General features: G+C 40.0%; 4 protein-coding genes and 1 long non-coding RNA gene across 6 annotated transcripts; 3 read left to right on the top strand and 2 right to left on the bottom strand.

Moving 5' to 3' along the window:
• Window positions 1-31294: 31294 nt before the first annotated feature.
• On the bottom strand, window positions 31295-32155 carry LOC138885460 (uncharacterized). The gene is made up of 2 exons (XM_070166411.1): window positions 32005-32155; window positions 31295-31941 (listed from the first exon to the last, which is right to left on the bottom strand). Exons 1-2 carry the CDS (start codon window positions 32153-32155, stop codon window positions 31295-31297), a joined length of 798 nt encoding a protein of 265 aa, XP_070022512.1.
• Window positions 32156-46231: 14076 nt separating this feature from the next.
• LOC138885459 (uncharacterized) lies at window positions 46232-46969 on the top strand. The gene is made up of 2 exons (XM_070166410.1): window positions 46232-46456; window positions 46577-46969. Exons 1-2 carry the CDS (start codon window positions 46232-46234, stop codon window positions 46967-46969), a joined length of 618 nt encoding a protein of 205 aa, XP_070022511.1.
• LOC138885458 (uncharacterized) lies at window positions 46966-47493 on the top strand. The gene has a single exon (XM_070166409.1). It carries the CDS (start codon window positions 46966-46968, stop codon window positions 47491-47493), a length of 528 nt encoding a protein of 175 aa, XP_070022510.1.
• A 9012-nt stretch (window positions 47494-56505) lies between these two features.
• LOC138885457 (uncharacterized) lies at window positions 56506-57162 on the top strand. The gene has a single exon (XM_070166408.1). It carries the CDS (start codon window positions 56506-56508, stop codon window positions 57160-57162), a length of 657 nt encoding a protein of 218 aa, XP_070022509.1.
• Window positions 57163-61041: 3879 nt separating this feature from the next.
• Window positions 61042-69531, bottom strand: LOC104237135 (uncharacterized). 2 transcript variants are annotated; one of them, XR_011405470.1, is made up of 7 exons: window positions 69323-69531; window positions 69152-69208; window positions 65155-65240; window positions 64191-64870; window positions 64019-64088; window positions 61740-62950; window positions 61042-61651 (listed from the first exon to the last, which is right to left on the bottom strand). It is a non-coding gene; the product is annotated as an uncharacterized lncRNA (long non-coding RNA). The 2 variants fall into 2 exon arrangements; XR_011405469.1 differs by having other exon boundaries at window positions 65155-65280; window positions 69323-69508.
• Window positions 69532-72089: the final 2558 nt, after the last annotated feature.

The raw sequence follows: 72089 nt of genomic DNA, 5'->3' as shown, positions 1-72089 counted from the left end.
CTGAACTTGATACATTTGATGAGTAGACTTTTGGCTTGACTTGAACTCTAATTGTTTTCAGTCTTCTTTGCCTTCTTTATACATATATCATATGTATATTATATAGTCCTCCAAATGTTTGAGCTTTGAAGTATGAAATCTCGAGCACTTGATTATTCCTTCCATGCGGTCCTTTTCCTGAAAAGGAAAAACATACGGGACTCGGAGGTACGATTTTAGATGAAGACAGCTTAACCCATTTAAATTTCTATCAGAATAGTTGTAATCCTAGACCGGGAATTATGTTCTTTCCAGGTGTCTTTTTAGGTCGTAATTCATCATTTAGTGCGGGCTAGCTTTTTGTCTATCATCTAAAATCGTTAGTAAAATTTTAATAATTCAAAAATAAAAGTTATTAATGAGGGTACCTGCCCGTGGGTATTTCCTTTCCTTAGAAATAGTATCTCTTCAAATGAACATCATTCCAATTTTAAGGTTGAATCTTTCCATCCATTGTTTCTAGTTCGTACGCTCCTTTTTCCTGCGATACCGTGAATCTTATAAGGTCCTTCCCAAGTTGGACTTAACTTTCCTGCATTAGCTTCCCTCGTTGATTGGAAAACTTTCTTGAGTACGAAGTCCCCAATCTTGAACTATCTGAGATGAGCTTTTCGGTTATAGTATCGTTCCATAACTTGTTTTTGTGATGCCATCCTTATTAATGCAGCTTCCCTCATTTCTTAAAGTAAATCCAGGTTTACTCGCATCTCTTCTTCATTTAACTCCTCAGTTGCTTGTGTATATCTCGTGCTTGGTTCCCCTATCTCGACTGGAATTAAGGCTTCAGCTCCGTATACAAGTGAGAATGGCGTTTCCCCCGTAATTATTTTTGCGGTTGTTCGATAAGCCCATAAGACTCCAGGTAACACCTCTGGCCAATTGCCTTTAGATTCCTCCAACCTTTTCTTTAAATTGTTGATAATGACTTTATTCATTGATTCAGCTTGTCCATTACCCATCAGATGGTAAGACGTTGAAGTAATCCTTTTAATTTGCCAACTCTGAAAAAATTCTGTGATTTGTGTGCCTATAAATTACGGGACGTTATCACATACGATTTCCTTTGGTACACCGAATCAACATATGATATTTCGCCAAATGAAATCTCTGACCTCTTTTTCTCGCACATGTTTAAAAGCTCACGTTTCTACCCACTTAGTAAAGTAATTAGTGAGTACTAACAGAAATCTTACCTTGCCTTTGGCTTGGGGTAGTGGACCCACGATATCCATCCCCCATTTCATAAAAGGCCACGGTGCAATAACCGGATGTAATAATTCAACATGTCGATGCATGTTGTTACCGTATCTTTGGCACTTGTCATATTTAGCCACAAAATTTTCCGCGTCTTCTTCCATTTTTGGCCAATAATAGCTGGCTCTAATAATGGATTTTACTAAAGATCTTCCTCCCGCGTGATTTCCACAATGACCCTCATGTATTTCTCTTATCACATACTCTGTCTGAGAAGGTCCGATGCATCTTGCTAGAGGACCACAAAATATTTTACGATAAAGATTGTCTTGCTTTAAACAGTATCGAGCAACTTTTTTGCGGAGTGCTTGAGCCTTTTTCTTATCTTCAGGCAAAATTCCGTACTGCAAAAAAGTGACAATCTCGTTCCTCCAATCCCAAGTTAAATTATTGAAATTTACCTCGTTTTTGTCTTGATTAAGTGCTGAATGAAATAAATAAATTACAAAAGCATTTTCGTCATTTGTTACTTCTGTAGCAGATGCAAGATTAGTTAGGGCATCCGCCTCGGCATTTTCCTCTCTTGGTATCTGCACGAATTTCTAGGTTTGGAATTGTCTAACCAGATCACGTGCCTTTTCCAGGTATTGCTGCATTCTTGCCTCTCTGGCTGTATAAGTCCCCAGTATTTGGTTAACTACGAGCTGTAAATCGCTTTTGATGACGACCTGTTCTATGCCAAGCTCTTGTGCCAGTTCTAAACCTGCAATCACAGCTTCATACTCTGCCTCATTGTTAGTAATAGGGTGACATTTTATGGCTTGTCGTATGGTTTCTCCCGTAGGTGGTACCAAAATAATACCTAGACCTGCCCCTTTCACATTCGATGAATCATTAGTAAATAAAGTCCAAGTTCCTGGATTAGACCTATTGAATATTTGTAGTTCTTTTTTCTGCTTCTAGTTGTATCCCTTGGCTAAAATCTGCCACAAAATCTGCTAACACATGCGACTTTATTGCAGTTCTAGGTTGATACATAATGTCATATTCACTTAGCTCTATAGCCCAATTGGCTAATCTACCTGATAAATCTTGTTTATGTAATATATTACGTAGGGGTAGGCAGTTACTACAGAGATGGGATGACATTGAAAATAAGGTCCTAATTTCCTAGATGCCATAATTAATGCAAGTGCAAGTTTTTCTAGATGAGGATACCGAGTCTCAACATCTAATAATGACTTGCTAACATAATAAATTGGAGACTGTTTACCTTGGTCTTCACGAACTAACACAACACTCATCGCTACTTCTGAAACAGCAAGGTAGATAAGTAGTTTCTCTCCATCTTTTGGGTTTGCATGCAACACCAAATTTGACAAGTATACTTTCAAAATTTTAAGCGCTTGTTGACATTCTTCAGACCATTCGAATTGATCCTGCTTTTTTAGAGCTGAAAAGAAACTGAAGCATTTTTCTAATGATTTGGAAATAAATCTTTCCAAAGCTGCTATTCTTCCCGTTAGTCTCTGTACTTCTTTTTTACTTATCAGTGTATCAGGAATTTCCTCAATAGCTTTAATCTACGCGGGATTTACTTCAATGCCACGGTTAGAAACAAGAAATCCCAAGAACTTACCTGACAAAACTCCAAATGCACATTTCTCAGGGTTTAACTTCATGTTAAATTTACGGAGAATCTGAAATGTATCAGACAAGTGTTGGATATGATCCCCTACTTGTTGTGACTTGACCAGCATATCATCTATATAGACTTCTATGATTTTCCCTAAATGTTCTTGAAACATTTTGGTTACCAACCTTTGATATGTGGCTCTAGCGTTCTTGATACCAAATGACATTACTTTGTAACAGTAAGTCCCCCTGTCTGTTATAAATGAAGTTTTTTTCTCATCTATGAGATCCATTATTATTTGATTATACCCTGAATATGCATCTAAAAAACATAACAATTCATGTCCTGCAGTGGCATTAATTAGTTGATCTATGTTTACCATGAAAATAGTAATAACAATTAAATTTGTAAATGAGACTCTAACAATACGGGATCTATTTTTATGCTAGTTGTTAGAGCAGTGAATGTTAGATATATGAAGTTTAATGATAAAATACAAGCTAAAATAGGGCAGTAATCAAACCGAGGGGCTTGCTACCCGGGCCTTGGACTAATTGATGAAAGGCCTCGAGGTCGATGCCTAGGCTCGAGCTCAAGCTGTCAGGGGTAGTCGGGAAGGGAATAACAATTAGGATATAATTAAAGAAATCTCTTTATGGCCAATATCAAGCAACTACTGAAGAACAAATACGAAAGCAATAAATGGGAAGAGTATCCTCGAGCGAGTAAGTTGGAGAGAAAAGAGAGAGATATTATTGATCTTGTGTAGAATAGTTGGAGTTGCATCAGCCCTCTACAAAGTGGTGAGGATTCCCTTTATATAGGAGGGAAATACCGTTATAGTACAACGTACATGAATTGTAAAAGCATGGAGAATGGACGGCTAGACACGACGCCTCGATACAGGCTCTGGGTAGGCCGGCTCTGTCAGACTTAGCAGTGTGCCTTGGGAATTCCCTATTTTGCTCTAGACTTGATCTTCGTCTTCTTTGATTTGGGCCTCGATGAGCCCCGAGGGAGGCAACTCGGTCGCAACTCCACGTCCTCGGGGTCTTGAGACATTCTTCTGAAGTGAATTGATAGCAAGAAATTAGGCCCTCTGATTTTTCCGCATCCAGATAGTCTCCGCATTTCTTAGAACAAAGTGATGGGAAACGACTCTGATACCCGACTCCTCGGGCTTCTCGTGACGACATCACGCAACCTATGATGCGAGTTTTTGCAATAACTGGGACATCCCACGGACTTGTATTTTTGACATCATTCAATGCACCATCGATTCCCGTTCTCCAAGGTGAAAGTACCGCCATTGATTCGGTTCTTCAAGAACGCGGTAATTGCATTTGCCGATTAGTCTTCTAAAGGCCTTGATGACCGTGTCATTATGTCCTATAAATAGGGGCGTTATGACGTTATTTTTCTGTCCAAGTGTCTTCATCTGCTCATTCATCCCTTTCTCCTTGCCATCTTCCTCTATTATTGATCACCATGTTTGGAGTTCATGGTCTTAGGGTTGTTTGGCAGCGTTCCGATAGGCCGCGTTGTGGCCTTTTTCCTAAGCTCCCCTTTGTTGAGCATGATTATGACGTTCTATCATTATTGTTGTTGTTACGTCTGCTGTCACTATCCCTCTTGGCTCGAGATGATGATATACAGGGGTTGACTTTCCTCGCTTGTAAAAAGTTCTTCGGACTATATACCACTACTCAAAAGGGGGCTCGAATTATACACCGCTGCTCACCTTCATACCCCGGCTCGATGTGGCGCTTTACCCCGGGCTGGTAGCTTACATGGCTCAATGTTCTAAGAAGTGGATTCAAATTAACCGTGCAAGCGAGGCCGATGCTCGCCAGGTCTGCTATCTCTCCGAGGTTCTCTTGGCCAGAGAGGGTCCTCGACCTTTGGTGGGCTATGGTCTTTTTTCATCCCTTCCTACTTCTCAACCTATCCTTTGGGGATATTAGTGCAGATGACGGGGATAGGGCTTCTGAGGATGCATGCCCGGATACGTTTGTTACAGGAGGTGGACCTTCGAGAGTAGACTAGGCTCTAGGCTTCTACCATGTGTGTGCATTGCTTTGCTTTTTTATTTCCATGTAAGGACCCCTTGCGGGCTTTTGTATTTGTATATCCTCAGGGGGCGTTGTAAGCCAATATTTATGAAATAAAAGGACATCTTCTTTACTTCTGCCTTTGATATATGCCACATCCTTGTGTATTCTTGTACGTTTGCGGGGATTTTGACTATATGCCTTTGTTGACGATCGTCGATATTTTTTCCAGCTTTTAGCTGATGAAAATGGCTCCTTTCTAAGCCTATCGTGGTCCTTCGGACCTAGCCTGAAGGGATCCGATAGACTCGGATCGCCGGGACCCTCGAACCGCACGAAGATGGCATATCGAACCTTGGAATCTTCGAGGGCGCTCTCTGAGTGAAGGTCATCTTCAGGCACCTGGAGATTTACTTTGAACTTGATGTGGATAGTCTTTTAAGGCATTGTAAATGGGTTCCTGTGGAGAGGTTGCTCATGGCCGGGTGGTGTCCTGAGATCGAACCCTCATGAACAGAGCTTTAAGTGCTTACTTTTATTCTTGAGAGGAGCCTTCGAGGCCGGATATCTTCTCGGGGCCTAACTTCCTTTCTATAGAGGTCCTTAGGGTCGGGTACCACTTCGGGATCCGTACTAGAGCCGTAGGCCTCCCGGGGCCTATCCTGGGTAGGCGAATCATTGTTGTTCCCCACATATATATGGGGTGGCTCCCGCTTCTTGGAAGATCCCATTAGTTTAGATAGCTATCCTTCCGCCTTCACATCGTGTCCTTCGTTACCTTAAGCGCAAAAGTGTTCGTGTAGGTTCCTACTTCAGTTTTCTAGTTCCACCATAGTCATGACTGTCACTTCGGGGCCTGCCCGGCAGGGAGGGGAGAGTCCCACTCCCAATTCTTAGGATCCATGGGAGTTTACTCTGAAGACCATGTCTTCGATAAGAGAGGAGCATCTGGAGATAGTGAAGAGAGACTACGGATGAGGCGAGGGGGTAGCGTTGCAGGCGCTTTCCCCGGATGAGGATATCATGGACCCTACCAATGGATTCCTGAACGTGTACTTGTATCCTTTCGCACTAGGCCCCCTTAATAGGGTCGTGCTCAATTTCTGTTTAAAGTGTCAGGTTACTTTGGCGCAGATACATCCGTCGTTTTGGCGAGTAGTGCTGATGATGAGATTCTTTGCGGAGAAGGATGGGCTTGAATTCACACTTAGTCACCTTGTCAGGCTGTACCAGCCCTTTCATCATCGAGGCCTGCTAACCTTGCGGTGTCGTTTGTCTATGCCCTTTGTTGTTGATGATAAGTAAGATGGGGGTCCAGAGTGGGTCAGTCAATTTGTCCGAGTCCGGACGACTGACATTATCCCCGTGGAACTCATGCCATTTCCTGAGGAATAGAATTACGCGCGTGAGTGGAGTGTCTCGTGCTTTCTTAGATTTTCTTGTAGCGAAAGCCGGTTTAGTAATTAGGTTTCCTCTTTTTCTGCAGCAACTTTGTGGGTGCCAGGCGAAGTTCCTGATTTGCCTGGCTGGGTCCGGAGGTTGCCGACCCATTCAACTTGCGACGAGCGTAGGTGGTGAGCTGTGTCCCGGGGCAGATGAGAAGTGAGATACCAAGGTATGTGCGTACGCTACTTTTACTTTGGCCTTCATATATTTGAGATGACATTTTCCTATTTTCATGTACTTACCTTACCGTCATAGGTATCAGAAGGTCCCTAGGGGCGAGGCTGTGCTCCTCCGGAGAGGGGGTAGTTGTCGGCTTCCGAGCCAAGGGACGATGGTGATAAACGGGATATACACTCGCAGTGCGATAAAGCTTTTAGCGGGGCTAAACGGGTCCGCGTCTTCGAGGAGGAAACATCCTTCGAGCCTGCTGTTCCTGAAGTCTTCAGTTCTGGAGCGGTGGTTCCTCCGAGTGATCATGCTTTGACTGAGGTCGATTCTTCCAGGTCGAGGGGGCTAGACCAACAGGAGTGTGCTCGGCCTTCGAGGAAGTCTGCCGGCTTCACTTCGCATGAGTTTTGGCATATGCCTTACGCATCTCGTGTCTTCCCTTCCTTATCGAGTTTTTCTTCTGCAGGACTTTTGTAGGCTCAAGTCTGAGCTACTCCATTATAGGGCTAGGCTTCGGAAAGCTGTGGATGAGGGTAGGTCCCTTAGGCTCCTCTGCGAGGAGAAGAAAGTTGAGTTGATGCACTGGTGATATGAGGCGTACCGAAGCTCGAATTATGAGAGCTATTTGATGTAGCAGGTAGTCTCTCGTAATACACGTTTTGCTTTTTAACCTTTATGGTTAATATTTTGCCTACCTCAATTGCAGAAAAAGATGGATGCTCTGGAGCACCTTAGGGCTGAATCCGATCGAGTTAGGAATGACTGTGGCGAACTAAGACCTTAGGTGCAGGCTCAAGCTTCAGATGAGAAGGGTGCCTTGGCTAAAGTTCCCGCCTTCGAGGCCCAACTCTGCTTGGATCGTGACAACGCTTCAGTTCAAGCGGATGTGATCGCGAAGCTCAAGTCCAAACTTTCGAAGGTCAAGGCTGAAATCGGCTGAAGCAGCATTGAGTCTGATTAAGGCTGATCAGGAGATGGTGATTCATTTGAAGGATGCCACTGATGCCCAAGCCGAGTTGAAGAGGGTCCTAGATCGTGAAAAGAGGATCGAGGAATATGTTCATTGCAGATCTCGAAGAGAGGTACTTAAAGAGGTCGGTGCCAGGGGTTTTGATCTCCCAAAGAGCTGGCTCGAGTAAGGGCAGACGAGCATGATGCTCGGTTACTTCTGGCCGACGCTGCGGAGAGAGAAGATGAGGCTAGTAGGCCGTAGCCCTTTGGAGCGGAGCGCAGACTTTGCTATTTTGTATGTGACATTCGCAGAGCGCGTTTGTAAATGGAGAATGCACCTTTTTGTGTATGTGAATAAAAGATAACCTGAATCTTTATCTCTTATGTATCCCTTTCTGCTTTTCTTTTGACTAGGTGGAATGGTTACGGAGTTGGCGAGAATCCTTAGCCTCGCAATATGGCTCCGGGGCTTATCAGGCATGCCCGGGGGCTCTTACGCGTTCGGCAGACGTGGCCTTTTTAGTGTAAGTTGGTGTGGGGGGTTTCATGTTTTTGCTTGACTGTCTTGGGTTTAGTCTCCGAGTTAGATCACGACTCGAGCTCAATCGACCCTCAAGTTTTGAGTTTTCGTGGGATGGCGACAACGGCTCTTACGCCTTGGGTCGAAGCGACATTTTATGTATGTGGCCCTGAGGCTCGCGAAGCTGGAGATGATGGCTCTTACGCTATGCCCTTAGGCATTATGTATAGTTAACTATTTTGGACCCGGTCTTTGAATCGGGTTACGCCTTGGGTCGAAGCGACCTTTTATGTATGTGGCCCTGAGGCTCGTGAAGTTGGCAACAATGGCTCTTAGGCTTTTGCCCGTGGGCATATGTATAGTTAGTTATTTTGGATCCGGTCTCCGAATCGAGTTATGACTCGAGCTCATTTTGATCCTCAAGTTTTCAAAATTTAAGCTGGCGACAGTGGCTCTTACGCTTTTGGTCGTTGCGACCTTTTAGTGTGTGGACCTGTAGGCATATGTAGGCTTTGTTTTCCTCTCGTTAAGGACTTTTTTGAAATGATTTTGCCTGACCCGTCGTTGGTTCGGAAAGAACCTCAATTTCAAGTTGTTAGCGGCGATGTTCGAGAACCTCGGAAGGTTTAGCTAGTGGGATGAGTAGCTCAAAGCCTTTGCGATTTGGAGCTGACATGGTCGAAGCTCGTTTTCCTATTCGAAGTAATGGCCTGTTATTTTGTTAGCGACAATCGGGCGTCCTCGAGTCGCGTTAATTTGGCTAGTGCAGCCTATTGACCGTAGTCATTTGCATTTGGCCAGAGCCATTTATGATCACGACTGTGGTAGTTCAAGCGTCTACATCGAGGGTATGCCCTTTCGAGAGTCTCACAAATGCGACATATAGCCTAAACTTCAGGATTGAGTTTTATGCCTGTAGTAAGGCCTTACAAAATTTTCATGCCCGTTGAGGTCTTATAGTTTTTTTATGCCTGTTGAGGTCTTACAGTTTTTTCATGCATGTTGAGGTCTTACAGTTTTTTCATGCCTGTTAAGGTCTTACAGTTTTTTTCGTACGTTAAATAGACCTTGCTAGACCGAGTTTGCCCGCTCAGGGTCTTACAGCCTCGGGTTTTTCAGTGTGGTGATTGGCGATAGTCTCCGAGTCATCGAGTTCGCTTAGGCTTGAAGGCCGTTACTCGTGTGCTCGGAATTGCCTCTTTGAGGTCTTATGAGTATGGAGTTCCGACCCTGAGGTCATGTAGGTATCAAATTGTTGACGCTAAGTCTCCGAGTATTTCGGGATGCACTCGATGGAGGAATCCTTGCTGTGAATATGCTGAATTTTCTTCAAAGTACGAGATGCTTTAGGTAAAAGACATTCTTTGATTGCTTGGCATAAGTACATGTTGTTTTGTTGCCGTGAGCTCAGCCTGCGCCGACACGTCTCTTTTGACCGTTTGGCCCGGTACATTGTTTCCTATCGGGACTTAGTCTGTCGTTCCCTGGCTCTTTCGAGCGAACAACATCTCAAAAGGGGGGTGCCCTCCAGTGTTCAGGGTTGATTGCAAAAGTAGCCCTGCAAGCTTGTCGGATCCTCCTTTAGGCAGCGTGTCGCCCCACTAAGAACCTTACTGGCGAAACCCTCTTTGGGACAAAAGCTCGGCTGAGGGGAAAGAGTGCGACGGGTGCCATTAAGGTCTTGGGATCTTCGGGTTGGGTTAACATTTCCGAACGCCCTGGACAGGTGCCTGCATATGGGTTAGTGTGAAATAACGAATGAGGGAGGTAGTCTTACCTTATCACGGGGTGCGCAGGTGATGTTCCGAGGCCCGGCGTGTCCCTGCTATTTTGGAGCGAGGACCCTGTACAACCCTCCGCTGTGTTTAATCGGGCTTGGCCGAAGACATGGTTTGATTACCCTTAGACTCTTTCGAGAGTGGAGATATTGGTGCTGGCGTTACGTTACGTGACGCAAACACTTCACTTGCCGCGTGTTGCCCCCTGTTGACGGTTTTAATTTTGTCCCTTGCTAGGGATTTTATTATTTGGCGAAGAGGGGATGGCACTACATTTACGCGGTGTGTCCGCGACTGTCTGAATAAGGTGTTTATACATCGTGCCTCTTTGATGATATGTAACTTGGCGTTCTGGTCTGCGCCAACCATGCTGACTGAGAGGATGATATCTCCTCTTGTCGTTTCGACCACCGTGTTGAATCCGCCGAAGATTTGAGAGGCTGGCATGATTTGATCCGGCAGTTCGAGATGCTCCATGATCCTCGACCCGATAATATTGGTCGAGCCACTTGACTTCATGAGCACATGTTTTATTTGAAAATGAGTCAAACGAGGAAAAAGGTTACCAGTGCGTTGTTACGAGGTTGAGGCGAGGTTTTGGAGCCTTCCTTGCCGAATGCGAGGGTACCTTCAGATACGTATCCCCGGGTCCATTTTTCTCTAATGATGGACATTTTTATCCTCTTCTTTACATGTTTCTAGAGAGCGTCGTTGCACCTCCAATATCACGGTAATATGTCGCGGCCTGTTTGCTTCGTTCTCTTTGGCCGCCTTCCTTACGCGGAGCTGAACTTGAGCCCGATCGCTCAAAAATTCTCGGCGATGATTTTTATTGAGTAGCTTGGCTATGGTGGCCATCTTCGGCCCTATGGCCGTGCGTATTATGTAGTTCACACACCAAGCTGTGATTCCTCTGAGAAGGATTCGACCGAGTAGGCCTGGGCCATTTGGCGTCCCTGGTTTTGCTGACGGTGAACATGATGTCTGATACAACGATATTGAAATTGTATCCTAATGGGCGAGGCGCCCTCACTGGCCTCATGTCTCCGTCGAATCTGGCTCTGTTGACGACTCCCCGAGGATATTGTCCTCGATCCATTCTCCGATCGTTGCGAGGTAGGTTGCGTCTCGGGGCATTCCTCTTATCTGCGGCGTACGGTAGGTATCTTTCTTTGTTTGGCATCGATTTCTTTACCAGGAGCCTGCTTGGGTATACTGAGCCCGAGGGGGCTCCCATCTGGTCATCCACGACCTTGATTTGTGACTGGTGCCGGTTGTGGGCGTCCGACCAGGTCTTGGTTGGATACCGGGTCAAGTTCTGTTTTAAATGCCTTGAAATCGCCAAGCTTTGTTCATTTAGGTCTTGAGTGAAGGCCTGCACTGCCCAGTTGTCAGAGACCAGGGGTTGTTCTGTTCGTTCCATCTGGGAACGAGATGCGAATTCTCGCGGTATTTCATTCTTCCTTTGCTTAATCTCGGATGCGTCGGGCTTTCCTGTCATTGCTTCGATGGCACCGACGTGTGCCTTTATGAAGGAATCCTCTAGTATGGTAAGTGAGTTTACGAGGTCGGGAGCTAGGCTATGATGCCACATCATGGCCCCCTTCAATAGTGTTTCCTCGAATTCTTTCAACAATACGGACTTGATCTCGTCATTCTTTATATTGTTGCCTTTTACCGCGTAGGTGTAGGTAGTAATGTGTTCATTAGGGTCAATGGTCCCGTTGTACTTAGGGAGTTCCGACATTCTGAACTTCTTTAGAATGGATTTTAGGGGCCGTTTCCTCGGGGAACGACCTTTGTATGAACTTATTCGAATCCACGCCCTTGAGGACGGGGGTTGCACCTGGGATCTGGTCGACCCTAGAGTTGTAGGTCTCGACCTTCTTGTCGTTGGCTGCAATCATTTTCTCACCCGATTCGATCCTTTTGGTGAGATCCTCAAGCATTATTACTATGGCAGGTTTGGCTATCGATCCGTTATTGCTCGATCTCTTGGGTACCTGTTCGGCTGGGGGGGGGCTATTTCCGGTGCTACCGTGCTGAGAGTCTTGGGGTGGCTTTGTAACTGAGCGATAGCCGACTGTTGTGCTTGCAACATTTCAAAAATAACATGAAGACTAACTTCCTATTTTTCCCAAGCCGAGGTCTTCTGGGCTTCATGTTGGTCGCCATATTGTATGCTTCTGTTGATGTGTGAGGTTTCATCAACCTGCTGCGTGTCTTGCAAACCCGCGTTTGCTGGAATCGGTGTAGGTGCGTTATTAATGTTCTGCGGTGGCGCGCTAACGATTCCCCGTGATTTTCGAGGTTGTCGTTCTCAACTCTGTTTACTGAGCCAGACATTTTGACCTGAAATCAAAAGATCTTGGACAAGAAAAAGTGTTAAAGATAACTTGCATTTGCGTAATAAAACCAGCAAGAAAATAATCACTATTATTTTTAGCCCCATGGTAGGCGCCAAACTATTTACCATGAAAATGGTAATAACAATTAATTAGTAAATGAGACTCTAAAAATACGTGATCTATTTTTATGCTAGTTATTAGAGTAGTGAATGCTAGATATGTGAAGTTTAACAATGAAATACAAGCTAAAATGGGGCAGTAATCAAATCGAGGGGCTTGCTACCCGGGCCTTGGACTGATCGATGAAAGGCCTCGAGGTTGATGCTTGGGCTCGAGCTCGAGCTATCGGGGGTAGTCGGGAAGGGAATAACAATTAGGATATAATTAAAGAAGTCTCTTTATGGCCAATATCAAGCAATAAATAAAGAACACATACGAAAACAATAAATGGGAAGAGTAGCCTCGAGCGAGTAAGTTAGAGAGAAAAGAGAGAGAGATATTATTGATCTTGTGTAGAATAGTTGGAGTTGCAACAGCCCTCTACAAAGTGGTGAGGATTCCCATTATATAGGAGGGAAATCCCGTTATAGTACAACGTACATTAATTGTAAAAGCATGGAGATGGGACGGCTAGACGCGACGCCTCGATACAGGCTCTGGGTAGGCCGGCTCTGTCAGACTTAGTCGTGTACCTTGGGAATTCCCTATTTTTCTCTAGCCTCGATCTTCGTCTTCTTTGAATTAAGCCTCGATGAGCCCCGAGGGAGGGAACTCAGTCACAACTCCGCGTCCTCGGGGTCTCGAAACATTCTTCTGAAGTGAATTGATAGCAAGAAATTAGGCCCTCTAATTTTGCCGCATACAATCTATATGCGGTAATGGAACAAAATCTTTAGCACAAGCTTTTATTAGGTCAGTATAATATACACAAACTCACCACTTACCATTCTTTTTAGGTACTACTACAGTATTAGCTAACCAATTTGAATATTTTACCTCGCGGATGGACCCAATTTTTAAAAGTTTTTGTACCTTATCTTGAACCACCTGATTTTTGAAAGATCCTTGATTTCTTTTCTTTTGTTTGACATGTGGATATGATGGATCTTCATTTAACTTGTGGGTTATCACTTCTGGAGGTATTCCTGTCATATCAGAATGGGACCAGGCAAAACAATCCACGTTAGTTTTCAAAAATTCAGTCAGCTTACCTTTCATTTCGTGTGTAGGTTGGCCCTAATGTAGTTCCTTTTAGGCCAGGGTGAAAATAGTACTACAGGTTCCAATTCCTCAATCATCGTTTTGATGTTTTCAATTTCCTCTGGCTCTTGGATGGTATCGGGCTTCGAGTCTACATCTGTTCACCCGTGTTCAGTTGAGGCTTGTGTTGCAGTATCCTCAAATGGATTCTGTGATTGCTATTTTTCTTCATTTTTTGCGCTTGAATATGCTATGGAGTTAATGCTCCTAGGCACTTGTTGGTCACCACAGATTTGTCGTATTCCCCATTGTGAAGGGAATTTTATAACTTGATGCAGGGTAGATGGAACAACATCCATTTTGTGAATCCATGGTCTACCGAGAATCATATTGTAAGCCATGTCCATCTCTACCACCTGACATTTCGTGTCTTTGACAACTCCTTCTGCGAATGTGGTGAGTATTTGATAGCAACTAGGTCGTGAATCCAAACTAGATTAAGAATTTAAGAAGTAAATACGGAAGCAATAACAACAAGGAATTGAACAACTAGAATTAAAGAGATGAAAATAAAGGATATAGGAAAATTTAAGGAAAGAATTTCCAAGAACTTCCAAGAATGCAAGTTCTACAACCTTGACAAGATCAAAGTAACAACGTCTTGATTTATGGAAGAAATCAAACGCCTTTACTTAAAAGTAAATCAAAAAAATAGATTCGGATCTTGACCGCTTTACGAGTAACTTGAGACAACAATTAATAACTAGTATTAATCGCCTTCTAAGAATACCACAAAGGAATCAAAGATATCACAAAAGAGAAGTAATCTTACTACCTTGAACTATGAATTAGTAAAGATTGAAAGATAAATCTCAAATCACAAGTAACAAAGGTTCAAAAGAACTCTCAAAGTATGATATACTTAATCAATAATGTAGTCCCTTATGAATGAGAGGAAATCCTTATTTATAGGACTTAAAAGCCCTTTAAAATAATTTAGGGGGTTGCTAAAAAGTCATCTAAATTAGTTAGGGGGCTTCTAGGGGTCACAATAGCCATCAAACTTAGGTAGGGGGCTCCTAAGGGGTAACAAAAGCCATCAAAATTAAGTGGGGGGGGGGCAAATCCTTTTGAGGCAGATTTGGGCCTTAAAACTACTAGTTTGGGCCATTGGTTTGAACTCCATTTGGACTCCTTTTGAAACACCCCCTTTTGGACCTCTTTTAAGGTCATTTTGAGCCCTTTAGGTGGACTTTAAGGGCTGATTAGGTGGCCCAATCTTCCTCCTCTTAGACTTCAATTTGGACTACCAAATAATTGTAAAACTTGGACAATTCATCTCCTTTGGGCTTGAGCTCTTTCTCTACAATTAAAAGCTTCTTTATTTGCCATTGAAGTCCAACAACCTTAGTTTGCAACTCTTTAGCTTGAGATCTTATAAATGGCCTTGGAGCTTCCAAAACTCTATCATCTCTATCATTGTCCTTAATTATATCCTTGTCCTTGATGCTATCAGTATTATCTCCCCTTTTGTTACGACGCTCGAGTTGTCAAAACCAGATAAGGTGTGCGCCTTGGGTATCAGCTTATCTTCAGCTTGCATTTCGTTTACCACTCTTAGCAAAATGATATTCACGGGACTACCTGGATCAATCAAAACTCGTTTCACATTAGTGTCATGTATAAGTAAAGATATTACCAGCATGTCATTGTGTGGGGTTAGCATGACATCTGCATCTGCATATACATCGTCAAAAATAATACTTTCTTCTTCCAAAACATGTCAAACTCGCTTCCCATGTGTGACTGTAATTTTTGAAACCTTCTTGGCTGCCGTATATGTTACGCCATTAATTGTTTCTCCTCCGCGTATGACATTAACTGTCCTTTTTGGTGAAGGGGGTTTAGGGGGATCCTATATGTTCTTCATATACGCTTGCTTACCTTTTTCACTAAACAATTCGGTTAGATATCCTTGCTTTAACAAATGTTCAACTTCACCTTGCAACAATCTGCAATCTGCCATTTTGTGACCATGATCGTTATGAAACTCGCACCAAAAATCAGGATTTCGCCTATTCAGGTTTGATCTCATTTCCTTTGGCCATCGTACCTTATCTCACATGCTTCTTAATACTGTTGCAAACTCTGATGGGCTAACATTGAAATTGTAACTGCCAAACTTTGCCTTTGAGCTTCTATCATCATCTCGCGTCTCTTGTGTGTTTCGCTCTTTTCCAAACCTTGATGATGAGACTGACTCTGTATCTCTCGATCTATGATCGTACCTTGAGTTATCCTGCTTTGAACGCGAGTCTCTTCCTCCTGGTCCCATGTAGGGCTCGTACTTGTTTTTACCGGACCTTTTTTCAGTTTCAGCACATCTTGAACTTACCCTCTCCTCTTTTTGAGACTAAGTGATGGTATCTTCTTCTATCCGCAGCTTCGTGTTGTATCTGTTGTAAACATCATTCCAAGTTGTTGTTGGAAATTTACGTAGACTTTACTTGAGTCGCCTCGTGGATTCTGAACTTTTCTCATTTAGATTACTGGCAAACGCCATAGCCGCCCAATTATCAGGTACGCGTGGCAGCATCATCCTCTCACGCTGAAATCCATCTATGAATTCTCTGAGCAGCTCCGAATCTCCTTGCTTTGAGCTCCCGAGAGTACATGTTAATGCTCCCTTAGTGACTGTTTCTCCGAATTTTTTCACCATTACTGATTCAATTTCTTGTTTGGTCAAGTCGTTGCCCGTTACACCAGTTGTAAATGCAGTTACGTGGTCTCATAGATCAGTTGTTCCATCGTATTTTGGAATATCGGGCATCTTGACTTTCTTCAAAATTGGTAAAGGAGCGGCACTTGGCTTCCAAGGTGTTTGCAAATATTTGTCTATATTTATTCCCTTGATTACATGCGGTACTCCAGGTATTTGCTCTATGCGGTCAATCTGCTCCTTGAGCTGTTTCTGCAAAGTTAATACTTAATTTTGTAAATCAGAATTAATTGTATTACCTGGTTCTCCATCACGAGACTCGCTGGGAGTTCCACCACTGCCTGAATTAACGAGTCCAGAACGAGGGTTTTCAAAAGTGTTGTTATTTGGAGTTGGCGGTGTAATCGACAACTGGCTGGTAAAAGCCTGGAGAGTGTTGTTGACCTGTTGAGCAACTAATTTTTTAAGAGCTTCATCGATAACTTGTTCATTTGCAACTCTATCATTTTCATTCAATTCAGATCTGTTTGGAGTCCCCTCTCGTGATTGCCGCTGAGAATGTTGTGGCGAAGGAGGTGGGGTTCTGTCTTGTTCGTTCAGTTAATGCTGTGGATCTTCTTGGAGTGGTAAATTGTGTTGGTTATTGTTGTTGACATTCGACATGATTATTTTTGATAAAAGAGTCGATTTGGAAAGGAGATGATTATCAGATTCCCGTTAATGGAAACAATTTGTTTAACCAAAAATAAGGATTTTAATCAAAGCTTGTTTTTAGAAGAACTCAGGTTACTGATAATCAAATAGAAATAGGAATAATTGATGTAAATAATAGCTGAATAGAAAGAAGAGTAAATTAGTATATTCCAATAGTATTTTGTGTCCTTACAAATGTTCATTCCTCACCCTTTACAGCTATTTCTAAGTAATATGTTTCTCTCCTTCCATAATAGAGTCATTATGGATAATTTATGACATTTAATGTAACGTTATAATTGACAATCATAATTGTTTCAATATAGATTCTATAACGTTTTTCGTAATTAATGCTCATTAACGACTAATAATACGTATCTATACTCTTTTGTTATTTAGGTTCATTCTTCCGATGCCTCTTCAAATTATCAAGAGGTTCAAGCACCTATTCCTTTTGGTTTTCTTGGATCTTTGCCCGTGCCTGTTAGAGCTCATGCCTCTTCAACTATTCTTCACCAACTGTCATTCCTTTACTGATCCACGTGTCATGACATCTCAGCACATAATTAATTCGATATATTAACTTGATTTTTCCCAATACAATGAGTGTTTCTCCAAATGTTTTGACCAACACTAATTCAATTTCTTGCTTGGTCAAGTCGTTGCCCTTTACACCAGTTGTAAATGCAGTTATGTGATCCCGTGGATCAGTTGTTCCATCGTACTTCGGGATATCAAGCATCTTGAATTTCTTTGGAATTGGTAAAGGAGCAGCACTTGGCTTCCAAGGTTGTTGAGAGTATTTTCCCATATCTATCCCCTTGATTACGGGAGGTACTCCAAGTATCTGCTCTATGCGATCGCTTTGCTCCTTGAGCTGTTTCTGCAAAGTTAGTACTAAACTTTGTAAATCAGAATTAACTGGGTTACCTGACCCTCCATCACAAGATTCGCTAGGAGTTCCTCCGCTGCCTGAGTTAACGAGTCCCGAGTGAGGATTTTCTACGGTTACGTTGTTGTTTGGAGGTGGTGTTGGTGGTATATTCGGCAACCTGCTAACAAAAGCCTGAAGAGCATTGCTAACCTATTGAGCGATTAATTGTTTCAATGCTTCATCAATAGCTTGATCATTCTCATACTGCTCATTTATATTTGATTTAGATCCGTCAGGAGTCCCTTCTCGAGATTGTCGAGGAGAGTTTTGCTGTGAGGGGGCTGGAGTTCCATCACCTTGTTGATTCAACCGATGTTGCTGATTTTCTTGGTGCTGTAGATTTTGTTGGTTGTTATCGTTGACGTTCGACATGATTGTTTTGATAGAAGAATTGATTTAGAAAGCAAAAGATTATCAGATTCCCGGTAATGGAACCAATTTGTTTAACCAGAAAATAAGAATTTCGGTCAAAGCTTATTTTTAGAAGAACACGAGTTACTGATAATCAAATAAAGAATTATTTTTGCAATGAGAAAGGAAAAATTAGAATGAGAAGTTGCTGAATAATCAATGTAAAGCAATGTAAATAAGTATATTCCAATAATAATCAGTCTGTCCATACAAATGTTATTTCTCTCCCTTTTATAGCCCTTTCTAAGTATAACGTTTCTTCCCTCTTTTAATCGAGTCATAATGAGGAATTAATGATATTAATAAAACGTTATAATTGACAATCGTAATTGTTCCATGAAGATTCTGTAACGTATGCTCATTAATTGAAGGTTAACGAATCTATACTTTTTGCTGTCTTGGTTCATTCTGTCGGTATTCTTCAAATTATGAAGAGACTCGAGCGACCGTTTCTTCTTGTCTCTTAGACGCCTTGCTCATAGCTATTAAGACTCGTATCTCTTTATGTACCTTCTTCCAGTTGTCACCTTCCTAATAATCCACGTGGCTTGCTACGTCAACCACATACTTAATTTCTAAGTATAATATTGATTTTCTCCGATACAGACTGAGTGATATTGGAAAAAAACAAAAAGAATCTTAGACTACCTATTCCATTAGCACAATGCATTTCAAATACATTGGATAAGTAAGAAAGAGATCGTTGTATCCTTTTTCCCCCTTCTTTTGGGTTTTGGTCAAAATAAGCCCTTCTTAAACATGCATGAATTAAGTGCTTCCAAAAGCACTACTGAGTTAAAATCATACCTCAAAATTTTGTTAAATTCATCACATTGTTGATTGACTCGTTTAGAAGAATTAATATGGACGAAACCGAAGGCTGATGAACAAAATAACGTGCGATAAAAGTTGGCGTTGGATAAGATGTTGACTTAGTCTAATTTGTCGTGCTATGACTAAATCTCAATTAGGAAACTTGTAAAATGATTATTATAGTTTAGGGAACAGCATAATCAGGTATAGCTTTAGTCAAGAAATGAACCTAACCTAAATATTTTCCACATCCTCTTGCGCCCAGTGGCGAAGCCACGGTCACAAGGCGGTCAACTGACCACCCTTAGTCCAAAAATTACATTGTGTATATAAGTAAAATATTATATTTTAGAGATATATAACACATATTAAACACCCTTTGTCAGAAATTTTTTTCACTTCTTTCCAATTTGAATACCTTTAAAAAAATTCCTAGTTTCTACAATGCTTGTGCCACAGTCCACATATAAAACAAGGTCGTGTATATATAACGCCAAATTGAGAAAGTGAGAATAGCAACTTGGTTAGTTTTCATTCTCTCATAGAAGGGACAAGAATTAATTAGCTGTAGAATTAACCGAAACTCTAGAATAGCGAGGAGGAGAAGCAAAAGAATATCTAATTTCTGCATCAGAATATTTGTCATTTTTATGGAGAGACAATTAAGAGGAAGAAGTTGATAAGTTAATTAAAAGGAACTGTCACACCCCTTTTCTACCCCTCCAAAAGATAATGTGTGTTATGGATTGTGGGTTAAAGAGTTTTTTCCAATTAAAGTGACAAATTTGAAATAAGGATTATTTTGTTATTCAGAGTCACCACTTGGAATTGATTTTTGGGTGTTCCAAGTCACCTTTTATTTGATCCTTATTCAAAGGAAAGTTTAACTCTTTTATTATTGATCTGCGAAAACAAAGTCCGGGTAAGAAATTATGTTGATCGGGGAGAAGGTGTAAGGCATTCCCCGAGTCCCGTGGTTCTAGCACGGTCGCTTTATTGACTATATTTGGCTTATACTATTTTTTTGGATAACTTGTATTTTATTGGTTCTCATCTTTTACCTATTTCCGCTTTATTGCTTGATTAAAATTATGAAAAAAAGTTATCTTGAAATAAGTTACGCGTTCTAATACTTATTTTGTTACATATCACAATTATGCCACGGAGACCATACACATAGCCATGATAGTTAATTATTTAAAGCGCACCTAAATAAACTAGCGCAGTTGAAGTATTTTCCTAAACTAATTTAAGATTATTGTAAGGCCAAAAGTTATGGAATTGTTTGTAGAAAAAAGTGTATGATTTTAGATATTTGAATGAATAAATTATCATATACCAATACCCTACATCCCAACAATTGAAGCCTAAACTTATTAGTGTCCAAATCTTCCAAACTTTTAGCAAGTTTAAATACTATATTTTCAGAAACATGATTAAACATATAACATTTAAGGATTGATTTACATTATTATTTATAAAGTTTAAAGATAAATAAATAAAATCACATAAAATAAGATAAAAAAAGAGAGGGAAGAATAAACCTTTTAATGCAAGTTTTCCAATTAAATGAGTCTCCAAGAATATGTACAATAACTCAAACGAACGCCGAACAAGCATAAGCAAAGATGATCATCAAAGCCGGTGAACAGAGCTCCAACGGAATCCTCGACCTCGACTGTTAACCCCACTCTTTAGCGTGTAAAATAGGATGTTTTGAAGTATTTTTTGTTGGGTTTTGGGGTGTTGAATTGCTGGAAATTTTCGAAAGAAAGAGGAAGAAAGAATAACACGAGTAGAAATTGTCGTAGCGTAGAAGAAGAAAAAATTTGTTTCTCTCAATTCTCCCCTCTCTTTTCTCTCTTTTTTCCATTTCTCCTCAGATTTTCTCTTCTATTTATAGCAAAAGTTTCGAAATTTTTCAGATTTTTTTATTTTTTTAAAAATATTTTAATATTTTTTAATTAAAAGAAATCCCACTTACAATTTGCTTTTCTTTTTTATAAAAAGAAATCCCACCTTTATTTACTTTTATTTTTTAAATTCCAACTTTAATTACTTTTATCTTATTTAAAATCTCACTTTTTTTTACTTTTAAAAGAGGATTCCACTTATTTTACTTTTCTTAAAAAAACAATCCACTTTCTTTTGTTTTTCTTATAAAAATTCTACTTTATTTTACTTTAATTTTCAGCTACCTTTATATTTATTTTTTAATTCCAACTTTCTTTACTTTTTATTTTTTTTAAAATTTTCACAAAACTTTACTTTTAATTTTCCACTTTCTTTTACTTTTTAAAAGAGAATTCCACCCACTTTTACTTTTATTTTTTTTTATTCCATACTTCCCTTTTTCTTATTTTTTATATCTCACCCGAAAATTAAAAAAAAATAAAATTTTTCGGATTTGTTTTATTTTAAAAATAAAAATAAAAAATAAAATAATAGTAATAGTAATAATTCACCTTTTAAATTTTTGTATTTTTACCCTATAATAAAAAGTGTAACAAAGCTAAAAATTGTAGGTTAAAACCCCTAAAATATTTACATAGAAGAAGTGACAAAAAATTAAATATTGTCAAAAATTAGGTGCTCACAGCTGCCCCTCTTTGCTTGGAAACATGAAGAGTTTTCGAGCAAAGATAAGGTAAGCCATGTAACTAATTTTTGAACATATCTTTATTCTAAAGGGAAGAAATAAGGATAAGAGAAAAGATAAAGGGTGCAACCGAGTCTTGGTTTTGGATAGCCTACATATCCTGGGTTATATGGGAATCAGGTCGCGTGTAGTTCAAGGAGAACTGTGGAATGATGAGTTGAAAAGTCGAGTGAGGTTCCGTCGAGGCTCCAGTCAGTAAGTCTGTTATTACATTAAAAAAAACCGAACAAGCCTATCAGCTATGAGTTACAAGATTCCTATCTATGAGTCTTTTGAAGCTTGATCTTGAGTCTTGGATGGTTCTTCCTGCAGACTCTGATCTGAATCTTGATGCTCGTTAGCTGCAACCGCTGGTTCATTCTTCTTCGGCTTTTCAGATCAAAACGAAACATGCAGAGCTTGTGACTTCAACTATGTCTTGAGCAATCCACATCTTTCCTTCGCTTCTGCACTTTGGATTCACTTCTTTTCCTTTTTCTTTATTCTGGATTGAGACTCATTCTTTAGGCATCTCGAACCCTGTACCTCGAGGTAAAACTTGCTCAGACACCAAAGCAAACAAATGAACAAAAATTTTCTGCCCCAGTTTCCACTAGGAAAATTTTGTGAGTTATTGTAACAAAATTCTAAACTACTTCTTTATTGAAAGCAATAAAATCAGGATTGTGTATCCTTGAGAAAAAGGGATTGGGGAGTGGGCCCTATATCTATACTAAAAGTCTACTAGGGAGTGGAGATCCTATGTTGAAAAGTTCAGCTAGGGATTAGCGTACCCTATACTGGTAAAGGAAATGTAACCCGGGGTTGGTGCCACGTATTACTGAAAAGGAAATGTAACCAGGGGTTGGCATCCTGTATTACTGAAAAGGAAATGTAACCGGGGGTTGGTGCCATGTATTATTGAAAAGGAAATGTAACCAGTGGTTGGCACCCTGTATTATTGACCAAAAAACAATGTTGAATCCCCCTGGGTGATAAAGTTCTACCTGGGTTAAACTAACAAAAGCAAATCTGGGCGAAGAGTACTTCTACCCGAAAACTATGAGCCGGATCTCCCTAGGAAAAAAGGTTCTACATGGGTTAAGCTAATCTAAAACAACCTGAGCGAAGAGTACTTCTACCCGGAACTATGAGCTGGATCCCCCTAGGCGAAAAAGGTTCTACCTGGGTTAAGCTACATAAAAATCACCTAAACTATGAGCTGGATCCCCCTAGGCGAAAAAGGTCTACATGGGTTAAGCTAATGTAAAACAACCTGCGCGAAGAGTACTTCTACCCGGAACAATAAGCTGGATCCCCTAGGTGAAAAGGTTCTACCTGGGTTAAGCTAATGTAAAAACAACCTGAGCGAAGAGTACTTCTACCCGAAACTATAAGCTGGATCCCCCTAGGCGAAAAGGTTCTACCTGGGTTAAGCTAATGTAAAAACAACCTGAACGAAGAGTACTTCTACCCGGAAATATGAGTTGGATCCCCCGAGGAGAAAAGGTTCTACCCAGGTTAAGCTACGTAAAAATAACCTGAGCGAAGAGTACTTCTACCCGGAACTATGAGCTGGATCCCCCTAGGCAAAAAGGTTCTACCTGGGTTAAGCTAATGTAAAAACAACCTGAGCGAAGAGTACATCTACCCGGAACTATAAGCTGGATCCTACTAGGCGAAAAGATTCTACCTGGGTTAAGCTAATGTAAAAACAACCTGAGCGAAGAGTACTTCTACCCGGAAATATGAGCTGGATACCCCTAGGCGAAAAGATTCTACCTGGGTTAAGCTACGTAAAAATAACCTGAGCGAAGAGTACTTCTACCCGGAGCTATGAGCTGGATCCCCCTAGGCAAAAAAGTTCTACCTGGGTTAAGCTAATGTAAAACAACCTGAGCGAAGAGTACTTCTACCCGAAAATATGAGCTGGATCCCCCTAGGCGAAAAGGTTCTACCTGGGTTAAGCTACGTAAAAATAACCTGAGCGAAGAGTACTTCTACCTGGAACTATGAGCTGGATCCCCCTAGGCGAAAAGGTTCTACCTGGGTTAAGCTACGTAAAAATAACCTGAGCGAAGAGTACTTCTCCCTGGAACTATGAGCTGGATCCCCCTAGGTGAAAAGGATCTACCTGGGTTAAGCTAATGTAAAACAACCTGAGCGAAGAGTACTTCTACCCGAAAATATGAGTTGGATCCCCCTAGGCGAAAAAGGTTCTACCTGGGTTAAGCTACATAAAAATAACCTGAGCGAAGAGTACTTCTACCCGGAAATATGAGATGGATCTCCCTAGGCGAAAAGGTTCTACCTGGGTTAAGCTACGTAAAACAACCTGAGCGAAGAGTACTTCTACCCGGAAACTATGAGCTGGATCCCCCTAGGCGAAAAGGTTCTACCTGAATTAAGCTAAATAAAAATAGGTGGTGGGAACAATAGTGACGTATGCTAAAAGTAAAAGAAAAATGGAGATTTTAAGGAACTTACGTTTGGTGACATTCGTTCTTTTAGAATCACCATTCTGCATGCTTTGTTCCTGCTTCAAACAAAGAAAAATTTGTGAGTTTTCAAAGTGGTGGTTGGTTTGTGGCCTTGATGCCCTGAGTAGCTTGGTTCACGGCCACTGCTATCGAAGAACCTATTCTGTCAGCGTGGTACCGAGATGTCCATGGTATCGTTACCCTTGTCTCTAAGGCAAGGCTATTTTTTCTTTAAAATCAAGGTCAGTTGTCTTGCACCCAGTATCAGTTTGTGTCTGTAGTGCTTAACAACTTTTCTTATGAAGCAGGTTTTGCTTAGGCGACCTTTTCAGTTTCTTTGAGACACTTTGTTCGCCTTATCAAATGAGACCATAGATGGATTTGTGCCTTCGTCAATGCCATATATGCCCCAAATTGTGCTTGACATTACAGGGAAACTGTATCCAGTTTTGCAGCCCTTTCTTTGCTTCGATTTTGATGCAGGATTAGACCGAAAGGGACTCAAAGAAAAATTATGGGTAAAAATACAATAATAATTGGAAGCGAAAAAGAACTGTGCTTGAACAAAAGGTGTCCCTTTCGGGGAAAGGAATATGGAGACTTATCTGGAGGTATGTGCCGACTTCAATGAATGATGACATGCATTTTGGACTGGACGCCTGATCTGTCTAAGCTGTCTAATTCTCAAAATCTGCCGCAAATGCTCATCTTGAATTTGTCTTGGTTGTGCTCATGCCGGAGAATCGAAGACCCTTATTCGGCTAGTAGCGCCCTTTGCAGGTTTTCGCAAACTAACCTCTCTCATTTCTCTACTAACTGTCGCCTTATGGTGCCAATCTGGGTTTTCACCAATAAGACTCTCTCATCTCTTTGTTCACTGTTGCCTTATAGTGCCCGTACGGGTTTTCACTGATAAGACTCTCTCATTTTTTTTGACTAAGATACTGCATGAGGGAGGTTACCCAACGCCCTTGGCATGTGAACTTCAAACATTCTCAAACATATCGATCAGAAGCTCTTGAAAGGTAAAAAGGCGAAATGAACCTTGAAACGAATTACAACTTTTGGAAACCGTTTTTTACAGAAAAACCGTGAAATAAAACAAATTTCTGGCCCAGTTTTGGAGTACTAGGAATATGGGTTTTTTGTTCTGATGGGACCGAACCCAGGGTAAGGCTTCCTACGTATCCTTTCGGAATCAAGTCTCACGTAGTTCAATGCAAGGATTTTTTTTGGCTTTTTTGCCTCTTTTTTTTCAAGTACACATATAGACAAATACGGATCAAAAGGCTTAACAAAAGGATTACACCTATTTGGAGTAGCGAGCAAATGATAGCCTTTGTCACTTCAATCTGAGAAAATCAATACGTGAAATTCTACAGCGGGTATATATCAGACATAATATCTTTTGACTGCATCTGCGTTAATAGTCATGTCTGGTACCCGTCCTTCTTCATCTACCAAGTGCAAGGACCCTTTTGGTAACACTTTCTTGATGATGTAGGGTCCTTGCCAGTTCAGGGTGAACTTTCCTTTAGCTTCCACCTAGTGCGGAAGGATGCGTTTCAACACCAGCTGGCCTACCTCAAAATGCCTTGGGCGCACTTTCTTATTGTAAGCGCGCGCCATTCTTTGCTGGTACAACTGGCCAAAACACACTGCTGCTAGCCGTTTTTCATCGATCAACATTAGTTGTTCTAATCGGGTCTTGACCCACTCAGTGTCTTCAATCTCTGATTCCATAATAATTCGGAGAAAGGGAATTTCGACTTCAGCGGGTATTACAGCTTCAGTTCCATATACAAGCAGATACGGAGTTTCACCAACAGATGTGCGAACAGTCGTGCGGTATCCCAAAAGAGCAAAAGGCAGCTTTTCATGCCATTGCCTGGAACCTTGGATCATCTTCCGAAGAATCTTCTTGATGTTCTTGTTTGCCGCTTCAACGGCTCCATTGGCTTTTGGCCGGTAAGGGGTAGAATGGCGATGCATGATTTTAAATTGTTCTCATACCTCCTTCATCAAATGACTATTTAGATTGGCTGCATTGTCAGTGATACTGGTCTTTGGGATACCAAGCGACATATGATGTTGGAGTGAACAAAATCTACCACTGCTTTCTTGGTGACTGTTTTGAAAGTGACGGACTCCACCCACTTGGTGAAGTAATCAATTGCAACCAAAATGAATCTATGCCCATTTGAAGCCTTTGGCTCGATCGGCCCAATAACATCTATTCCCCAAGCAACGAACGGCCAAGGAGAGGACATGGGATGCAACTCCGAAGGAGGCGAGTGAATCAGATCACCATGAATCTGGCATTGGTGACACTTGCAAAGAAATCTGAAGCAATCTCGCTCCATAGTAATCCACTAATACCCTGCCCGCAAAATCTTCTTTGCCAAAACATATCTATTCATGTGAGGTCCGCATACCCCTGAATGCACTTCACTCATGATCCACTCTGCTTTTGTAGCACCTATGCATCTCAACAAGTTTAAATCTGGGGTCCTCTTGTACAGAATTTCCCCATTCAGGAAGAAACCATTGTCGAGTCGCCTTATAGTTCTTGTTTGATCTCCTTTGGCATGCTCTGGATATTCTCTTATTTTCAGGAATCGTTTGATGTCATGATACCATGGTTCACCATCTGGTTCCGTCTCGATTGTATTGTAGTAACCGTGTTGATTCCGAACTTGGATTTCTAGTGGGTCAACATGAGTGTTGCCTGGATAAGGGAGCATCAAGGATAAAGTGGCCAAGGCATCGGCTAGCTCGTTGTGAAACCTGGGAATGTACCTGAACTCGATGGATCTGAATCTTTTTCTCAAGTCATGCACACATTGTCTGTACAGAATGAGCTTGATGTCTCGAGTCTCCTATTCACCTTGGGCTTGCCGGATAATCAAGTCAGAATCTCCCATAACCAATAGTTCATGCACATCCAGATCGATGGCCATTTTCAAACCCATGATGCAAGCTTCGTATTCTGCCGTATTATTGGTATAGAAGAACCGAAGTCGGGATGTTGCAGGGTAATGATGTCCAACAGGTGAAATGAGGATTGCCCTGATCCCAACTCCTTTGATGTTGACAGCCTCATCAAAATACATTTTCCATACAGGGTGATCGTCTGAAACTACTTCCTCTATTGACTTGACCTCTTCGTCTGGGAAGTATGTGCTAAGTGGCCTGTACTCATCATCAACTGGATTCTCTGCCAAAGCCTGTGCTTTCATCGCGGTGCGAGTGACATAGACAATGTCGAACTCTGTGAGCAGGATTTGCCATTTTGCGAGCCTGCCAGTGGGCATTGGCTTTTGGAAGATGTACTTCAAAGGATCCATTCTGGATATGAGGTAAGTAGTGTAGGCCAAAAGATAATGTCTCAAATTCTGAGCGACCCAAGTCAAGGCACAACATGTCCTTTCTAAAAAGGTGTACTTAACCTCATAATTGGTGAACTTCTTGCTCAAATAGTAGATTGCCTGTTCCTTTTTGCCTGTTGCATCATGTTGCCCCAGAACACATCCAAAGGAATTATCCATCACTGATAGATATAAAAACAAAGGCCTACCAAGTTCAGGTCGGACCAGTACAGGGGGTTTTGACAAATAATATTTGATCCTGTCAAAGGCTTTTTGGCAATCGTCTGTCCACTTGATAGCGGCATCCTTTTTTAGCAACATAAAGATGGGCTCGCATGTGGTTGTGAGCTGAGAAATGAACCTACTGATGTAGTTCAACCTCTCGAGTAAACTCGTGACTTCCTTTTTGTTCTTCGGAGGTGGCAAATCTCGAATGGATTTTATCTTAGATGGATCCAGTTCAATGCCTCTTCGGCTGACTATAAAACCGAGGGGTTTCCCAGATGGAACCCCAAATGCACACTTGGCTGGATTAATCTTAAGGTCATACCTTCGAAGCCGTTAGAAGAACTTTTTCAAATCGCACACGTGATCATCCTGTGTCTTTGATTTTATGATGACATCATCGACATATACTTCAATCTCTTTATACATCATGTAGTGAAAAATGGTGGTCATGGCCCTCATGTAAGTTGCCCCTGCATTCTTTAAACCGAATGGCATGACCCTGTAATAATAAGTACCTCATGGAGTGGTAAAAGCGGTTTTTTCTGCATCATCTTCATCCATTAGAATTTGGTGGTACCCAATATAGCAATCCACGAATGATTGTATCTTATGCTTTGCGCAATTATCTACAAGAATGTGGATATTTTGCAAAGGAAAATTATCCTTTGGACTTGCTTTGTTCAGGTCCCTGTAGTCAACACAGACTCTGGTCTTTCCATCCTTCTTTGGCACAGACACAACATTCGCCACCCAAGTGGTGTATCAGACAGCTCTAATCACATTGGCGTTCAATTGCTTCATTATTTCCTCTTTGATTTTGTCACTCACATCTGTTTTAAATTTTCGTTGCTTTTGTTGGACTAATGGAAAATCAAGATATGTGGGAAGCTCATGAACCACTAGATCGACACTTAAACCCGGCATATCATCGTAAGACCAAGCAAACACATCTCTGTATTCAAATAAAAGTTGAATCAAGGCATCTCTGGTTTTCTATTCGGTGTGAATGCTTATATTCATTTCTCTAATTTCTTCAGGACTTCCGATATTAATTGGCTCAGTTTCATTGAGGTTGGGCTTAGGCTTGTTTTCAAATTGTTCCAACTCTCTTTTTATTTCCTCAACAACCTCATCTTCATCATATTCCACCTCTTGATGCATTATTTCGATATTAGGCAGGTTTTTAAGATCTGAACGTGAATTCCTCATGCATGTCATGTTATTAAAATCGGCATTAACAAAACTGAAATGGAAATAAAATGACAGGAATTAGGAAAAGGGAAAGATACAAAACTTAATACGAAACTGAAATGCATTTCATTTAATTCGAAAGGATAGAAGGGTTAACATTAAAATAAAACAATAACACTGAGATGTTTGGATTACAACCCTGAAAGTAACCCAAAAATACAAAAAAAACTGCAAAAGCAAACTACCAAGACTCCTTCCTTGTGGGGAGAGGAGTTGCTTCCCAGTTGGTGAGCATGGTGTCTGGGTCAATTAGTTGCATATCGGCACGACTAGTGCCTTCACCGGCCTGGATCATATTTACTTCAGAAAACATATGGCTGAGGCCATGGAAAATTTCATCAATGTTTCAATGCGCCGAGGAATTTTGAACCTCTTGGAGTCGTGGCTTGACAAAAGTGTAGAAAATGTGAGGGATAGGTTGTTGCAAGACCCATCCATGCTTTTTGTGGTGCTTAGCTTTGTTTTTGTCTGCTTGTGTTGGCCTGAAGCCTAAACCAAAAGTACCCTGGTTACCGAACGGAGAAATTGGCTCTGAAATTCCTTGCAATGATGCCCCCAAGACTTTCCCTAGCTCATAACCTTGTCTCATCATAACCGCAACCACCATTATAGATGTGGTGGAAAGACGAGGATGCAGAATGGGCTTTCCTTCCTCAACATGGTCCACAGAAACCACTTCAAAAGCTTGATAGACAATGGACTCACACCCTTCCTTGGCCTCAATGCACGGGATTAACGGGTCTTTATAAATGGATGACTCGTCTTCTCCGTGAACAATAATCTCTTGCCTATTGTGTTTGAACTTGACCATCTGATGCAATGTGGATGGCACAGCTCGAGCCATATGGATCCATGGCCTTCCAAGAAGAAAGTTATAAGAAGTGGCCATGTCCACTACTTGGAAGACAATTTCAAAGTCAACCGGCCCAATCGTCATTGTGAGGTTAATCTCCCCAATGGTATCTCTCGTTGAACCGTCAAAAGCCCGGATGCGAACATTGCTGGGTCGGATTTTGTCTGTATTGATCCTCATGCCTTGCAAAGTATAGAGAGAGCATACATCTACACTCGAGCCTCCATCGACCATGACTCGCTTTACACAATGCCCCTCACATTTGACGACCAGGTGCAAAGCCCTATTGTGCTCGGCTCCTTACTCGGGAAGTTCATCATCAGTAAAGGAGATTCTGTTTACCTCGAAAACTCTATTGGCCATCTTCTCCAACTCATTCACTGTGGTCTTCTCGGAGACATGTGCCTCGTTTAAGGCCTTGATTAGTACACGAGCATGCTCTTTTGAGTGTAGGAGCAGAGATAGTAGAGAGATTTGGGCAGGAGTCTTTCTTAGTTGTTCAATGATTGAGTAGTCATGAACTTTCATCTTTTTCAAAAACTCTTCTGCCTCTTCTTCCATGACAGATTTCTTTATTAGCAATTGTCCCTCTCTGATTTGCTTGGCCTTCCTCAACTCCTCTAGAGAGTAACACCTCCCTGATCGAGTCAAACCTCCAGTTTCCCCCACTTCTTCTATGATTTCCTTGCCTTTGTACGTCATCACAGTTTTGTTGTAGTTCCAAGGAATGGTTTTTGTATTTGTCACAGGGGGTGGCATGGCAGGTCTGATTATGATCGGCTCTATTATACCGTTTGTACTGCCCTGTTTCTGCCTTGTGATGGGGTGGCCTCCAAGGACATACAACCTTGGGCTTGGAACATTAAAGCGAACTTCCAATCTCGTGACCTTGGGAACAAATAAAGTTACATTTTCTGAACTCGGGGCACCTTTCACAAACAATGGCACATCTTGGATCGGACTTACATCCCATTTGGTTCCCTCTTGAATTGTTCCCACGATCATCTCTGCTCGATTAAATGGCCTGCATTCCAGATCTCGTCCAATCATTCCTACAAAATGAACATCGTTGTGTGCTGGCAATAGGTTGTTTGTAACATTGGGAGGTTCTTCGCCATTTGTTACTACAATCAACTTTTCAGTCATGAGTCTTTCTATAACTCTTTTTAGAGTCCAACAGTCATCCGTGTTATACCCCGGGGCACCTGAATGATATTTACATCTAGCATTTGCTTGAAATCCATGTGAATCGGGATGCATATGGTGGGGAGCGATGGGTCCAATCACGCCCATCTGTTTCAGCTTCCGGAAAAGACTAGAGTATGGTTCATCCAATGGGGTGAATTTTTCCACCGACCTTTGCTCTCGACCGTAATCCTACCTGGGACGAGCATTGTAGGGTGCCCGAAAATTTTGTTGCTGAGGTCGGGGGGCTCTTGGAGCTGGTGCCTCTACCTGTTAATTGGGAGGCTGAGCATATGATTGAGCATTGAACACTGTATATTGCGGTGGGCCCACATAGTATTGAGGAATCGACGGGGGATAATAATATTGAGGGTAGCTGGATTGCCCCTGCTAAACTTGCATATAATGGTGCGATGCCCCTCTTTGAAACTCCCTAGATCCCGAAGCCATCATGGACTCTTCATCTCTCTTCTTTCTATTTGCCAAACCTCTCGACCCAGTTTGGATAGCTTGGGTGGTGGCTTTGATAGCAGCTTGACTTACAATTCTACCGGTCTTGAGGCTATTTTCGACCATCTCCCCTATTTTGATTGCTTCTGCAAAAGGTCTACCCATCGCAGACATCATGTTCTGAAAGTAATCAGGCTCTTGAGCTTCCAGAAAAACAGTGATCAACTCATGGTTATCCATGAGTGGCTTAACTCTAGCTGCTTGCTCCCTCCACTTGATGGCATATTCCCTAAAACTTTCGGTCGGCTTTTTCTTCATATTGGACAAAGAATTATGATCCGGCGCAATATCAATGTTGTATTGGAATTGCTTGATGAAGGCCTGGGCCATGTCGTCCCAGACATGCCAGTGAGAGATGTCCTGGTCAATGAACCACTTAGAGGCTACCCCTATAAGACTTTCTCCAAAATATGCCATCAACAATTCTTTTCTTCCGCCTACACCCCTCAGCTGGTTGCAGTACCTTTTCAAGTGGGCGATAAGGACGCCGTGTCCATCATACTTCTCGAATTTTGGGGTCTTGAAACCTTGTGGCAAATGGATGTGAGGGAACATACACAGATCATTGAATCAGACACTTTTGTGACCACCTATTCCCTGTATGTTCTTTATGTTTTGTTCAAGACTTTTCACTTTCCTAGCCATCTCATCCGGCTCACTTGTCTTTGCAGGCTTTTCATTTTCCGCTGGTGACTCGTACTGAGGAGTCTGATTGTAGGGAGCTGAGGCCCTGAAAGCCATATTTGGGGAGTAGTATTGGCCATCATAAACCTGAGGTAGTGGCTCGTTGTTGGGTCTCGTCACAGGTGGTCGCGGTGGTATTGTATATACCGGTGCGCCAGACACAACTAGAGGGGTGTTCCTAAACGGTGCGACTGGAGGTCGCATATTAAAAGTACAGGGGGCAGCATGGAGGCTGTAGTTTGGCACATACCCTGGTGGTATAATGGGATCACTCGTTGCATGGAGCGGTGTCTGAGTAGCCTGGGTATGGTGGATGTTCCCTCTGAAGGACCCTGGGGTGGAGGTCGACCGGAAACCCAAACTTGATATACATCTGACAGTTGTTGTCTCAATTTTCTTATTTCTTCCGACTCTTGCTCAACTGACTGACCCTGCGGATTGTCACTGACCAACTCGATTTCATCGTTGTTATCCATTACTACTGGTCCCTTAGATCTTGTGAAGTAATGACGTGTTGCCAGATTCACCACAAACCAACCACTTTAAACTTACTCTCTATAAGGGACAACAAATGTGTTAGGGTTAGAAATTTTATAGATATGAATTACACATAACATGCCATGCTCCTAACATCATCATCGTTTCTAAAGTACATTTTGGAAGGCTTCATGTTTCATTCCAGCTTATCAAGTTGCTTCCTATTAGCGCCTTCCCCCCCTTTTTTATCAAGTTACACTCCCCCCATTTTGATCCCAGCTTAGATTCATTGAAAAATATTTTGATCGAACCTTTTGTGGGTTGCCTACGTATCATGTCGCCGCATGAATCAGATCATTACGTAGTTCAGGGACATGACCGTTTTTTTTTACAAAACAAACATCTTTTGGGTTCATTTTCGAATTTTTCTAAACAAAATCTTTTTCATATATATATATATATATATATATATATATATATATATATATATATATATATATTATTTTTTACACAAGACTCAAGAAGAAGCAATTGCATAAAGATAAATAAGACCAGACTTGACTCAAACAGACTTTTTAGGATAAAAGGCAAAACAACGAGACTCAAAACACCAAAAGACTCTTACATGATCAAGAATAACAAAGGACTGATAAATAAATAAAAAAAGGACTTTGACCTTTGCAGTAAAAATCCACCAGCATCGCTGTAATCAAGGCACTTTTTCCTGCGGCTGACCCCCAACATTACGGTATATTCTTTCCAGGTCTGCAGATATATGACGAGCAACGTTCAATGATACTTTTGCAAACCGCTCAGGCGTCATTCCCTGACAACTCTTGCACGCTCTTGAGGTATATGTGGCTACCTCGAGGATCTTTCCCTTAATGTATTCTTGAGCCACATGCAACTCTTGATTTTGCTGACCACGGGTCTCAGCTAGATCCAGCGCATCCTGCTCGCGGTCCAAGTCCATATCTTTCTGGCGCCGAACTTCTAGCAACTCTACTTCTAACTGATTGATCACCTTTTGGTAGTCGTGCCTTCTATTTCAAACTCCGCGATCTGGCTCTCCTTGATTGACTCAACTTCCCCTATCTGATCCCTCAGACCTTGGATTCATGGAGCAAAACCTCTACGTTCTTGATCACGGACTACCATGAACTGGGCTTCTTTCTCTTCTTGTTGCTGAGCGGTTGTGACTATGTTCTTCTTTCGAATTTGGGCTTTGATTGCTCGTTTCTCTCCTGCCCATTGAGCCTTTTCTCGCTCAAAATCAACATGTTGTACGTCCATGGCTATCTCCAGAATGCCCTTATCTTCTTGTAAAGTGTCAATACGAGATTGGAACTCTTGTGCCGCTTCCCTTCTGGTTTCTCTAACTCTGACCTCGATCTCCTTCTCTCAATCAACTCGGGCCGTATGGATCTTTCTGTCCTTTGCTCGGGGATAGCCTGGTTGTGAAACCACTCAAGGTATGCGAGGCTTACCTCCCCAAATTCACGATTAGCTACCATCTCGTCTAAATCAGAAAATCGACCACCAAACCAAACCTTTTGTGCATATGACTCCCTTGGAGGTTCCTCTCCCTTGAATTCCCACACGACGGACGCATGTCCTCAATCGGGGGTCTCTTTTGCTCTCTCCCTAACTGGCGCATGATACGTAGAGGCGCGTAGGGTTGGAAACCTCTTAAACCCATGAGTATGAAGAACGGGCGATACGTCGACATATGCATGACCCTAGCAGAAGGGAACCAATAATAGTTCCAAGTGATTCTATCAGCATTCAATGAACCAAGTAATTTCTGCCAGGCCCTCACCCCCTCTGGAAGATTACAACTTGCGACCCTATCTGGGTGGCATCCAATGTAATTCAACCAGTTTTCATTAAAATTTATTACTATTGGATGATGATAAAGGTGCTCTATGAACCACATCTGCAGCAGAATGTTGCATCCCTCGAAGTAATCTTCACCCTCTTGGCAGCGGGTCAAAGCTCGAAAAATATCTCCCAAAATCATGGGAAGAATGGTATGATCCATGCTACTTTGCAAATATGAGACCACCGCAACCAATCGAATTCTGATACGCCTACCACGCTCTAGAAAGACCATGATCCCTAGAAATGATATCATAAACGTGAAGATTCTCAACTCCCTCCAAGCATCGTAACTCAACTGGTTGACGAATTCTATGCCCGAGAAATTTTCGAACCCTTTCTTGTCCCCAAACATGTTATAGAGATATTCCAACGGAACCCAACCTTCGTTTAAGCAAACCATTGGAATTCGACGGAGGCATAATTTCTTTAAAAAGTTGTTCACACCAACATTTCGGAGCAGCAGGCTTTTTCCCACGAAGGTCTCTCCCCAATCCGGTGAGCCCACTTAATTCTTCCAATGTGGGCGTCATTTCACAATCTTTGAACCTGAAGACATTGTTCGCAGGGTCCCAATAACCCACTAGAGCCTCAATTAAATCTCTGTTAGGCTTAATTCCCATGATGTTTGTGAGGAACTTGAGGTTCTTAAATACTTGATTTTGTTCCCATGTAGCAAAACTAGCCCACCAATTATAGAGACTACTCGGGGTCTTATCTCTTATCAAGAACATAGGAGGTGTCTCGTCCCTTACCCTTTTCTGACTGCTTCTTTGTGGAGAACTCATGGTGATCCTTAGAGTAAAATAAAAAGGGTTAGGACTTACCTAAACTATATGCAAATTATGATCATTCATTATTTATTTTTTGGCCAATTTAGGACTCGATCTATTTTTTTTAATTACAATATATATTTTGAAATTACCGGACACAAAAGTTGAGATGATAAAAGCAGAAAAATGGCTATTATTACAAAACGGCCCTTTAATACTTCCATAGAAGGCATAAAGGATGTCTCGACAAAAAACAGCCAAACACAGAAGCAAAATGATAAAAATATACAAAATAAAAAAAAAACTATTTTTGTCACCTTTTACTGTCTTACCCTCATGCTCCAACTGTTTTGCCAAGACAACCTAAAAATCTTCTTGGGAAGTGCTGAAGGACCATTTTTGTAAAAGTAGTTACTTTATCCATATTTGTTCACCTTTTACCATTTGCCTTTATGACTGGCCATTTTTGTCGAAGAAACTTTAAACCTTTCCAGAAGTACCGAAAGATTGTTTCTGCAAAAAGTGTCACGACCCCAACCCCGGTCATGATGACGCCCAACACACTGCTAGGAAAACCCGATCATTCAACAACATTAACCCAAATTCTTATTCAGATTATAGATAAATATCACAGAGAATTTACTAAGTCATTACATTAAAGTGTATAATTAATAATAAAATCTGCGGAAGTTCAATTAAAATACCACACCATAGCCCAATAGAATCCGGTGTCACGAATATATCTCCCTGAGTCAACCACTCAAACTGCCTACGCAGCTCCTCTCTGCAGGACTGAGGTACATACTTCTCCAGAAATAGAGTGGAGAACTGCTGCCAAGTAAGGGGCGTTGCACCAACAGGTCTACGCCTCTCAAAATCTTCCCACCAGGTAAATGCAGCTCCCTGGAACTGAAATGTAGTAAAAGATACACCACTCGACTCCAAATCCCTGTGGTGCGAAGCATACGCTGACACTTGTCGAGAAAACCCTAGGCATCCTCGCCCTCTGCACCACTGAATGTCGCTGGAGCCTACCAAATCTCTCGAGACGATGCTGCTCATTGTCTGGCATAGCTGGGACCACACGGTTCTGAACTGGTGCAACTGGCTGAGCTGGAACAGCTTTCGGTGTCTGCAATCCCTGCACAACCTACTCAGCTGTGCGATTAACAGGAGTCTGGGTGCCTTCCCTGGCCTGTGAAGTAGTTGCGGCTGTAGTGGCTAAGACCGCTTGAGCTAGGCCAGTGCAAACTGTCAAAATCTCAGCCAAGGTCTCCTGAAGACCCGGAATCACAATAGGCATAGCTGGTGCTTGAACTGGTACATCTGCTGGAGCCTGATCTGGAACTGGGCAACTGGTGGATTAACAGGTGCTGCCCGCGCTACTCTACCTCTTCCACGCCCACGACCGCATCCACGGCCTCTGGTGGCATCAGTGGGTGGCATTGGTGGTCGTCCACCTCGTCCAGTAGCACGAGTCCTCGCCATCTGCGAGAGAATAGAAAGATAGAAATTTTTAGTGTTCGGATCAACAAAGTTGCACGACAAGAATTTCAAGAACATGAAGTTTTCCTAAAGGTTCTGCAGCCTCTCGAGGATAAATACAGATGTCTCCGTACCGATCCGCGAGACTCTACTAAACCGGATCATAACTCGCGAGACCAATTAACCTAGGCTTTGATACCAACTTCGCCAATTCAAGCCTAAATCTACTACTAACCTCCAAAACTCCTTCTGATCACGCTCCTAAGTCATAAATCACCTCCCGAAGCTAACCGAACCATCGGAACTCACATCCGAGCCCTCTAACACATAAGTCAACATCCGGTTGACTTTTCCAACTTAAGCTTTCTTAAAAGAGACTAAGTATCTCAAACCTTATCAAAATCATTTTGGAATGACTTCAAATTTTGCACACAAGTCACGTTCGATATTACGGACCTACTCCAACTTACGGAAACGGAATCCGACCCCGATATCAAAAAGTCAACAATCGGTCAAACTTCTCAAAAACCTTTAAATTTCTAACTTTCGCCAAAATGCGTCAAATTGTCCTACGGACTTCCAAATCCGAATATGCTCCTAAGCCCAAAACACCATACGAAACTATTGGAATCATCAAAATTCCATTCCGGGGTCGTTTGCTCAAAAGTCAAATCTCCAGTCAAACTTAAGAAATCTTTAGCCTTAGATTTCTAGATTCCGTTAAATGGTGATAATTTGAGCTAGAGACCTTCGAATTCGATTTCGGGCATATGACCAAGTCCCAAATCACGATACGGAACTACCGGAATGGTCAGAACTTGGATTCGGGTTCTTTTGCTCAAAATATTGACCAAAGTCAACTCAGTTGAGTTTTAAAGCTCTAATTCATAATTTAATCCATTTTTCACATAAAAACCTTCCGAAAAATTATATGGACTGCGCATGCAAGTCGAGGAATTATTGATACCGCTTTTCAAGGTCTTAAAATACCTAGATAGTTATTTAATTTAAAGGTGACATTTTGGGTCATCACATTCTCCACCTCTAAAACAAACGTTCGTCCTCGAACGTACTAAGAATTATTCTTAGGTTGCCAAATTGACGATTTTACTTTTACACAAATATTCGCGGTTGATCCCACATTACCGCATTCAACATAAGTCTAATAATACCATTTCAATTGAGATTATTTCCTTTATCCATATTTATAAACTTGAAGATCAAATTTCTTACACTCCAATCATTTCCAGAAAGGTCCGATTTTCACGTCAACATATGATATTAGTCTCGACTGGCTATAGAAACTTATGCCTACGCACCCATCAAATATGGGGTATTACATTCTCCCCTACTTAGGGTCATTCGTCCTCAAATGAAAAGTAGAGTTTGTCCTCAAACACATAATGTAACTTATCTCTTTCTTTACACATCTCAATATCCCAAATTTTTCTAACTCCAATTTTTTTTTTCCAGAAATTTCTACAGAGTCTCCCCTGTAATTGGGCATATCCACCTGTCGAAGTAACACCAAAACAACTCCTAACAACATGTCCACAACCCAGCAAAGCACCACATAGTATATATCAATAACACTAATCTCCGCATTACAAGCACGACATTATCACAATGATATTCATACAATATTTTTTTTCACCACAAGGACCTCGTCCTTATATAACATCTACCATAGCTTGTAGCCTGGTTTAAATATTTCACATTATATAAAACACGAGGATCTTGTCCTCAACTCTGTACCACAAGTAATATGCACATCGTGCCAAATTGGAACATTCCATTTTCTTCTTTTGAATAGTTTTCCGTTTAACAAAATCACAACACATAATGATAGACATAGATATCACCATCGAATCTCCCAATAGGAGTATTTACATAAGCAGATTTCAGAATTACGAAGCTCACTCATAAGTGAAGCACAATAGGAGGACTTGCCTCGATACTCAGAACCAAATCAAGTTAACAAAATTGTTACTTTATAGTAACTCGAGACCGTACTTGTAACGACACCATCTGGTGTTGCGACCTCAGCCATACCATAGAAAATATATCAACGGCTCGGTCTCCATCTCTGGGAGTCTCACCTCCACCTCTAACATCCTGATCCCTACCTCTGGTTGGTCATGTAAGTAAAGTAGTTACTGTAATGGGGCAGGTAGACTCAGGGCTTTTACACAATATGTTTCTCTCAAGTCTAGAACAATTTTCTCATGATGTGCCTAGTACCACCACATTCATAACAATCCCTTTGAGGGTTCAGCTGCTCATACTGAGTCTATGCTAGATAACTAAAATAACCATTATATGAACCTCGTGTCGGTAGTGCATTAAAAGAACTTACTGGAGCACCCCGAGTAATTAGATATATTGACTGGGCTGACCAGTTGCCCAAGCCCATATCATAATGATTTGTAGTTTTACAGTAGAATCTGCTGAATCCTTTAAAACCTCGAGACCTCTTGGTCTTCTTAGGTTTTTTTTTATCCAGAACACATTCTAACATTTGGCAATTTCTACCACTAGCCGAAATGAAGCATCAACCTGTAGTTTCCCGGGTTTTACTGAATTTCAAGATCATAATTGAGTCCTCTAATGATTCTGTGGACTCACTCTCTGGCTTAGGAACCAAAGTAGGAGTATGATGGCTAACTTATTGAACCTGATGACATATTCTGACACTGTCATGGTGACCTGTCACAACCGTCCAGACCACATATTACAGGAATCTGGGAGACAAACTCCTTCAAAAACATTTATGAGAACTGAGCTAAGTAGGTGGTGTTGCATTGGCTAGTCTGCCCTCTTCATAGGCTTGCCACAAACACCGACGGCTAATTTCTACTTTTGCTATGTTGACTCAACACTGCTGAGCTATCATATTTATTCGTATACTCTTCGATTCTTATTTGGGGTAACTCTTTCCCCCAATTATATACAACGATCACAAAAGTATAGCTCCATCAAGATAAATCTTGGCACGAACTACATAGTCTAGAAGATCGTCAACCACTGTACTTCCTTTGAAGCACCCAAAATCTGCAACGCCTTCCTGATGTTCTTTGGAAGGGCAACGTAAGGCTAAGCAACCGATGTCAATGCGGTTGTTGTCCGCCAATGAGGTTCCCTCCGCATGCTAGACTAGATTGTCAGTGCCGTGCGGGAAAACCAATTTCACAAGCAATTGCGGAAGCTGAGAGAGAATTGGGTTTTGAATAATGATGATTTTATTGATGAATGAAATGCTGATTACAAAAGATGCGATGTCGAGGGGGAGAGACACCAGTACAGAAAATTGATTGCTGAAAAATGTTTGATTGCTTGATCCCCCCTAATAATGCTTAAAAAAAATAAACCAAAGTTGCAAGACTAGTCCTAATAAAGCTGTAGAAGCACACTGAATGAAAATGATGTAAACTAGCCTATAATTACAATGAAAAGGACTTAGTTTATTACAATGTAGAACTAAGTCCGATGGCAGCAACTTTGTTTTGCGGGTCAAGGTCTGCGCGTGTCGTGTTGTGGGCGCGCGTGATACTTGATGTGTTGGCCTGAGGCTGGGCGCTGGCACTTGGCATCAGGGTCTGTGCACGAGGCGCTGCCGGAATGGTCCTGAGGCTGGGCGCTGGCGAGGCATCAGGATCTGTGCGCGCGACATTGTCAGGGCGCGCGGTGCTGTTGTCATTGGCCAGCCACTGGGCGTTGGCGAGAGGCATCGGTGGGGCGACAGAGGCGCATGCGCGCTTGTCACTTGGCGCCGCCAAGACCACGGGGCCGACCATGGTGCTAGGCATTGTGAGGCTTGCTAGGCCGCCATGGGGCGCAGCCAAGGGGTCATGGGGCGTGTCTGGAAAGCAGCCCATGACATTCTCCCCTACCTGAGTTGGCGCCGTCCTCGGAGCCTTATGATGATGATGATGCTTCTGGTGGTTGTTGGATGGGAGGTCAGCGCCCCTCTGTTCTGTGAGAATGCTATTGTAGCGACGCAATGATTTCATGCGGCTGACATGGAAGACTGGATGGATCTTCCACCAGGATGAAGTTTTCACCTGGTATGTGGACTTCCCAATACGTTTTTCGATGGGCAGGGGCCCGATGTATTTTTGTTGCAAGCGAGGGTCATGGGTCCTCTCTGCAAATAAGTATCTCTTTGGGATGCATAGCATTACTTTGTCCCCTGTTTGATGTTGGGCAAAGCAAAGCTTTTGTTCGATGAACCTTTTTGCCCACTCTTGGGCTTTGACAAGATAGCTCCACACTATCCCCATGTTGCGCTCCCATTCGCTCGAGAAGTTGGAAGCTCGAGGAGATTTCGGCATGGTTAATGCATTCACCATTTGAGGGAGAAGCGGTTGTTGTCCAGTAATAATTTCAAAAGGGCTTTTGTTTGTATGATGGCTCTTTTGAGAATTGAAACACAGTTGAGCAGCATCCAAGAGCTTCACCCAATGCTTCTGTGATCCGGTTGCAAAGTTGCGGAGATATTCCTCCTGCATGTCATCGAACCGGTCTGTTTGGCCATCCGATGGTGGATGGATGTCTGAGTTGTGACTCAATGTTGACCCAAAACACCTGAAGAGATGGGTCCAAAAGTTGCTAGTGAAGCGTGAGTCGCGCCTACTAACAATGTCTTTAGGCAGGCCCCAATGTTTGACAATGTGCGAGAAGAAGAGTCGAGCTGTATCTTCTGTTGATGCATTTTGCGGGGCTGCTATGAAGGTTGCATAGTTTGAAAACTGATTTATGACAACCATGATGGATGCAAGATTACCGACTTGGGGCAATCCCGTGATGAATCTGAAGGAAACACTTTCTCATGGTGTCTGAGAGACATGTAATGGCTGCGAGGGTCCTTTCTGTGATGAGTGATCCGACTTGTCCTTATGGCATGGCTGACAAGTCTTCACACGCTGAGGAGCGTCACCAGTCTCTTGAGGCCGATGACCTGATGGCTGATTGTTGCTGCGAAGGGTAGCCGGAACCAGGGGTTCATGTCTGTTGACTACCTTCTCCAACTGCATGGCCGAGATGTTTTCAGCGGCCATCTTTATGGGAAAGCATGGTATGGTGCTGGGCTTGGACCCATTTCCTCCCATCATTAGGAGCATGTTGGCATATGGTACCGGTATGGTGTTGGTTTGACTCATGAACTCCAAACCCACTATGATGTCGAAGTCATCTATGATTGCGATGCGCAGGTCGATGGTTCCTTTGTATGGGCCAAGTTTCACTGGGACATTTGTAGTTGTTCCACCCAATGTCTGGGGTGGTGAGTTGATAGCCTTTACGCGGCCTTTGCTCTTTTGCACAACAAGACCCATGCGCTCTACTTGAGTTGACGACAAGTAGTTGTGGGTGGCACCCATGTCTATCAATGCGTGAAGGGGCTTGTCGTTCACTTTCAATTCGACGAATATTAGGGTCCTCGCTTGTTTAGGAGGTCTCTCATCCATCTTTCCCTTCCCTTTCCGGAAGATGAAACAGATGGGCGTGATTGGACCCATCGCTCCCCACCATATGCATCCCGATTCACATGGATTTCAAGCAAATGCTAGATGTGAATATCATTCAGGTGCCCCGGGGCATAACACGGATGACTGTTGGACTCTAAAAAGAGCTATAGAAAGACTCATCACTGAAAAGTTGATTATGGTAACAAATGGCGAAGAACCTCCCAATGTTACAAACAACCCATTGCCAGCACACAACGATATTTATTTTGTAGGAATGATTGGACGAGATCTAGAATGCAGGCTGTTTAATCGGGCAGAGATGACCGTGGGAACAATTCAAGAGGGAACCAAATGGGATGTAAGTCCGATCCAAGATGTGCCATTGTTTGTGAAAGTCGCCCTGAGTTCAGAAAATGTAACTTTATTTGTTCCCAAGGTGACGAGATTGGAAGTTCGCTCTAATGTTCCAAGCCCAAGGTTGTATGTCCTTGGAGGCCACCCCATCACAAGGCAGAAACAGGGCAGTACAAACGGTATAATAGAGCCGATCATAATCAGACATGCCATGCAACCCCCTGTGACATATACAAAAACCATTCCTTGGAACTACAACAAAACTGTGATGACGTACAAAGGCAAGGAAATCATAGAAGAAGTGGGGGAAACTGGAGGTTTGACTCGATCAGGGAGGTGTTACTCTCCAGAGGAGTTGAGGAAGGCCAAGCAAATCAGAGAGGGATAATTGCCAATAAAGAAATCTGTCACGGAAGAAAAGGCAGAAGAGCTTTTGAAAAACATGAAAGTCATGACTACTCAATCATTGAACAACTAAGAAAGACTCTTGCCCAAATCTCTCTACTATCTCTGCTCCTACACTCAAAAGAGCATGCCCGTGTACTAATCAAGACCTTAAACGAGGCACATGTCTCAGAGAAGACCACAGTGAATGACTTGGAGAAGATGGCCAATAGATTTTTCGAGGTAAACAGAATCTCTTTTACTGATGATGAACTTCCCAAGGAAGGAGCCGAGCACAATAGGGCTTTGCACCTGGTCGTCAAATGTGAGGGGCATTATGTAAAGTGAGTCATGGTCGATGGAGGCTCGAATGTAGATGTGTGCTCTCTCTTTACTTTGAAAGGCATGAAGATCAACACAGACAGAATTCGACCCAGCAATGTTCGCATCCGGGCTTTTGATGGTTCAGCGAGAGATACCATTGGGGAGATCAACCTCACTATGACGATTGGGCTGGTTGACTTTGAAATTGTCTTCCAAGTAGTGGACATGGACACTTCTTATAACTTTCTTCTTGGAAGGCCATGGATCCATATGGCTCGAGCTGTGCCATCCACATTGCATCAGATGGTCAAGTTTGAACACAATAGGCAAGAGATTATTGTTCACGGAGAAGATGAGTCATCCATTTATAAAGACCCATTAATCCCGTGCATTGAGGCCAAGGAAGGGTGTGATTCCATTGTCTATCAAGCTTTCGAAGTGGTTTATGTGGACCATGTTGAGGAAGGAAAGCCCATTCTGCATCCTCGTCTTTCCACCACATCTATAATGGTGGTTGTGGTTATGATGAGACAAGGTTATGAGCCAGGGAAAGACTTGGGGGCATCATTGCAAGGAATTTCAGAGCCTATTTCTCCGTTCGGTAACCGTGGTACTTTTGGTTTAGGCTTCAGGCCAACACAAGCAGACAAAAACAAATCCAAGCACCACAAAAAGCATGGATGGGTCTTGCAACAACCTATCCCTCACATTTTCTACACTTTTGTCAAGCCATGACTCCAAGAGGTTCAAAATTCCTCGGCGCATGCAAACATTGATGAAATTTGCCATGGCCTCAGCCAGATGTTTTCTGAAGTGAATATGATCCAAGCCGGTGAAGGCACTAGTCGTGCCGATATGCAACTAATTGACCCAGACACCATGCTCACCAACTGGGAAGCAACTCCTCTCCCCACAAGTAAGGAGTCTTGGTAGTTTGCTTTTTCAGCTTCTTTTTTGTATTTTTGGGTTACTTTCAGGGTTGTAATCCAAACATCTCAATGTGATTGTTTTATTTTATTGTTAACCCTTCTATCCTTTTGAATTCAATGAAATGCATTTCAGTTTCGTATCTTTCCCTCTACCTAATTCCTGTCATTTTATTTCCATTTCAGTTTTGTTAATGCCAGCTTTAATAACATGACATGCATGAGGAATTCACGCCCAGATCTTAAAATGCTGTCTAATATCGAAATAATGCATCAAGAGGTGGAATATGATGAAGATGAGGTTGTTGAGGAAATAAAAAGAGAGTTGGAACAATTTGAAAACAAGCCTAAGACAAACCTCAATGAAACTGAGCCAATTAATATCGGAAGTCCTGAAGAAATTAAAGAAATGAAGATAAGCATTCACACCGAATAGAAAACCAGAGATGCCTTGATTCAACTTTTATTTGAATATAGAGATGTGTTTGCTTGGTCTTACGATGATATGTCGGGTTTAAGTGTCGATCTAGTGGTTCATGAGCTTCCTACGTATCCTGATTTTCCACCAGTCCAACAAAAGCAACGAAAATTTAAAACAGATGTGAGTGACAAAATCAAAGGAAATAATGAAGCAACTGAATGCCAATGTAAGGGGAAACTTACATGAGGGCCATGACCACCATTTTTCATGACATGATGCATAAAGAGATTGAAGTATATGTCGATGATGTCATTATAAAATCAAAGACACAGGCTGATCACGTGTGCAATTTGAAAAAGTTCTTCGAACGGCTTCGAAGGTATGACCTTAAGCTTAATCCAGCCAAGTGTGCACTTGGGGTTCCATCTGGGAAACTCCTCGGTTTTATAGTCAGCCGAAGAGGCATTGAACTGGATCCATCTAAGATAAAATCCATTCAAGATTTTCCACCTCCGAAGAACAAAAAGGAAGTCATGAGTTTACTCGAGAGGTTGAACTACATCAGTAGGTTCACTTCTCAGCTCACAACCACATGCGAGCCCATCTTTAAGTTGCTAAAAAAGGATGCCGCTATCAAGTGGACGGACGATTGCCAAAAAGCCTTTGGCAGGATCAAATATTATCTGTCAAAACCCCCTGTACTGGTCCCACCTGAACTTGGTAGGCCTTTGTTTTTATATCTATCAGTGATGGATAATTCCTTTGGATGTGTTCTGGGGCAACATGATGCAACAGGCAAAAAGGAACAGGCAATCTACTATTTGAGTAAGAAGTTCACCAATTATGAGGTTAAGTACACCCTTTTAGAAAGGACATGTTGTTCCTTGACTTGGGTCGCTCAGAAGCTGAGACATTATCTTTTGGCCTACACTACTTACCTCATATCCAGAATGGATCCTTTGAAGTACATATTCCAAAAGCCAATGCCCACTGGCAGGCTCGCAAAATGGCAAATCCTGCTCACAGAGTTCGACATCATCTATGTCACTCGCACCGCGATGAAAGCACAGGCTTTGGCAGATCATTTGGCAGAGAATCTAGATGATGATGAGTACAGGCCACTTAGCACATACTTCCCAGACGAAGAGGTCAACTCAATAGAGGAAGTAGTTTCAGACGATCACCCTGTATGGAAAATGTATTTTGATGAGGCTGTCAACATCAAAGGAGTTGGGATCGGGGCAATCCTCATCTCACCTATTGGACATCATTACCCTACAACATCCCGACTTTGGTTCTTCTGTACCAATAATATGGCAGAATACGAAGCTTGTATGGGTTTGCAAATGGCCATCGATCTGTATGTGCATGAACTATTGGTTTTGGGAGATTCTAACTTGATTATTCGGCAAGCCCAAGGTGAATGGGAGACTCGAGACATCAAGCTCATTCTGTACAGACAATGTGTGCAAGACTTGAGCAAAAGATTCAGATCCATCGAGTTCAGGTACATTCCCAAGTTTCACAACGAGCTAGCCGATGCCTTGGCCACTTTAGCCTCGATGCTCCCTTATCCAGGCAACACTCATGTTGACCCACTAAAAATCCAAGTTTGGAATCAACACGGTTACTGAAATACAATTGAGATGGAATCAGATGGTGAACCATGGTATCATGACATCAAACGATTCCTGAAAACAAGAGAATATCCAGAGCATGCCAAAGGAGATCAAAAAAGAACTGTAAGGCGGCTCGCCAATGGTTTCTTCCTGAATGGGGAAATTCTATACAAGAGGACCCCAGATTTAAACTTGTTGAGATGCATAGGTGCTACAGAAGCAGAGCGGATCATGAGTGAAGTGCATTCAGGGGTATGCGGACCTCACATGAATGGATATGTTTTGGAAAAGAAGATTCTGCGGGCAGGGTATTATTGGCTTACTATGGAGCGAGATTGCTTCATATTTGTTCGCAAGTGTCACTAATGCCAGATTCATAGTGATCTGATTCACTCGCCTCCTTCGAAGTTGCATCCCATGTCCTTTCCTTGGCCGTTCGTTGCTTGGGGAATGGATGTCATTGGGCCGATCGAGCCAAAGGCATCAAATGGGCATAGATTCATTTTGGTTCCAATTGATTACTTCACCAAGTGGGTGGAGTCCGTCACTTTCAAAGCAGTCACCAAGAAAGCAGTGGTAGATTTCGTTCACTCCAACATTTGTCGTTTTGGTATCCCAAAGACCATTATCACTGATAATGCAGCCAATCTAAATAGTCATTTGATGAAGGAGGTATGCGAACAATTTAAAATCATGCATCGCCAAAAGCCAATGGAGCCGTTGAAGAGGCAAACAAGAACATCAAGAAGATTCTTCGGAAGATGATCCAAGGTTCCAGGCAATGGCATGAAAAGCTGCCTTTTGCTCTTTTGGGATACCGCATAACTGTTCGCACATCTGTTGGTGCAACTCCGTATCTGCTTGTATATGGAACTGAAGCTGTAATACCCGCTGAAGTCGAAATTCCCTCTCTCCGAATTATTATGGAATCAGAGATTGAAGACACTGAGTGGGTCAAGACCCGATTAGAACAACTGATGTTGATTGATGAAAAACGGCTAGCAGCAGTGTGTTTTGGCCAGTTGTACCAGCAAAGAATGGCACGCGCTTACAATAAGAAAGTGCACCCAAGGAAGTTTGAGGTAGGCCAGCTGGTGTTGAAATGCATCCTTCCGCACCAGGTGGAAGCTAAAGGAAAGTTCGCCCCGAACTGGCAAGGACCCTACATCATCAAGAAAGTGTTACCAAAAAGGGCCTTGCACTTGGTAGATGAAGAAGGACGGGTACCAGACATGATATTAACGCAGATGCAGTCAAAAGATATTATGTCTGATATATACCCACTGTAGAATTTCACGCATTGATTTTCTCATATTGAAGTGACAAAGGCTATCATTTGCTCGCTACTCCAAATAGGTGTCACCATTTTGTTAAGCCTTTTGATCCGTATTTGTCTGCCTATGTACTTGGAAAAAAAAGTAAAAAAGCCAAAAAGAAAATCCTTGCATTGAACTACGTGAGACCTGATTCCGAAAGGATACGTAGGCAGCCTTACCCTGGGTTCGGTCACATCAGAACAAAAAACCCATATTCCTAGTACTCCAAAACTGGGGCAGAAGTTTGTTTTATTTCACGGTTTTTCTGTAAAAAACGGTTTCCAAGAGTTGTAATTCGTTTCAAGGTTCATTTCGCCTTTTTACCTTTCAAGAGCTTCTAATCGATGTGTTTGAGAATGTTTGAAGTTCACATGCCAAGGGCGTTGGGTGACCTCCCTCATGAAGTATCTTAGTAAATAAAATGAGAGAGTCTTATCAGTGAAAACGTGTACGGGCACTATAAGGCAACAGTGAACAAAGAGATGAGAGAGTCTTATTGGTGAAAACCCAGATGGGCACCATAAGGCGACGGTTAGTAGAGAAATGAGAGAGGTTAGTTAGCGAAAATACATGCAAAGGGCGCTACTAGCCGAATAAGGGTCTTCGATTCTCCGGCGTGAGCACAACGAAGACAAATTCAAGATGAGCATTTGCGGCAGATTTTGAGAATTAGACAGATCAGGTGTCCAGTCCAAAATACATGTCATCATTCATTGAAGTCGGCACATACCTCCAGATAAGTCTCCATATTCCTTTCCCCGAAAGGGACACCTTTTGTTTAAGCATAGTTCTTTTTTGCTTCCAATTATTATTATATTTTTACCCATAATTTTTCTTTGAGTCCCTTTCGGTCTAATCCTGTATCAAAATCGAAGCAAAGAAAGGGCTGCAAAACTGGATACAGTTTCCCTGTAATGTCAAGCACAATTTGGGGCATATATGGCATTGACGAAGGCACAAATCCATCTATGATCTCATTTGATAAGGCGAACAAAGTGTCTCAAAGAAACTGAAAAGGTTGTCTAAGCAAAACCTGCTTCATAAGAAAAATTGATAAGCATTACGGACACAAACTGATACTGGGTGCAAGACGACTGAGCTTGATTTTAAAGAAAAAATAGCCTTGCCTTAGAGACAAGGGTAGTGGTACCATGGACATCTCGATACCACGCTGACAGAATAGGTTCTTCGACAGCAGTGGCCGTGAACCAAGCTACTCAGGGCATCAAGGCCACAAACCAACCACCACTTTGAAAACTCACAAATTTTTCTTTGTTTGAAGCAGGAACAAAGCATGCAGAATGGTGATTCTAAAAGAACGAATGTCACCAAACGTAAGTTCCTTAAAATCTCCATTTTTCTTTTACTTTTGGCATACGTCACTATTGTTCCCACCTCCTATATTTATTTAGCTTAACCCAGGTAGAACTTTTTCGCCTAGGGGGATCCAGCTCATAGTTCCGGGTAGAAATACTCTTCGCTCAGGTTATTTTTACGTAGCTTAACCTAGGTAGAACCTTTTGGCCTAGGGGGATCCAGCTCATATTTCCGGGTAGAAGTACTCTTCCCTCAGGTTGTTGTACGTAGCTTAACCCAGGTAGAACCTTTTGGCCTAGGGGGATCCAGCTCATATTTCCGGGTAGAAGTACTCTTCGCTCAGGTTATTTTTACGTAGCTTAACCCAGGTAGAACCTTTTCGCCTGGGGGATCCAACTCATATTTTCAGGTAGAAGTACTCTTCGTTCAGGTTGTTCTACATTAGCTTAACCCAGGTAGAACCTTTTCGCGTAGGGGATCCAGCTCATAGTTCCGGGTAGAAGTACTCTTCGCTCATGTTATTTTTACGTAGCTTAACCCAGGTAGAACCTTTTCGCCTAAGGGAATCCAGCTCATAGCTCCAGGTAGAATTACTCTTCGCTCAGGTTATTTTTACGTAGCTTAACCCAGGTAGAATCTTTTCGCCTAGGGGTATCCAGCTCATATTTTTGGGTAGAAGTACTCTTCGCTCAGGTTGTTTTACATTAGCTTAACCCAGGTAGAACCTTTTCGCCTAGGGGGATCCAGCTCATAGTTCTGGGTAGAAGTACTCTTCGCTCAGGTTATTTTTACGTAGCTTAACCCAGGTAGAACCTTTTCGCCTAGGGGGATCCAGCTCATATTTCCGGTTAGAAGTATTCTTCGCTCAGGTTGTTTTTACATTAGCTTAACCCAGGTAGATCCTTTTCGCCTAGGGGGATCCAGCTCATAGTTCCGGGTAGAAGTACTCTTCGCTCAGGTTGTTTTTACATTAGCTTAACCCAGGTAGAACCTTTTCGCCTAGGGGGATCCAGCTCATATTTTCGGGTAGAAGTACTCTTCGCTCAGGTTGTTTTACATTAGCTTAACCCAGGTAGAACCTTTTCACCTAGGGGGATCCAGCTCATAGTTCAGATTATTTTTATGTAGCTTAACCCAGGTAGAACCTTTTTCGCCTAGGGGGATCCAGCTCATAGTTCCGGGTAGAAGTACTCTTCGCTCAGGTTGTTTTATATTAGCTTAACCCATGTAGAACCTTTTTGCCTAGGGAGATCTGGCTCATAGTTTTCGGGTATAAGTACTCTTCGCCCAGATTTGCTTTCGTTACTTTAACCCAGGTAGAACTTTATCACCCAGGGGGATTCAACATTTTTTTTTGGTTAGTAATACAGGGTGTCAACCCCTGGTTACATTTCCTTTTCAATAATGCATGGCACCAACCCCTTGTTACATTTCCTTTTCAGTAATACAGGGTGTCAACCCCTGGTTACATTTCCTTTTCAGTAACACATGGCACCAACCCCGGATTACATTTCCTTTACCAGTATAGGGTACACTAATCCCTAGCTAAGCTTTCCAACATAGGGTCCTCACTCCCTAGTAGACTTTTAGTATAGATATAGGGCCCACTCCCCAATCCCTTTTTCTCAAGGATACACAATCCTGATTTTATTGCTTTCAATAAAGAAGTAGTTTAGAATTTTGTTACAATAACTCACAAAATTTTCCTAGTGAAAACTGGGGCAGAAAAATTTCGTTCGTTTGTTTGCTTTGGTGTCTGAGCAGGTTTTACCTCGAGGCACAGGGTTCGAGATGCCCAAAGAATGAGTCTCAATCCAGAATAAAGAAAAAGGAAAAGAAGTGAATCCAAAGTGCAGAAGCGAAGGAAAGATATGGATTGCTCAAGACATAGTTGAAGTCACAAGCTCTGCATGTTCCGTTTTGATCTGAAAAGCCGAAGAAGAATGAACCAGCGGTTGAAGCTAACGAGCATCAAGATTCAGATCAGAGTCTGCAGGAAGAACCATCCAAGACTCAAGATCAAGCTTCAGAAGACTCATAGATAAGAATCTTGTAACTCATAGTTGATAGGCTTGTTCAGTTTTTTTTATGTAATAACAGACTTACGGACCAGAGCCTCGACGGAACCTCACTCGACTTTTCAACTCATCATTCCACAGTTCTCCTTGAACTACACGCGGCCTGATTCCCCTATAACCCGGGATATGTAGGTTGTCCAAAACCAAGACTCAGTTGCACCCTTTCTCTTTTCTCTTATCCTTATTTCTTCTCTTTTGAATAAAGATATGTTCAAAAATTAGTTACATGGCTCACCTTATCTTTGCTCGAAAACTCTTCATGTTTCCAAGCAAAGAGGGGCAGCTCTGAGCACCTAATTTTTGACAATATTTAATTTTTTGTCACTTCTTCTATGTAAATATTTTAGGGGTTTTAACCTACAATTTTTAGCTTTGTTACACTTTTTATTATAGGGTAAAAATACAAAATTTTAAAAGGTGAATTATTACTATTACTATTATTTTATTTTTTATTTTTATTTTTAAAATAATAAAAAAATCCGAAAAATATTTAAATTTTTTTTTAATTTTCGGGTGAGATATAAAAAATAAGAAAAAGGGAAGTATGGAATAAAAAACATAAAAGTAAAAGTGGGTGGAATTCTCTTTTAAAAAGTAAAAGAAAGTGGAAAATTAAAAGTAAAGTTTTGTGAAAATTTTAAAAAAATAAAAGGTAAAGAAAGTTGGAATTAAAAAATAAATATAAAGGTAGCTGAAAATTTAAAAAAATTAAAGTAAAAGAAAGTAGAATTTTTATAAGAAAAGCAAAAGAAAGTGGATTATTTTTTTAAAGAAAAGTAAAATAAGTGGAATCCTCTTTTTACCAATACCAAGTGGCGACTCTGAATAACAAAATAATCCCTCTTTCAAATTTGTCACTTTAATTGGAAAAAACTCTTTAACCCAAGTCACCTTTTATTTGATCCCTATTTTACTTATTTTACTTTTCTTAAAAAAACAATCCACTTTCTTTTGTTTTTCTTATAAAAATTCTACTTTCTTTTACTTTAATTTTTTTTTTAATTTTCAGCTACCTTTATATTTATTTTTTAATTCCAACTTTCTTTACTCTTTATTTTTTTTAAAATTTTCACAAAACTTTACTTTTAATTTTCCACTTTCTTTTACTTTTTAAAAGAGAATTCCACCCACTTTTACTTTTATTTTTTTTATTCCATACTTCCCTTTTTCTTATTTTTTATATCTCACCCGAAAATTAAAAAATATATATATTTTTCGGTTTTTTTTTATTATTTTAAAAAAATAATAATAATAATAGTAATAGTAATAATTCACCTTTTAGATTTTTGTATTTTTACCCTATAATAAAAAATGTAACAAAGCTAAAAATTATAGATTAAAACCCCTAAAATATTTACATAGAAGAAGTGATAAAAAATTAAATATTGTCAAAAATTAGGTGCTCACAGCAACCTTTCCAAATAATGTTGGACAACTATGCATTTTTTAAATAGGCATGTATTTTTAGCAACGAACAGGGTTTACGAAAAGAGCAGCTTCCACATTTGTCGTGTACTCTTAATTTGTTTTAATATAATCACATTTGTCGTGTACCCTTTAACAGAATTAAAGGGTTGTGTTTATTTATGTATTTAGTGCCGTAATTAGAGGAGTTGTTAAACGTCGAATAGACAAATGATATATATTTTTTCCAACTTCATCAAAAGATGTCAATGGAGGCAAAGTGCATTTCCATTTTTTAGTGATTAAAGTATACCAGATAAATTATTTTTTTCAGCTACATAGTTTACCTAAAATCTAAATGTTAGATATTGGTTCTGATCTTAAATGAGGATCGATTTCTTAATTAGTGGAAATATTGATGTTTGAAGGACGAAAGCAAGAGCCTAAATTGGTCACCTATTCATTACTTACTTCAGTGGCTTACGTTAATCACCATTTCTAAGGAAGTTGCAATCTTGTTATGACTCTCGCTTTACTTGACACTTGTAGGTTGTAATACGCTTTTAATTTCGTAATTCTTTGTTTTTATTTCTTACTGCGCATACAAAAATTAACCTCCCAAGATATAGAACTGAGAGGCTCCTTTCCCTTTTCGGTTATTTTATGTAATAATTTGGGATACCTTTATTTTTAACTGCTGTGATTATTATATTGCCATCGACTAATATCTTTAGTATGTTAAAAAGACACATTCATTTTACAAATATCAGTGGAAAAAAATACTGATGTGATATGTAATTAGTTTGACAAGAAAATATCACATCAGAGTTTAAAATTAATTAAAATTATTAAAACTTGTGAAAATTAATAGTGTATAGTAATATAATACGTAATATAGTAAGCATCAAATATTTGATTATGGTATAAAATTTAAATTTCGATAGAGGCACAATGGAAATATAAAAGCTCTTTCTTTAAAATTATTTCCTGGAATCTCCCAATTTTCCAACATCGAGGGAATATTAGGCGAAGAAATTTCTTTTTCTTAAACAATATTTTCCTTGATATCGCACAATGTTTGGTCGTCCGAATGCTCGAATATATAGGATCTAAATTTAAGCTTATTAAGGAGGCGCGAGAGGTTGGTATTGGAGGGCCTTAGGAGAGGTAGAGGTAGGGCCAGAGGCGGCTCAATAGTCTTAGAGGCTTAAAGCCAAGACGTAATAAAATACCTTAAACTTGTTTAATAATTTTAGATATTTTTGTTGAAGTTTATTCTTTTTACTTTTTGAGATGCAATTTCATCTTGACGATGTAACTAACCCCTTTAATCTTTGTTGAAAGATTACTAACATTTGATAAGATTTTATTAAGTTTAATCTTTAATTTTTTCTTTTTACATGACCGTCAACGTAACTCGCTATATAGCATTGCCTCCTAAAGTAATAATCATGTAGAAATTTGTATTTATAATGATGATAAATATTTTACGATCTAATTAGCTTGAAGCATGTCTATAGAAATCTTGAAAGAAAATATCTTACAAAGTTAGAACTGTAAATAAAATTTATTCAAGTTGGAGTAAGAAGAACTAGAAAGTAACTACATATTTAATTGTCATTCACTTTCATTTGAATTTTCTCAACCAACTCCAAAAAAAGACTACATAAAATATAAAACTATGTTATTAACGATTGGTGGCAAAGTAGCAAAAGATGGTTGAAAAAATTTCTTATTATTATTTAATAATAAATATAATAAATATTCAAATTACATATAAAAAGAGTAGCTTTTGGGGCCTCTAACTGTGTGAGGCTTAAAGTGGCCGCTTTAGTGGCTTGGGAGTTAAGCTGCCTCTGAGGTAGGCCGAAGAAGAGTTGGGGTGAGGTGATTAGGCATGACATGGCGCAGCTACAACTGACCGAGGACATGACCCGTAATAGGAAGGTGCAGATATCGAAGATTAGGATAGTAGGTTAGGTAGTCTAGATTATTCATACCGATAGTGTTAGTACGTACTCTCACATTTGGTTGATAGTAGGCTTATTTGAATACCTATTTTTTTTTATTCTTTTTTTACTATCTTGTTGTGTATGCTGCTTTTATATGTTTTTTCGGTGTTGTCCCGTCTTGTTTCTTGTTATTATTGTTGTACATATGCTTGCCTGAGCCGAGAGTCTATTGGAAATAGCCTCTCTACCTCCACAAAGGTAGGGGTAAGGTCTGCATACACACTATCCTTCCTAGACCTCACTATGTGAGATTATACTGAGTATGTTGGTGGTGGTGGTGTTGTTGTTAGGATGTGTAAATGCTAGTACTGTAATAAATTAAAGAAGTAATTACTGAATGTAATATTGAAATTCCCATTATTTCCGAAGCAAAAGTACTATATATTTCCGAAATGTGCAATTCATATCGTCTTATAGCCCGTTTGGCCAAGCTGCAAAAATCAGCTTATTTTGACAAGTGTTTTTTTTCAAAAGTGTTTTTCTCAAAATTACTTTTGGTGAGAAGCAGTTCGTGTTTGACTAATTAGTTTGAAAAGCACTTCTGAGCAGTAATTAGTGTTTGGTCAAACTTTAAAAAACTGTTTCTAAGTGTATTTTTCTCAAAAGTGCTTTTGGAGAGAAGCTACTTTTTTCTGCTTCTCCAAAATTGCTTTTGCTTCTCCTCAAAAGTACTTTTTTCCTTCCAAAAGCTTGGTCAAATACCTCAATTTTTGGCCAAAAATACTTTTGGCAAAAAAATATTTTTAGTCAAAAAAAAACTTGGCTAAACAGGCTATTAATCTTGTATATATCTGGCGTTTGACCAATAACAAATTCCCGACCCCAAGTGGATATCGTTGTCTTTTTGGGAACATTGGGGAAATAGTGAAAATTAGAAAAAATGGAAAACGAAGATGGACCCTGAAAAGTGTTTTATTGTGCTATGATGTTGCTTTACTTTTTTTTACCAAAAATAACGTTAAAATCTCTCTCCATAACTAAAAAGAAAATACTCTTTTTTGGTAGAAAAAGAAAGTACTCTTTCTACAACATGAAAATAAAGTACTCATTTTATTGAAATAAAAAAAATATCTTTTCTACATCATGAAAAGAAAATACTCATTTTGTTGAAATGAAAGAAAATACTTTTCTACATGAAAAAAAGTATTTTTTTTTTGTTAAAATAAAAAAATACTTTTTTATATCATGAAAAAAAAATACTCACTTGTTGAAATGAAAAAAAAAAATCTATCTACAACATGAAAAGAAAATACTATTAATAATATTTTTATTTAGGATGGGGTGGATAGGTGGGGGTGGGACAGAGGTTGGGCGGGTGGGGAGGGGTTGGTGGGGATGAAAAATTGGGTAGGGAAGGTTGAGAAGGAGTTTTGGAAAATATTTTTCCTTCTCTTGATAGGAAAAATGTTTTTCCAAAACATTTAAACCAACCAAACATGGAAAAATTGAAAAATATTTTCCGGAAAATGTTTTGTTAGCAAACACACCCTAAATGATAGATTTTGGGAACATTGAACCCAAAAGACTTGCAAATTGAATTTCAGTGAAAGGAATAGCACGTAAAAGGTTGACCCCGGTTCAATAGTGAAGTTAACTATAGACTCATATGAATCTTTAGCAGATTAATTACAACTAATCTATTTTAGTCACTGGATGTAAACGAAACTTCCTCACTTTGCCCCGTCTCACACACATGAAAATCAATTATGGTTTCCATTTGTTAACTTGAACTTGGGTTAATTTGCATAACATATGGAGTAGTACATATTTCAGTTTTCATAAGAAAAATGTTAAGTTTTTGCTGACTAGCTGTAGAAGATAGTGCCAATACACACGGTACTTAGTTAGTTGGGTCACTTAACTATAGTTAGTTGTTAACTTAACCATGGTTAGTCAATTGTATATAAATACTTGTATTACACATTGTAAATGTAAGAGAAAAAAATTATTTTCTTCTGCAACTCTATTACAGTTCTATCTCCCCTACTTCTATTTTCTCTTCTGTTCTCTCGATCAATCTCACACACACACATTGAATTAGCGTTCATTACAGAATTCAACATGGTATCAGAGCTTCTAATTGAGAGAACTTAGGGATTTTCTTCGGCAATTCAGAAAGGAAATCGAGAAATTCTTCATTTTCGAAGTTCAATTGAAAACCTAATTTTGCAATTATGGTGAATTCTACTGCTGAATCTAGCTCTAACACAATTGATCACAATCATCTGTTGTATCTACAGCCATCGAATTCGTCGGGAGTGGTACAAACCGGAATATTGCTCATCGGAATGGAAAATTACAGCATTTGGAGTCGAGTGATGTTGCTGGCGCTGGAATGCAAAAATAAGCTCGAATTTATCGACGACACTGTTCGTCGAGATACTATTGGCAAGGATCTGGAAAAACAATGGGATCGTTGCAATGCTTTGGTGAAATCATGGATTACGAGCAATGTAAGCAAGGAGCTTCTTAGCGGTATACTCTTTCGTCCTGATGCTTATTCTGATTGGAATGATTTAAAGGAGAAATTTGATATGGTTAATCTTACTAGAATTTATCATCTTCATAAGGAGGTTTCTACATTGACTCAAGGTGTTTCACCTGTCTCTGTTTATTACTCAAAATTGAAAGATCTTTGGGATGAAACTGATTCTATCATGCCTGTGCCTTCCTGTTGTGATAAGTCCAAGGACTTTGTTACTCATCTGACAAATCAAAGGTTATTGAAATTTCTAATGGGCCTAAACGATGGTTATAGTCAAGCTCGCAGTCAAATTCTAATGATGTCTCCAACACCATCTGTAAATCAAGCATTTGCTTTAATTGCTTAGGATGAAAGTCAAAAATTAGTATCTGGTGGTGGTTATGGGTTAGGTGAACACATTGATCCCACTGCACTCATTACTACTAACATGAGAAGAACTTAGAAACCTAGAAGAAATTTTCCTATGTTTTGTGATTTTTGCAACATGAAAGGGCATAGCAGGGAAAATTGCTACAAGCTCATGCACTGTGAGTTTTGTAAAATGAAAGATCACCTCAAGGAGAACTGTTATAAGATAATAGGTTATCCGGCTGATTTCAAAGGGAAGAAGAAAGCAAATGCAGTCATAAGAGGTAATCATGTAGCTGATCTTGTTCTCAATCAGCAACAGCAGAATATTGCACAGGGTCATCATGTAGTTAATACTGAACAACAACAAGGAAATGGACAAGTCTTAGCTCCATTCTTCACTACAGAACAGTACAATCAAATATTAACACTATTGAACAAGTCTCAAGTATCTGAGGCTAGTGCAAATATGGCAGGTAAAAACTTATCTGATAATTTGAATGTACTAAGATGGATAGTAGATACAGGGGCAACAAATCACATGATTAATGATGAATCTGCACTGAAAAATGGTGTGTCAGTAGGAAATTCTGGGAAGGTTCAGCTACCTAATGGAGAATCAGCAAGTATCACTCAAGTGGGGGATTATCACTTAGCAGGAGGTGACTTGATTTAGGATGTGCTTTGTGTACCAGATTTTAAGTTTAATCTTCTCTCTGTGTCCAAACTAATAAAGGCTTTGAGCTGTTGTGCCATGTTTTTTCCCAACTTCTTTGTCTTTCAGGATCTCTTCACTGGGAGGGTGAAGGAGACTGGTAAGGAAGAAGATGGATTATATGTCCTAAGCTCAAGGAAAATGAAACAGTTTACTGGAGAAGCAAAAGCAATGGCAGTTTCTGGAGAGTTGAATGCAGGTATTTGGCACAAGAGGTTAGGGCATGTGCCTATGGCAGTAATCAGGAAGATTAATGTTTTTAGAAATAATTCTAGTTTTACAATAAGTCACTGTGACATTTGTCCTTTAGCTAGACAAACAAGAGTTCCTTTTCCAGTTAGTAGTACTAAGACAAATGATTCTTTTCATCTGGTTCATATGGATGTTTGGGGGCCATACAAGGTACCTACTTATAATGGAATGAGATATTTTCTAACAGTGGTTGATGATTTTTCTAGATGGACTTGGATTTTCATGTTGCAACTTAAGTCTGATGTAATTACTATACTGAAAGACTTTATAGTGATGGTGTTGAATCAGTTTAACAAGAGGATAAAGATCTTTAGATCAGATAATGGCTCAGAATTCATTAACAGACATTGCAGCACATGGTTCAAATAGTATGGTATTCTGCATCAGAGTTCTTTCCCATATACCCCACAACAAAATGGGGTGGTAGAAATGAGGCATAGACATATCCTAGAAACTGCTCGGGCTATCAGATTTCAAGGACATCTACCTCTTAGATTCTGGGGAGACTATGTAGAATCAACAGTCTATGTGCTCAATAGAGTTCCATTATCAGTGTTGGGGAACAAATCTCCTTTTGAGCTGCTATACAACAAACCACCTAATTTGTCACATATGAGGCTCATTGGCAGTCTATGTTATGCTACTAACTTGGTTAGAAGAGACAAGTTTGAATCTAGAGCAATCAAGTCAGTGTTGCTAGGTTATGCTTCTACTCAAAAAGGTTATAAACTGTATGACATGGACAACAAGTCTATTTTTGTTAGCAGAGATGTGGTTTTCAATGAAGGAGTCTTTCCTTTCCAACAACACATGGCTACTGAACAACCAGTTATTTTTCAGCGCTCTTCTAGGTTTCCTTCTTATGAAGAACTGAGACAACATGCTTCAGTTGAGCCTCTAATTCCTACAGTATCAACACCAGCTTCTCCTACTGCATCAGAAGTTCCTGCTACATCAGAAATCCTTACTGCTCCTCCATTGTCTGCATCAAATTCTCCTCCTGTTCCAGAAATCCCTGTTGTATCAAAGGTGCATTCTTCCTCTCAACCTCCAGTACTTCTTTCAGAACCATTAAGAAAATCAGACAGAGTTAGTAAGGCTCCCATTTGGCTTCAAGATTATGTCCAACCAGATAAAGGAAAGAAGACTGCCAACACTTGTCTGTACCCTATCTCTTCTGTATTGAATTACAAAGCTCTTGCACCTAATTATCAAAGCCTTGTTGCTAAGCTATCTACTGATGTGGAACCAAGAACCTATTCTGAAGCTGCTAAGGACCCAAGATGGGTTGATGCTATGAAAGCAGAGATTCACGCATTGGAGGATAATCATACTTGGTCCATCATGCCTCTTCCTCATGGGAAGAAAGCCATTGGTTGCAAATGGGTGTACAAGATAAAGTATAAAGCTTCAGGTGATATTGAAAGGTTTAAAGCACGACTGGTTGCAAAAAGGTTACAATCAAAAGGAGGGAATTGACTATCAGGAGACTTTTCCTCCTGTAGTGAAAATGGTAACAGTAAGGGCAGTTATGTCTCTAGCAGCAGCTCACAACTGGCAAATTTATCAGATGGACGTGTTTAATGCATTCCTGCAAGGTGATTTAACTGAGGAGGTTTATATGCAATTACCTCCTGGCTTCACACAGTCACCCGGAGATCACCATGTTTGTAGGCTGCTCAAGTCTCTCTATAGACTTAAGCAAGCCTCTCGTCAATGGAACATCAAGTTAACTACTGCTTTGGTGTCTTCTGGTTTTATTCAAAGTCATCTAGATTACTCTTTACTCACTAAGAAGGTGCTGGACAAAATAGTTGTAGTTTTTATCTATGTAGATGATCTCTTGATCACAGGCAATGATTCTGATCTCATTCAGGAAACTAAGGACATTCTACAGCATAGTTTCAAAATTAAAGATCTTGGTGAGCTTAGATACTTCCTTGGGTTAGAATTTGCTAGAAGTAAGGAGGGCATATTGATGCATCGACGAAAGTATGCTCTAGAACTCTTCTCTGATTTGGGGTTAACTGGATCTAAGCCTTTAGCTACTCCATTGGAGCCTAATCTTAAGCTTACCTCAGTTGTTTTTGATCAACATATTGGAGAAAATGATGATCAATTGCTTGCTGACCCCAGTGTATATCAACGACTGATTGGTCGACTACTTTATTTGACTATCAGCCGTCCTGATATTTCTTTTGCGGTACAAACTCTTAGCCAATTTATGCATGCTCCCAAAGTGTCTCACATGGAAGCTGCTAGCCGTGTGGTCAGATACATCAAGTCTGCTCCTGGCTTGGGTATTCTCTTTTTTGCTTCTAGTGCTGCCCAGCTGCATGCATTTTGTGATGCAGATTGGGCTTACTGTCTCAACACTAGACGATCTATCACAGGATACCTTATCATGTATGGTGATTCTCTCATCTCCTGGAAGTCAAAGAAGCAGTCTACCATTTCAAGGAGCTCTGCTGAAGCAGAGTACAGGAGTATGGCATCAACGGTCGCTGAGATCACTTGGCTCATTGGCTTATTCAAAAAGCTCAATGTTCAGCTTCATCTATCTGTGCCTCTTCACTGTGATAGCAAATCTTCTATCCAGATTGCTGCCAATCCTGTTTTTCATGAACGGACAAAGCACATTGACATCGACTGTCACTTCATTCGCGAGAAGATCCAGCAAGGTTTGGTCAAGACTATGTACCTTGCCTCGACTGAACAGCCTGCTGATGTTCTTACTAAGGGTCTTTCTCGTCTGCAGCATCATCACTTGCTTTCCAAGCTAGGAATGAAGAACATCTTCATTTCCCCTAGCTTGAGGGGGGGTGTAGAAGATAGTGCCAGTGCACACGGTACTTAGTTAGTTGGGTCACTTAACTATAGTTAGTTGTTAACTTAACCATGGTTAGTCAATTGTATATAAATACTTGTATTACACATTGTAAATGTAAGAGAAAAAAATCATTTTCTTCTGCAACTCTATTACAGTTCTATCTCCTCTGCTTCTATTTTCTCTTCTGTTCTCTCGATCAATCTCACACACACATTGAATTAGTGTTCATTACAGAATTCAACACTAGCATATCATGTCCAACAGTATATATGCTACTAGTTAACAAGTGAAATTTCCAAGATGAAACAAATAGGAGTAAAACTGCTCGGATTATTACAAGAAGACTTCTAAGTAAACTACCAAGAAATGTCACTAACTGAGAATCCAGGTTCACGAACCTTCAACAAATTTTAGCTTTTTGGCGTTTCACATACTGAAGAATAGGCTCTTTTACCTGTAGACCCCAAAAAAGGTAACAAGAAGAATGATCTTCTAGATTGCGAAGTGTAACCAAGTTCCTCTGGAGAAATTTGATGCATACGATGCTTGCTTTCCTGTTACGTACGCGTATACTGACTAGACTTGCACCTGCTACAGACAACTGTTTCAGACTCATTATCTTTGTTTGTGCTTCCATATAGTTTTTCCATTCTCATTCCCAGCTATGAAACTCTCACGAGAAGCTACAGGCTGCATAATGTCATATGTAAGTTTTAACGATCGAGTTTCCTGCAGTAACAAACTTTTCAGATTAGTTGCAGTTCACGAGATAACCAACCTCAGCTCTGCTTGAGGTGTGTTTTCATGGTTTCTTCTCTTTGAGACAGTTCGATCGCTCAAGAGAGCCATTCTGGTATGCATCAGACTTCTGTCTTGATCGTGTGAGATCTGATCCAATAGAGTGGAGAGCACCGCAGGTGGATAGATCTCTATGATTGTAATTTCACCGATGGTCACTCAACTATGTTTTAATTTTACTAAAGTTACTCAATTATTTTTTGTCGCTTAAAAGTCATTTTGGCTCAAACTCCTACCATAAATATGACATGACATAAAATTTAGTGAGAAAAATCCAAAAATAAATGCCACATAAGCTTAAATGGATCATACTCAATTTAAATCCATTTCTTCCTTAATGTGATTTGACCCATAACCCAAATGTTTTCAATAAAAAAATATTAAATTTCACATTAGTTTAAAATGATTATCGTATACTACAAAATTCTTGTCTTTTCTGTTACATAATGCCCATTTATAATTATTCTATACTAAAAAAATGCTTATCTTATTTGTATGCCTCATCCAAGTCGTTTTATAACTCTATTGAAGTTAAAATAGTATTGTATCCAACTCATATAACATATTTATAATTTTCTAGTGAAATTAAAATAGTATTGTATTCATCTTACATAACATATTAATGTATCATAAGCATACGAGAATAATAATAATTAGGCTAATAAGAGTCTATTTTCAAAATGAACATACACTTAAAACAACCTATTGCAATTGTTTAGACAAAAGAAATATTGTACTTGTACGATAAAAATCCTACAAAAACATCACAGGACCTAATTTTATTAGGGGTGTTTTTTTTTTCCCCTATTGAAACCCATTTGGGTTATAGGTCAAATCACCTTAAAGGAGAAATGGATCTAAAGTGGGTATAGTCTATTTAAGCTTATGTGACATTTATTTTTGGATTTTTCTCATTAAATTTTATGTCATGTCATATTTATGGCAAGAGTTTGAGCCAAAATGACTTTTAACTGACAATGAGAAAGTTTAGTTACTTTTAAGTGACAAAAAAAATTGAGTGACTTTAATAAAATCGAAACATAGTTAAGTGATCGTCAGTGAAATTAACCCGCACTAAAGCTGTCGTAGAGTTTGTGATAGTAGTCTTGACGACAGCCATAAATTGACTTGAGTAAACACTAGAGGAAGTTCTGAATTGTTGGATTACCTGATTTAGTTCATGTCCACATCCTGACCAATGACATAGTTAATAAATGAATTAAAACTACAACAGTGTAATATCTATTGAACCCATATAAACTCATGACTATTATCATGACATCTTTCTCTAGGACTTTCTTAACCTCAACCAGCTTTTTCTCAGTCAAGTCCGAGTGGATCACACACTTGCCTGCAATAACGGAAGCGATCCAACAAATGGTGTAACTGTTATTTATTTCTTTCTCCTCCGTGCAAAGCCAAAGATGCAGCTTGCCAGTGAGTACATAGCCTAGCCTCAAGAAAGCCTATCTTGTGTCATTTTATCTATTAGCTTCCTCACAGTAGTTTGATTTACTTCTCCTCCTAGTTCACTTTGAAGTTTTCTAATCATTACATAGTTCATTGGCAGATCATGATACAAAGCCTGAGACATGACAGTCCATTACGAACATGCATTCCAGGAATTAAGCATCTAAACTCAATACAGCTCATAACAGGATTTCAATTAGTGAAATAAGATACTGTTATATATATGCCCTCCTCTCATACTTTGAGAACTTTACTTAACTAAATGAGAATACTAAACCTTTCTCCTCATTCTATCGGATGTTATTTGGATATATGTTCTTTCCATATCCTTCAGGTAGGAGGAGGAAACCAATACTCAGGGGATTTTCCATTGGTTAAGACAGGCAGACCACCAGATATCCCAGGAAGGAATCACTTAAATTCTTCTTATTTGATCTGATAATTCTGGGGAGTGACCGTTTGCAAAAGCATTAGAAACGCTAATCAGCGATTTGGGTGATGGTGGTGATCGCATGCATAAAGAGACAAACATTTATCTTGACTGAAGGTATGCTAAACCTATGCTTGACAAACATTTATCTTGACGAAGCTAGGAAAGGACACAAAAATTGAGGGAAGGGCATACAGTAACATCATCATAATAAAGGAGCTTTATTAGTATCATACGCTGAAAAAAAAGGAAAGGAGGAAAAGGATTTGATATTATAAACCAGATAAAAATAAAAAATTGGAACACCAATGGTTAATGAATATTGCAGCCTGTCTTTAAAGAATAACATAAAGCTTTACCTCTTCTGGCATCTTATCCAAAGTTCTCATCAACTGAATATATGTACGGACCATTTTATGCGCAGAACTCCTGAAACAGTGCTATTTCTTATCTCAGTGGTTCTAGCTATCCAAAATCAACTAGCTTAAGACGAAACAGTGAACTAGAATTTCATGACATCAATATAACTACCTCATCTGATTGGGTGTTATTTCAGTGGTTGAGTCACACTTGAATTTTCCCCGTGTTCATTCCAATTCGTTTCATATCCATTGACACTTTCTTGGCTGTCAGAGTTTGAATAACAGAAAGAAACTGCAAGTAGAGAACTAGCACTATCAGTTATCCTCAGGCTTAGATTATAGTGTCACAAATGATATAAAATTAACATCAAATGGATATTCTTTAGCTTTATCATTATTTCAAGCGATGCTATTCTGAGATGCTGAACTACTCAGCCTGTGATATAATTATATCAGTGCAAACATATAACTATCTAATTACAGTCCAAATCCAACCGTCCTATCTTGTTGTCATACATGCTGTCACGACCCAAAATCCACAAGTCGTGATAGCACCTAACTCGACGGTCAGCCAATTAACAGTTAACACAATCCTAATAAAATAAATGTATCAGCAATCGATATAACTGAATTTCCATATAAAATCCCAAGGACTGGTAGTACAAGACATGAGCTACTAAGACTAGATTGTTGTAAAAACGAATATGAAATAAATACAACTTCTGTTTGAAAGGTACTTAAACAGAATCCATCTCTAGGACTACCCAGGGACAAGTGGTAGCCACATCCAGAAGGCACGAACATCTTCAGAGTCAGCTCCCGACATCACCCGCAGCTCCGCTCCAAAATCTGCATGCAAGGTGCAAAAGTATAGCATGAGTACAACCGACCTCATGTACTCAATAAGTATCTTGACTAACCTCGGTGAAGTAGTGACGAGACTTTTTAGTTAAAAGATACTCACTGATATAACCTGTACTGTAAGGTTGTAACTAATAACCCAAAATTAATGTATTTTTTGAGCCTTTTATACCCTTTCTTTCTAGCCTATCCAAAACTCACATTACGGTCCAAAGAAAGACCTTCTGATCAGTCTTTAAAAAATGCCAAGTCAGACAAATGAAAAGTCTTACCGGCGAACATAACATTTTGTTCCACAGCAGAAAGGACTCTAATCTCCAACAGAAGGAGTCATACCAGCAACACTCCAAATCCCCAGCTGGAGAGATATAAAACGAGAGAGTCTTATTGGTGAAAACCTTCACAAGCACCATAAGGCGATGAAAGCTGAGAAAAAGCAATAGAACAATACTACAATATAACAGAAAAGAGTACATGAAACGAATATGTGAAGCAATAACTGAGTACTAGCAATTTAACATTTCCAAATATCTCGACCAATCATTTACTTAGAGCGATAACCAACAAACCACGATAGTAACTCCTCAAGATGTCAAATCAAATGGCACGGCAACACCTTTCGTACATTTATCTCATCCTCACCAAATATACGGGTAACAATACCAACCAGGTGAAAGAAATGCTGATAACAGTAATGACACAGTAAGAAATACACAAGTAACAATGATGAACAAGGCAGTACATATAGACAACAGTAATAGACTAGGTAGGAGCATAAGAGTAATGACATCAATTAGGAAAGAAGAACATAATTTCACCTAACTAGCATGGTAGAAGGCATAGATGTAGATATAACAAATAAGAGGAAAAAGCATGGTCTTTATAAGCTAACACATAGAGGCATGAACGACTAACATGGTAGAAGGCTTATACTAAAGTGCAACAAAATAGATACGACATAGATGTAGATATAACAGCAGGAAAGAAAGCATGATATTTGCAAGTTAAATAAATAGAAGGCATGAACAACACCAACAACAATCGAGATAGAGGACAAAGACAAAACAACGACGACACGTCACGTAGATAACATAGGTGCAACAGTAGTAACTCCAGGTAAAGGCATGAATGTACACACAAGGAAAACATATCACAACGTAATACATGTCCCTTGTCCTCGCCTGCACGGAAATACCCTTCGTGCCATGAACTCATGATAATATAAAAGCATGGTAATATAAATGAAATGGCACGACATCACCCTTCATGCTTTTACTCTCATCCTTACATGATAATGCAAATGAGATCAGGATAATATAAATGAAATGGCACGGCATCGCACTTCGTGCTTTTACTCTCAAATGAAATAGCATGGCATCACCCTTTGTGTTTTTACTCTCAAATGAAATGGCACGACATCACCTTTCGTATTTTACACTCTCCCTCGCATGATAATATGTATACAATGACACGGCATCACCCTTCGTGCTTTACACTCTTCCTTACCAAGCATATGTATATCAATGACAAACAAGGTAGGAAACATAAATAACGTCAAGGAGAGTATTTAAACGAATATTCCAAATGAACCCCAATCACAACTTTCAAGCCAACAATAGTTCAATAAACTCTCGACAACCTTATTATTCAAGTATTTCAACAAATCTCAAGAATGATCTACAACACGAGTAAAAAAATCTAATATCTCAAGAATATCGGCCATAGCAATGTATTAATGATTGAACATAATGATGACCAAATTAGACACATCAATGTTTCTCAAAATCCCGTCAAATTTTAATCAAGTTATAATAAACTAAATCTTGATTTCTAACATTTAATTCCATATTCTTAGTGATCTAGAAGTCAAGTAGGACATGAAGCAAGAATGGTCATGTAATTCTACAAGGTGCAATTTATAGTATAATTTACTCCCGAGCATGATTAACCCTGGCACATGCATGTATGCCCGTCACGTCATATATGTATCACCCCCGCATGTAGCAAATAATGTCAAATAGTAGGAAAAATTCCCTTAACAAAGTTAGACAAGACACTTATCTCAATTCGGCCAACTAAATACTCAAATTAGCTTATTCCTTTACAAATTCACCTCCGCCCAACTCAATCTAGCCAAAAATGACTTAAATACATCATACAATGCAAGAGAAAACAATTTCAATTAATAAAGTTATGACCTTTAAACAATTTTCAAAAAGTCAACAAAAGTCAACCCCGGGCTTGCCCGGTCCAAACCTAGGTCCAAGTGTAGGTCTTGACTACCCATAGCCCCCACGAGTTTATATACGTATTTTGTTTCCAAATTCGAGTCCTATTCGACTTTCAAATCCCAAATTTTTATTTTTCAAAGCTTTGACAAAATCCCCAAATTTTTTCCTAGATTCTCATGAATTTGATGTTGAATCTTATGTATAATCACGAAATATAATTGAAAGTTGATTAAAATTGCTTACTCGATAGTTTGGTATGAAAATCCTTCCACAAGATCGCCTCTCATCGAGGTTAGGGTTCAAAATATAACAAAATGAATCAAAAACCCGAATTACACAGCTGAAAACAAGCTGATGATGCCGCATTTGTGATCTAGGGTTCGTAATTGCGAACCCTCGCAAAAGTGAAGAAGCCTTCGCAATTGCGAACAAGAACAGGGCTGGAAAATGTCGCAATTGCGAACTGGACATCGCAATTGCGATAAAAAAAAGTTCGCAATTGCGAGTACACCAGAAACCAACAGTCTCTCCAACACGGAAATGAGCATAACTCTCTCATACAAAGTCCGAATTCCACGATTCTTTTTGCTATGGCTCCGTAATTACGATACGGATCTAATGCTTCAAAAAAACTTAATTTTGAGCTCATTTGCATAATATGAAACTATTTATGCTTGAAGAAACGGTGCCGAAGCAAAAAAAAAAAACAAGCGCAACACAACCTAAACCTATCTGAAACTCACCCAAGCTACTCGGGACCTCATTCGGACATACCAACAAGTCTTGTAACCCAACACGGACCTACTCGAGGCCTCAAATCACGTCAAATAACATCGAAATTATGAAACACACCTCAAATCGAATTTAATGAACTTATGAGACTTCTACAGCTTGCACCGAATCATATCAAATCTACCCGGCATGACATCAAATTTTGCATGCAAGTCTCAAATCACATAACGGAGCTAATCCAACTTTCGGAATCGCATTCCGACCTTGATACCACCAAAGTTAACTCTCGGTCAAACTTCTCAACCTTCCAAAACTTCAATTTTCCAATTTTCGCCGACATGCTTCAATTTACCCTATGGACCTCCAATTCCAAATCCGGACGCACGCCTAAGTCCAAAATCACCATACAAAGCTATTGGAATCACCAAAACCCCAATCCGAGGTCAAAATGCTAAAAAGTCAAACTTGGTCAACTCTTCCAACTTAAAGCTTCAATTCTGAAGTTTATTCTTCCAAATCGATTCCAGGTAACTTGAAAACCAAAACCAACGATTCACACACGTCATAATACATCATGAGAAGATACTCGTGCCCTTAAACTGTCGAGCAAAGTGCAAATGTTCAAAACGACCAGTCGTGTCGTTACACATGCATATTCCTCGGTCGTTAGTCCATCTATTTTTTGCACACGCAGAACAAGAGTATGTTAAGATACTTCTTCTGCAATGCATCATAAACACCTCCAAATAACAAAGAAGTGTAAAGAACTGATAGGGCAGAATATAAAATCTAACACAAAGTATGATAGACTAGTCAAAGATCAACATGCCTTTTCCCAACCAATCAATCAGTCGACGTGATTCAGCATCCATGGGCATGAGTTTCTTAATTTTCATCTCTGCTTGTTATATAAGCATTAACGGAATTAACGCAGATAACTGAAAGAGACTGATAGCATGATAAATTTAACTTGGCAGAAAGAGGTAACCTAAAGGTAGAACAGATTTATCACTAAAATCATCACCATCCATGTGCCTGAGACTTCAATACAATATTTGAAAATTTTAGGTACTTTATCACCAAATTCACTAACAAAGAGATATAAAATAACAATCTAAAATAACCAAAGCTAAAGATGTAAATCAACTCTCTAAATAATCAGCGTTCCAATCAATCAATTTGCAATTGAACAGATTTAAGTTTCAAGTGAAATCCAGTGTATACAGTAGTGATCGATCTTAACGTGTTCAAAAATAGCGGATGAAAAGAAAAATGTGCAAAGGATGAAGTTAAACAGGGGATTTACCAGGAGTAGTGAGTCCTGCTCCATAATTTCTGATTCCTTCACTTTCTGAGCCACAACCTGTGAATTCCGATAGAAAAATGAAAGTTACAATATGCATGTGAATTAAACAAATGAATCAAAGTGGAATGAATAGAAAAGTATTTCTCCGATGATATCTCTGCTAATACTCACCATCGTTTTGCCAGATTTCTGTAGAGAGAGAAAGATTTGGAGAATTAGAGCTCCAGTTTTTCGGAAAGCTTTGCCGGAAATGAATGAAATTGGCGTGAGGGAAGTATAGTGCAGGGGAGGTGAGTTTAAGCGCAACGCGGACTGCGTGCTATAGTGGCTTAAACAGTAATTTCAGGAAAATGCAGGGTTCTTTTTGTATTGGGTAAATTGCTCTTGACACCGCTGAATGAAAGTAACTATTGTAAAGATACGTCCTCTTTTTTTTAAAAGGAATTTTTACCTCATATAGCAAAGATTAACACCTTATTTATTTTAAATAAATATTATTTAGAAATATTATATTCTATAAATACCTTTTAATATTTATAGCAAAATATCTAATTTTGGTTACCTCCTAACCCTAAGCCACTAAGTACGCTATTCAGTTACACTATTTTCTTTCTCTCTCTACTTTGATACATGTCATTCTCTTCCCCCGTTCCCTGAAAATACAATGTTCAATCTCAAAATTCCTCTCACTCACATCACCTACGTTATCTCTGATCCCAATTTCTCCAATTCTCTTGAGTGTTTCTTAATTTTTGAATTTTCTTTAATGTTTTCCTTGGATGTATTGCTTCCCCACCTAACAGTTGGACGCTTTTGTCTGAGAACCTACACGACTCAGATTTTTTATGCTGCCGTTGGATGCTTTTGTCTAAGAACCTACACGACTCAGATTTATGCCTAGGGGAGTTAGGTTTCAAAAGGATATTCTTGCGTTCCTTAGATTGAATGTAGGTGTCATTCAGATTTTCTATGCTGCCGTAGAGGTTAGGCAAACATCCGTTCATCCCTTTCTCCTTAAGAAGCCTAACAACACTGCCTACATGCAATGAGAGGATGTGAAAGAGGAAATCAACGCAATCCTTTTCAGCCTCCGCAAATACAACTTTCCGTGATCTTCAATACAAGATTCAAGCTTTAACAGAGTCCTTATTCTGCCACCATTGTTCGACGGCGGATTCGCCAGAAATTAGGGTTTGTTCTTGAACAAAGACGTCGGAGTTTGAGGCTGAGCAACTTGAATTTTCTGTTAATATATTTCAATGTATCTCGTTGTATTTCCATGTATTTCATTGTATTCATTGTCCTTTTTTCATTGTATTTCAATGTATCTCGTTGTATTTCATTGTATTCACTGTCTCGTTGTATTCCATGAATGTATTCATATATTTTTTAACTAATATAATTTATGTATTCAGATGTATTATATAATTTCTCTGAAGATTGTTATGTTTTTGGGGTGTTTTTCGGTTGAGAATCTTTTTTATAACTGGAAATACAAATTTTGTGTGTTATATTTGAGTTTGTTGAGTTGTATTAGGAGTCTATTATGCTAATTGATTCACTTTCCATTTAAAAACAGTGTAATTCCATGTTTCACGTCGTGAATACATTCGAATACAATAATTTGTCCAGCTGTAATCCCATGTTTCACGCCATGAATACATTCGAATACACTCGAATACAACAACTGATTAGCTGGACTTCCATGATTCACACCTATTTTTGCTATTGTATTCATGAATACAATAGCTTAAATATATCTAATACATCTTATAACAACAGAAAACATATCTACAATCCGTAATATAGCAAATGGTATCTATAGATAGCTAATTATCTTTTAGTCCTTTATGAAAATTTCTCTTTACTAATGAGTTAGATGACTATATATTTTGACTTTATACCAAGTTTTACAAAAATATTACTATATAGCTTACCCCAACTTGTTCTCTATTTGTTCATTGATTCATATGCCTTCTGGAAAATACTCAGCTCTTTACAAAAGTTTGTGTTTCCCTCTATTGGTTTTGAAGATAATAAGGTTCAACAGAATTTCAATTTCTTGTAACGTTTATTACTCCTTTTAATATTCAATGGCATTTCAGGTTATTTTCTATATATGGTCCTGTGAACATGTTATACGTCATGTTGCTATGCAGAGAAGACCCATTATTTGGAGTGAAGGATTAGGGAATTTACTTTGTCTTTGAATTGTGCTTTTTCTTCATGAGGAGGAATGATGATATATATATTTGCCTATTTGGGTTTCCACATGCTTCATATGATCGATATTCTTGCTACAGGATTATAGCTTAGTGCAACATATGAGCGCGTAACTCTCTTTGCCTCATTTTATACTATGAAGTAAAGTCACAGGAATAGAGGAATAATAATGCTACCTGATGAAATATAAAACTTTTAAACTATAATTTCAAAATACATGTGTTCATGCTAAACACCTTAAGATTGAATCCACTAACTTTAAATCCTTGATCCGGCTCAATCTTCGAGACATGATTCTAGAAGCCCAAAGGAACAAGGAGCTAAGGATGTTTAAAGGAATTAATTGGCAAATTTGCTAGGGGGAGCAGAAAACGTCGCCTTGTTCTAACCACTTGTGCTCATAATCCATTGTCGAAGAACCGTCCAATAAAGCCTGCAAATTTCCACGAACTTTTTGCAAGCACTTGTGGTGACGAAGTCTCCTCAGCACAACATTCTTATCAAGAGATTGATGAGACGACTTCAAATAGAGTTGGCTACTTACTGAGGTTACACTCTCATTCTCGTTACTATCTTGATCATTATGTGAGAAACTCACCTTTTGGGGCTCAGAGAAAGAAGGTCGTTGCTCTTTAGATATCAAGAAAGCCATGTTTCTTTGAATGATTGTAATATCAATAATTTTCACAAGTCAAGAGGTAGTGGAAGAATGGTG

This window comes from Nicotiana sylvestris, chromosome 2 (genome assembly GCF_000393655.2).
Source record: "Nicotiana sylvestris chromosome 2, ASM39365v2, whole genome shotgun sequence".
Classification (NCBI taxonomy): Eukaryota; Viridiplantae; Streptophyta; class Magnoliopsida; order Solanales; family Solanaceae; genus Nicotiana; species Nicotiana sylvestris.
Note: the sequence above shows the minus strand (reverse complement) of the source record. Positions and strands in the feature narration are given on the sequence as shown.

What these genes read in the sequence shown, in the direction of transcription:
- LOC138885460 (XM_070166411.1), bottom strand. Translation starts at nt 32,155, where the DNA reads ATGGCTTTCAGGGCCTCAGCTCCCTACAATCAGACTCCTCAGTACGAG. An exon ending in AAAGAACATACAGGGAATAG is followed by an intron (nt 31,942 to 32,004) that starts GTGGTCACAAAA and finishes ATTTGCCACAAG; the next exon opens with GTTTCAAGACCCCAAAATTC.
- LOC138885459 (XM_070166410.1), top strand. Translation starts at nt 46,232, where the DNA reads ATGGAATCAGATGGTGAACCATGGTATCATGACATCAAACGATTCCTG. An exon ending in TGAGTGAAGTGCATTCAGGG is followed by an intron (nt 46,457 to 46,576) that starts GTATGCGGACCT and finishes CACTAATGCCAG; the next exon opens with ATTCATAGTGATCTGATTCA.
- LOC138885458 (XM_070166409.1), top strand. Translation starts at nt 46,966, where the DNA reads ATGATCCAAGGTTCCAGGCAATGGCATGAAAAGCTGCCTTTTGCTCTT.
- LOC138885457 (XM_070166408.1), top strand. Translation starts at nt 56,506, where the DNA reads ATGGTGAATTCTACTGCTGAATCTAGCTCTAACACAATTGATCACAAT.